The sequence below is a fragment of the Pelophylax lessonae genome, assembly GCF_965119305.1.
Source record: "Pelophylax lessonae genome assembly, chromosome: 5".
Classification (NCBI taxonomy): Eukaryota; Metazoa; Chordata; class Amphibia; order Anura; family Ranidae; genus Pelophylax; species Pelophylax lessonae.
Window position 1 is genome coordinate 526,401,787 of NC_138772.1, and position 72,089 is coordinate 526,473,875.

A 72,089-nucleotide genomic window follows, 5' to 3' on the forward strand; every position below is an offset into this window, starting at 1 on the left:
ACTTGTAAAGGTCATCTGCCCTGTCCCATCCCTTGTTTCTTGATGCCATGGCTGGGATACAGAGCTGAACTGGAGCTAAGCACAGTATAGAGGACAGGCAGCATACACAGGAGGAGTGCACATGCAGCAAGTGACCAGAGGTGGCAATAGTGAGTATCACATGAGCTCAATGACAGAAACAAGTGGCAGCAGACATGAAAACACTGTACCTGGGGGCAGCTGCCCCTTGCACCCCCCCCCTTTCTCAGTCCTGGCCCTGGTTATTATTGCAAATATGAAGTTGAGCTAGAGGTAATGCAGTCTATAGCCTGGACCCCTTAGACACCTGGTAATAGCTGTATCACATTTTGGGTCACATCACAAACACACGAAACGTGCAAAAGAAAACCAAGAGAACATCAATGACAAGAAGAAGAATTATTTTTTCTGTGTAATCTTATAGTAAGAATATATAATTAATATATCTATACCAATTGCTCTGTATGTTTTATATTGAAAGATAGAGAGGCTTGCAGTGTGACAAAGGTAATTATTTACCGAGACACTTAAGTGTGAATAAATGGTGTTAATTCATCCCCAGCAAATAATGCCCTCATTTACATGATTTTTTTTATTTTTTTTTTTTCAAAGCTTTCTCAGTGCTTATAAATAGCAGCTAAACTCTCGCATGTTATCTCCGAGGCTTTGTTAGATTTTTTTCTTCTTCACATCTCCATATTGGTAAATTGTGTGAACTGCTTTTGCCAGTTTCCAGTCCAGTGATCATACAGTTCAGTAATTATATTTTAATGCTGTATAAAGTGGCGCACCGTTCCAGCTTCATTTGTGACGTCGTTAGACAGAATGCAAAAACAATAAAATATTGAAATAGAACAATCAGGCAAGAATAGTGAAGTAGCAGACTTAAGAACTGCAAGCCCCCTCTATGAAGAAAACATACTGTATGGTGCCGCTAACAGTTATAGAACTTGACAAAAAAAGATTTTAGATACATGACCATCACACCTACAATAAATGGTCATAAACTTGCAGACACATAACCATCACACTTTTGCTGTACGTCCAAAAGCTTGTAGACACGTGACCATCAAACCTACACTATATGGCCAAAAGTTTGTAGACATATGACCACCACACCTACACTATATGGCCAAAAGCTTGTAGACACATGACCTTCACATCTACATTACATGGTCAAAAGCTTGTAGGCACATGGCCATCACACCTACATTATATGGTCAAAAGCTTGAAGACACGTGACCATCACACATATTTTATAGCCAAAAGCTTGTAGATATATGACCATCACACCTTCATTATATGGTCAAAAGCTTGTAGACACATGACCATAACACCTACACTATATGGCCAAAAGCTTGCAGACACTTGACCCTCACACCTTCACTATATGAAACAAAAACTTATAGACACATAACCATCCCCCACTAATTAGCTGCCTCACCAGAATACCCCCATAAATTTGATGCCCCATTCACATTGCCCCCATAATTAGTTGCCCCATCAGAGTGCTCCCATAGATCAGTTGCCCAAATCACAGAGCCCCTATAGAGTAGTTGCCCCTATCACAGTGCCCCCATAGATTAGTTGCATCCCTCACAGTGCCCCCACATATCAGTTACACCATCAGAGCACCATACATCAGTTGCCCCATCACAGTGCCCTCATAGGTTAGTTACCCCACCACAGTGCCCTCATAGATCAGTTGCCTCACTATAGATTTTTTTCCCCTATCCGAGTGCACCAATAGATTAGTTGCCCTCATCATAGTACCCCCACATATCAGTCACCCCATCACACTGCCCTCATAGATTAGTTGCCCTATCAGAGTTCATCCATAGATCAATAGCCCCCATCACAGTAACCCCATAGATTTGTTTCCTCAATGACAATACCCGCCATAGATTAGTTGCCTCCATCACAGTATCCCCATAGATCAGTTGCCCCACCAGAGTGCCCCATAGATCAGCTGCCCAGTCACAGTGCCCTGAAAGATTAGTTGCCTCATCTTACTGCTTACTGTTGCTGTAGGAGAGGTCCCTGTAGCCTGCAGAGAGAAGGGAGAGGTGGGAGGAGAAACAGGCTGCAGGGCATGCAGCATGCATGCGACATTATTGGTTCTTGGGAACGCTGGCATCCCTAGCAACCATTGTCTGCTGCTCAGTGGAACAGGACACGTGGGCGGTCTGCCATTTTTGAGAAGGCTTTATGAACCCATGAGCCTGTGCGGTAGGTGGAGCCAGGGACAGTATGTGGGAGGAGACTCATCTAGTCTAGAAAGATGAGAAGATTCTCATTCCCAGACTGAGGAGTGGGTGGAACAGAATAGTTTGGGGAGGGACAAAGGAGTATGATGTAATCCCTCTACTGTAGTGTTGTGGGGGAGGTGCTAGGAGAGGGAGACTGCAGCTGTCACCAGTGTTCCCCTAAACATATTGACTCTCCCCCCCCCCCCTCAGACACAAGTAAGACTGCATTCATATCTGAGTGACACAGGTGCCCCCATAAATCAGTTACCGCCATCACAGTGCCCCAAAGATTCGTTTTCCCCATCACAGTGCCACCATAGAATAGTTTCCCCATCACAGTGCCCCCATAAATTAGCTGCCCCAACACAGTGCCCCCATAGATTAGTTGCCCCATAACAGCGCCCACATAGATTAGTTGTCCCCATCACAGCGCCCCCATGGATTAGTTGTCCCCATCACAGCGCCCCCATGGATTAGTACCCGGAAAATACACTGCTCTTTTTATTTGTCTTGTGTGTGAGTACCTTTTTGCATTACTAAAAAATTATTGATTTTAACGGTACTACAATATACGAGTTTTCTTCCTCCATATACACATTTACCAGGATACCCCTGGACTAAGAGTGGCCACGCTCCATATAGGAACCCAGACACCAGAGTTAGAGGGTCCGCGAACACCAGGGGCGTAACTACAGGGGTTGCAAACCAGTGGGTGAACTTCTAGGATCTCAAAGGTCACACTTGCGACCGAGCCCTGGCATTTCACCACTGTGGGGAGGCCCCAAGATTGCAGGAAGGGGGCCCACTGCAGAACTTGTGAAAGGATCCTGATGCGGGACCATAATAAAAGGCCATGCAATGAGATTAAAGAGCCCCAGGATTAGTGGGAAGAGCCCCGGGCTTGAAGGGAAGGGCCCCGGCCAGGGGTCTGGGGGGCCCTTCATGGTTTCTTGCATCGGGGCCCTGAAGGTTCTAGTTACGCCTCTGGCGAACACCATGTCCAGCTAAGATTCCAGGCCTGTTACCCCTGTAGGGGTGATTATTTCCGGTAAGTGCGGTCCTGGGAATGAGGGTAACACCCTGTCCTGTCGCGCCAACCACACCTGGAGTCCCTTGAAGCAGTCCACAGCACTTGTAGTCACTTGATGTACACTTTTTTGGACTGATTGATGCTTCAATATTTGGAACCACCGTTTCATGCGATTTTTGGATAATTGGACTGTTCCTTCTGTGCGACTATATTTTGCAGTCGCAATTTTTCTAACGCTAAACACTTTATATATCAATTAATATTTGGAACCCCTTTTTCATGTGATTTGGATATTTGGACTGTTCCTTCTGTGCGATTAAATACTGCAGTCGCAATTTTTTTTAGCACCAGTCACCTTATATACCTTTTAATGCACATCACTATTTATTTCTTTTCCACCTAGTGCTTAAAATATGGCTGTGTAAGCCACTCACACCACAAACTTTTGGTAATGTGATTTATATCATTTATCTACTGTTTATAGGAGAATATACACACCACTTGGTCCGACAGCACCTCAGCACTTTAGTTTGTTTTGGTTACACTTCTCGGATCCATACAGAATCACATTCTGGTCACCTCAATATTTTTTTGGGGATATTACTTGAGTTTATACCAGGGGCGTAACTAGATTTCTCAGGGCCCCGGTGCAAGAAATCATGAAGGCCCCCCCCCCGAAAAAGCATATTTTTGACACTTTTTTTTTTCCAACGTATAACAAAGTAAAACATTTCTGTTTCTGGGTTCAACGGCGGCAATGGTGGGGAGGGGGGTGTGATCAGTGGCGGCGGTGGTGAGGAGGGGGGTGTGATCAGTGGCGGCGGTGGTGGGGAGGGGGGGTGATCAGTGGTGGCGGTGGTGGGGAGGGGGGTGTGATCAGAGGTGGTGATGGTGGTGAAGGGGGGTGAGATTAGTGGCGGTAATGGTGAAGGGGGTGGGATCAATGGTGGTGGTGAGGGGGGTGATGGTTGTGAGGGGGGGTGATGGTTGGGAGGGGGGTGGGATCAATGGCGGTGGTGAAGAGGTGATGGTGGAGAGGGATCAGTGGGGGTGATGGTGGGGGGGGGGGTGATCAGTTGCGCCGTGGTGGGGAGGGGGGTTTGATCAGTGGTGGCGGTGGTGGGGAGGGGGGTGTGATCAGTGGCGGCGGTGGTGGGGAGGGGGTTTGATCAGTGGTGGCGGTGGTGGGGAGGGGGGTGTGATCAGTGGCGGCGGTGGTGGGGAGGGGGGTGTGATCAGAGGTGGTGATGGTGGTGAAGGGGGGTGAGATTAGTGGCGGTAATGGTGAAGGGGGTGGGATCAATGGCGGTGGTGAGGGGGGGTGATGGTTGTGAGGGGGGGTGATGGTTGGGAGGGGGTTGAGATCAATGGCGGTGGTGAAGAGGTGATGGTGGAGAGGGATCAGTGGGGGTGATGGTGGGGGGGGGGGTGGAGGAGGGGTGGGATGTGGTGTCATCCTCCCCCACCACCACCACCCCTGTCTTACTGATCCCATCCCCCCACCACCACAGATCTCATCCCTACACCCCCCAACACCTCTGTTGTAGATAGGGATGAGATCTGTTCTGTGCCAGACATGGGTCTGGGATCATTAAGAGGCAGCATTCCAGCAAGGGTGGAGTTTGGGATCAAAAAGGCAAGTTAGTTCACTTACAATTAGCACTTAGTCAGTCAGCTTCCCCCTCAGTCACTCAGCAACTCCAGCCAGGCAGGCACACTTCTAGCAGGCACAGCATGTAGTCTCTTCGCACTCGCAGAGGGGAGAACTCCTCCTCCCCCTGCACACTATTGGTGTCACTGCCTCACTGCATCAGCTCTGATTGGAGGATCGGCAGGGCTGGGGGCGGTGCAGGCAGCACAGCAGCAGATTGCAGCTTTACACAGAAAACTGGCTGCTTTAGACACCTCTCTCCCCCCCCCTCGCCCGCCCGCACAACGATCGTCTCTCAGTCTCAGCCAGACAGCCACTAGCGGACACGGAACAGTCAGGCGGACGGACGGGCACCCTCACGCCGCGGCCGCGGTAAGAGAACGGGGGCTGGCGGGCCCCCCCTCAGGTAGCGGAACTCCAGGGCCCGGTCGCAAGCGCGACCGCTGCGACCCTGATAGTTCCGCTACTGGTTTATACACTATTTGCACTATTTGTCACCTTTTGCACTGTATATTTAATTAAGGTTTATGAAATTGTGCAATTTTAGTATATTACATATGCATTATCGGTTCCGCTTCTTTTCATTGCAGTATTATATATGTAACACCTATTATATACCATTCTTTTGATACCTTTGATTTGAAGTATTTTTATATTAGATTTTACCCACTATGATTTATTATTGCTAAAAATTACCAGATCGGATTCACTGTACCACTATTCCACTATAAGTTTCCAATTTATCTATTTATTTATTTATATTTCACAACTTATAATTATTGGACATTCCATTTGAGCACTAGACACTTTCATTTGAATGTATTCCAATTTCATCAGGTAATTTACATGTTTGCAATTTTTTGTCTCTTTTGACACAATTGATTTAATAGACACTTCCAGGCAGCACTGCCTCCCCCTTTTCTTTCTAGTTGCCCCCATCACAGTGTCCGCCCCCATCACAGTGTCCCCATACATTAGTTGCCCATTACAGTGTCTCCCGTGATTAGGTTGTGAATGGAGCCTTAATAATTGCAGAAACTATGTAATGCTTTGAGGGCAGAAATGAGACATTTAACCCATGTGCAAAAAGTAAAAAAATAATCCTGCAGTGAAAGGGTTAAAATTACCCTAAAAATGAATATCTGAGCGCTCGCCCCTCCACCTCTTTTTGCAGTAGCAGTTGCTCCTGTCTGCAGACACCACACCCCCGCTGAGCCTTATGTATAATATGCTGCATCCTCTTTTAGGCTAAAGCTGTTGTAAACCATTGCACTTTTTTTTCATTTACCTGCAAAGCAAAGGCATAATGTGCTAGCATGCACCGCATACTAGCACATTATGTTAAACTTACCTGAAAATGAAGCGTTCCAGCGATGCTATCACTTGAGGCTGCATCCATCTATACCTGGTCTTCCTTCCGTGTGTGCGGGAGCTACCAGTCATGGCACACTGCTCTGAAGAAATGGCACGGGCAGCCGTTCCTTCAGAGAGCATGTGCCAGTGATGTAACTGGCTGCTAGGACAGTAAATATCTCCTAAACGGTACATGTTTAGGAGATATTTACACTACCTATAGGTAAGCCTTAATATAGGCTTACTTATAGGTAAAACCTAAAGATGGAAATTTACTTGTCCCCGCATACCAGCTGAAAGTTCAAACAGAACTATAGGCAAAGATTTTCTTTTTCATTTTTGATCGAGTAAAGGAGGGTTATAACCCCTGACAGGTGTTTTTGTTTTGTCATCCTCACTGGGGAGACTTCCCTTCACTTCCTGTCCCATACTCAAAATAGAAAGTGTGAGAAATCCCCTAAAGTGACATTGATGACGGGTCACATCCCCATATGTAAAAATGTATTGGGATAGCCATGGCCATTTATGATGGGTCACATCCTGATACGTACACATGTATTAGGATGGCTATGGACATTGATGATGGTTCACATCCCCATATGTACACATGCATTAGGATGGCTATGGACATTGATGGGGGGGGGTCACATCCCCATATGTACAAAAGTATTGGGATGGCCATGGACATTGATGACAGGTCACATTCCCATACATACACATGTATTAGGATGGCTATGAACATAGATGATGGTTCACATCCCCATAAGTACACATGTATTAGGATGGCTATGGACATTGATGGGGGGTCACATCCCCATATGTACAAATGTATTGGGATGGCCATGGACATTGATGACAGGTCACATTCCCATACATACACATGTATTAGGATGGCTATGAACATTGATGACGGGTCACATCCCCATAAGTACACATGTATTAGTATGGCTATGGAAAGTGATGATGGGTTACACCCCCCATTGGTACATATGTTGTTAGGAGAATACCTGTAATGAGTGGAGACCAATGGTCGGCAACGTCAGGCAAGATCAGTTCTCAGGTCTGCAAGAGATAGGAAAGTCTGAATTACTATACCGATAATCCGTGTTGAGGTCTCAAGCCAAGTTCAGTACAGGAGAGAATTTCGTGGTCGGGGTCACAAGCCGAGGTCAATGCAGGAGGAGAGTTTCGTAGTCAGAGTCACAAGCCAAGGTCGATGCAGGGGGAAGGTTTCGTAGTTCGGGTCACAAGCCAAAGTCGTTTTCCAAATAGCAATAGAAGTAGTTAAAGTAGTATGCCAGATCAGACCACAATAATCTGATGACCGAAGGCAAGGCTTATGTAGGAAGTTCATGGGAGGAGCAAGGAGTTCAAGGTTCAATAGCATTCAAGACACAAGGCAGGGGTGCCCAATAGATCAGGCAGGATCAGGAAGGGAGCTGTCCAGCATCCCAGATAGCTCAGCGAGAAGAATCAATGCCAGACACAGAAGAGCAAGCCATTGTAGGCGGAGAATGTATTTTAATTAGGGGCGGGGCATTCATTTAAAACGGGAGTCGTTCTACAATAAATATATAATTAAACCAATGCCATACATTAATTGAACCGATATAGGAGTGCTGTATATATCATGGCTAAAGAAAAACAAAAACATCTAGGTAGGAATCATGGACACTGATACGAAAGTTCTGCAAAGTGCAGACATGAACAATATAAACAAGAGGTCCTCAAACTTCAGAAACAGAGTCCCATTTGCTGCTGTTTCCCCCGGCCCTGATCCCGGGACACAGGCCGGGACTGAGCCATGTTGGGACAGCATACAAATAAGCGTGACTATTCTGGCAAATCCAGGACAGTGGACAAGTATGCATATGTGCAGCACAAGGAGGGCAGGCTTGAACACCCACATACCACACCGTATGCATCCATGGGTGGCAGAGCTTTATGTCCAGATATCACTCTCCCAGCATAGTGACCATCTCTCAGATTCTACCAATGATTGGGAATCAGTCCTGTGATTGGCAAGACTGTCCTGTGCCCCCCCGGGTTAAAGACCCTGTTAAAAGGAAATGGTTAAGCATAGCTAATATGTAGCAATTTAAGAAACAATATGAATATCTAAAAAAAAAATGATAACAACAGAGGGAAACCATACATAAATATTACTACTACATTAGTCACTTGTTTTCTCTCCCTGCCAATGTAAACATATCAGCTGGTGTCAGGCTGGTGTATGACCCCCATAGCTGGGGACCTGTCTCCTGTCTGATCTCAGGGCTGATACATGACACCATTTCTGGGCAAAACTGCCAGTCTCTGCTAAGTCTCTGCTTAGCTGGTCCGATAAATCAGAAACCCCTGCTACAATACACAGCCAGGCAGGTGACTACACTACTTCCTGTCGCAACTTTCTTTGTGACCCACCCACTCATTTAACTATGAAATTGCATCACACCACTAAAAATACTGGATTTTAGTGGGTGCGCATAACTGCCAGGCAACCAGAATTTTTATACAGAGGCAAACGATAGCCATCCCTGTGCCCTTGTCATGTCAGGTTTATTTATCATTTCTGACAAAAGAGTTTTCAACTTTTCTCTCTATAATTTGATGTTGTATAAAGAAAAATAAATGATATGTAGGTGAAATTTGCTGCAGACACAGCTCCCCCTGTAGGCCTGCCACAGTGAGCAGAACTGAATGTGTTATCCACCTTGAGAGTCAACCACAATGCAAGTTAACATTGAGACACCTCCAGCATATGACATTCACATTGAAACTCCACCAGAATGTGACGTTCACATTGAGAATACACCAGAATGTGAAGTTCACAATGAGAATATACCAAAATATGATGTTCACATTGAGAATACACAAAAATGTGACATTCACATTGAGAATCAACAATAATGTGATGTTCATATTGAAACTTCACCAGCATGTGACATTCTTATTAAAACGCCACCAGAATTTGACTTTCACATTGAGACTCTAACAGCATGTGACGTTCACATTGAAACTCCACCATAATGTGACGTTCATGTTGAGACACACAAACATGTGAGGTTCACATTGAGACATCACCATGTGATGTTCACCTTGAGACCACACCAGCATGTGACCTTCACATTGAAATTCCACCAGAATGTGAAATCCACAGTGAGACTTCACCAAAAGTGATGGTCACATTAAGACTCCATCAGAATGTGACATTCATATTGAGCCTTCACTGGAATGTGACATTCACATTGAGACTCTATCAGAATGTGACGTTCACATTAAGACCTCACCAAACAAAAGACGTTTACATTGAGACACACCAGAATGTGATGTTCACATTGAGACCTTAGCAGAATGTGATGTTCACATTGGGAACCACCATGTGTGATGTTCACATTGAGACTTCACCCGAATGTGACATTTACAACGAGTCTCCACCGAAAAGTGATATTCACATTGAGACTCTATCAGAATGTGATGTTCACATTGAGACATCACCATGTGATGTTCACCTTGAGGCCACACCAGCATGTGACCTTCACATTGAAATTCCACCAGAATGTGAAATCCACAGTGAGACTTCACCAAAAGTGATGGTCACATTAAGACTCCATCAGAATGTGACATTCATATTGAGCCTTCACTGGAATGTGACATTCACATTGAGACTCTATCAGAATGTGACGTTCACATTAAGACCTCACCAAACAAAAGACGTTTACATTGAGACACACCAGAATGTGATGTTCACATTGAGACCTTAGCAGAATGTGATGTTCACATTGGGAACCACCATGTGTGATATTCACATTGAGACTTCACCCGAATGTGACATTTACAACGAGTCTCCACCGAAAAGTGATATTCACATTGAGACTCTATCAGAATGTGATGTTCACATTGAGACATCACCAGAATGTGATGTTCACATTGAGACATCACTAGAATGTGATTTTCACATTGAGACTACACCAGAATGCAGGGATTTTTTTTCTGGCAGAACATACTGGAATGCCGCACCTCTGCTAGAGCACTCCCTGTGTCCTAATATGTAGAGTGAAGGGGTAAAACACAGGGGCACCTCTGCCAAAGCACTCCCCCAGTATGCTGTACTCCTCCTATGTAGCCTGCTGGGTGCTGACTTTATTGAAAACAAAAACCACTGGCACCGCTAAGGGATCAAATTGCAGACTAATCAGAAGCTAGATTTGGCGCCAGTCAACTCAGTGTGTCACTGTGAGACCGAGGTGTGGCAGGCCGTGGAGATGATCATGGATGGTGTGGGTAGGTAGCTAGGATGTCCTCCTCCTTACTAGCCTCCTGTTAACTGTTGGACTGGGCTGGGCTGTCTCTTTGCTGCACTGGGCTGGGCTGTCTCTATACTGGACTTGGCTGGGCTGTCTCTTTCCAGGACAGGGCTGGACTGTTTCTTTACTGGACTGAACTGGGCTGTCTCTTTACTGGACTGTGCATGGCTGTCTCTTTATTGGACTGGACTGTCTCTTTACTGGACTGGGCTGGGCTGTCTCTCTACTGGACTGAACTGGGCTGTCTCTCTACTGGACTGAACTGGGCTGTCTCTTTACTGGACTGGGCTAGGCTGTCTCTTTCATGTACTGGGCTGTGGCTGTCTCTTTGCTGGACTTGGCTGCAGCTGTCTCTTTGATGGACTGAGGTGGGATGTCTTTTTACTGGACTAGGTTGAGCGGCCTCTTTGATGTACTGGGCTGCGGCTGTCTCTTTTCTGGACTGGGCTGTGGCTGTTTCTTTGCTGGACTGGGCTGTCTTTTTACTTGACTGTGCCGGGCAATCTTTTTGAAGTACTGGGCTGTGGCTGTCTCTTTGATGGACTGGGCTGTCTCTTTCCTGGACTGGGCTGGGCTGTCTCTTTCATGTACCGGGCTGTGGTTGTGTCTTTGCTGGACTTGGCTGCAGCTGTCTCTTTGATGGACTGAGCTGGGATGTCTCTTTACTGGACTAGGCTGAGCGGTCTCTTTGATGTACTGGGCTGCAGGTGTCTCTTTGATGGACTAGGCTGTCTCTTTCCTGGACTGGGTTGTCTCTTTGCTGGACTGGGCTGCAGCTGTCTGTTTGCTGGACTGGGCTGAGGCTGTCTCTTTTCTGGGCTGGGCTGCGGCTGTCCCTTTGATGGACTAGGCTGTGGATGTCTCTTTGCTGGACTGGGCTGCAGGTGTCTCTTTGATGGACTGGGCTGCGGCTGTCTCTTTTATGGACTAGACTGTGACTGTCTCTTTGATAGACTAGATTGTGGCTGTCTCTGATGCACTGGTAATGTCTCTTTGCTGCACATTTGGGAATGTCTCTTTGCTGCACATTTGGGAATGTCTCTTTGCTCAACATATGGGGGAAACTGGGCATTTTTTTGGTCCCTGTGAGTTACAGGCCTTGTACATCTAGCTGTGAGTGGCTGTATACATATATTGACACACATATATTTTAGCCTTACATTTATTTCTACAGGGTGTTTGCAGCTAGCTGTACCTGTTACTTGTGGGCATCCAAGTACGCCCTTTTTTTTGTATGGTTCAGAATGCTGTTGTGCATGAGCCCTCAACTCCCTTTTCAGCATGGTTCAGCAGTGCACAACACAATAAAAGTCTAGAATGCAATGGGGCTGGTCTGAGGTCTGAAGGTGCATACATTGGAGCTAATCTGAGGTCAAAATGTGAAATTTTTGTAATTTGTTTGCTCTCTCAATTAGGATCTCAGAGGCCTACAGTCTGCATGCCTGACTCCTACATACCTGCAGCCCTCCCATGTACAACGCTTCTACTGTTCAACAGGTATGTAAAAAACCTCTGAGTTTCACAAGGTGCAGTGTTGGGACTCATCTGAGGTCTAAATGTGAAGGGTTTGAGGGTGATCTGATATTTTCTTGAAATGCAATAGGACTGTGTGAGAAAGCCCAGCAATCAACAATCAATACCTATTTATAATCTGTTCCAGGATCTCTATAATCAGAGGCCTTCAGCAGCCTACAGTCTGCACACCTGCAGCCGTCGCGTGTGTTCTGCTCATCATGTGAACCCTGCAGCAACAGGTATGTAAAACTTTTTTTTTAAAGGTGCATAGTTTGGGCCTGGTCTGAATTCGGAAGGTGAAGGGTTTAGGGGTTGATCAGAAGTTATGTCATGCTGTAGGGTTGTGTGGGAATGTCAGCTCTGCAATTTATTATTTATTTGCTGTCTCTTTCAGGTTCTCTATAATTGGAGGCCCACCTACAGTCTGTCCGCCTGCAGCCCTCACGCCACCTGTATAACATTTTTCGTGTGAACCCAGCAACAGGTATGTAAAACCTTTATTTTTTTATTAATTTTTTGAAGGTGCAGTGTTTGGGCCTGGTCTGAGTTCTGAAAATGAAGAGTTATTAATATTTTTTTGCTGTCTCTTTCAGGATCTCTATAATTGAAGGCCCCCCTACAGTCTGGCCGCCTGCAACCGTTGCGTGTGCTCTGCTCATCGTGTGAACCCTGCAACAACAAGAATGTAAAACTTTTTTTTTTAAGGTGCAATGTTTGACCCTGGCCTGAATTCTGGAGGTGAAGGGTTTGGGGGCTGGTCAGAAGTTACTGCATGTCATTTTGTAGGGCTGTGTGGAAATGTCAGCTCTGAAATTAAAGCGATTTAAAAAAAATAACATGCCAGTGGTTTTGCACAGAGCAGACCAGATTCCCCTCTTCTCAGGTCCCACGGCGGCACTCCTGGCCCCTCCCTCCTGCTGAGTACCCGAGGCACTGCTTTGTGTGTCCATTCAGACACAGAGCTGTGGCTCGGCTCCACCCCTCATCTCCTAATTGGCTCACTGGCTGTGATTGACAGAAGCAGGAGCCAATGGCTCCCACTGCTGCCAAAAGTCAATCAGAAGAGCCCAAGAGAAGCAAGACTCTACTGGACATCACTGAATCGAGTGGGTGCTCAGGTAAGTATTGGGGGGGGGGGTGGTTCAGAAGAAGCTGCTACATTCAAGTTTTTTACCCTCAAGATTAGAATGCATGAAGGTAAAAAAAACCCTGTGCCTTTACAACCACTTTAATGAATATTTTCTGTCTCTTCCAGCATTTCTATAATTGGAGGCCCACCTACAGTCTTTCTGCCTGCAGCCCTCACGCCACCTGTATACCATTCTTCATGAGAACCCAGCAACAGGTATGTAAAACCTCTCGTTGTGTTTTTTTTTTTTTAAGGTGCAGTGTGTGAGCCTGGTCTGAGTTATGAAAGTGAAGGGTTTTTATTATATATTTTCTGTCTATATCAGAATCTCTATAATTGGAGGCCCACATACAGTCTGTCCACCTGCAGCCGTGTGTTCTGCTCGTCATGTGAACCCTGCAACAGGTATGTAAAGCTTTTTTTTTTTTTTTAAAGGTGCAGTGTTTGGGCCTGGCCTGAGTTATGAAGGTGAAGGGTTTGGGGGCTGATCAGAAGTTTTATTGTCATTTTGTAGGGCTGTGTCAGTCATGCAATTAATATTTATTTGCGGTCTCTTCCAGGATCTCTATAACTGAAGGCCCACCAACAGTCTGTCCGCCTGCAGCCCTCACTTGTACATCATATATCTTGCAAACCCTGCATCAGGTATGTAAAATCTGGTTTAATGACGGTGCAGTGTTTGGGCTTGATATGAGGTGTAAAGGTGAAGGGTTTGTGGCTAATCTGTGTTCTGAAGGAACAGAAATTGGGGCTGATATGAGATCTGTACACATGGTTTGTACATGCACCAGTTAATTAGGTTTTGCACGTATAGTTGTGCTACTAATAGAAAGTAAAATGCATTAAAATAATTGAGTATAACCTGCGATTACAAGTACATTTAAAGTCTTGTGCACACCACTATTTTTTTTTTTTTTGTTCAGAAAAAACTGACAGCTCCAGTTGGAGCCGCTGTACTAACAGTTCGATGTTAGTACAACAATCTCCCCTGCTATTCTATTTTGTTCTGATAGGGCGATGCCCCCCCCCCCTGCCAGAACACTCAGGTCAGCGCTCTCTTGGTTGATCGGGAGTCCATCAGCTGCTGGTTTTTGAACATGCTTAACCGATGGAAGCTGGTCGAATGTTGGACAGTTTTGATTGAACCGGCCGATGTCGCCTGACATTTGGCTCGTGTGTACTAGGCTTAAAAGTGGAAAGATAGAAAACTAAGACTATGGCGCTCTATTGTTTACTGCCACTTCAGTTGCCTTATGCTTGTGGAAATGGGCATTTGTGTTGAAAAGACCCAGGTAGGCTTAGAGAGAGTGATAAAGTTTAAAGTTTTTTTTTTGTTTTGTTTTTTTGTATAAAGCATATGCGATGGAAGAGCAATTTATTTTTTAAAAATAGTCAGTTTAGGTGTGTATGTCACTTGTGGTACAGTAATTAGGCTCATTTTGTTGGTACAAGAACTATGGCATATGTGTAAAGTAAATAGGAAAAAGTTCTGTTTAATCAGATTCATACCCCTTTAAGCCACTCCCATTGTTAGGCAAATTTTGAGGGTATACTTATTTATCAGGATTTCTTACTACATTTACTAAAGTAAAGTAACTGATTATCAGGGAGATTGTCATGAGGGGTATGTCAATAATACAGAGACTTACTTTGTCCTGTTGTTGCCATGCCGCTTCTGGTACAAAAGCGTTTTAATTCATGTAGATGTATTACCAGCTCCTCAATAACCTTTGGGGTGGAGCATGTTGGGGTGCTTTGTGTGCGCAGGTGCCCATGTGCGTGTGTGTATGCTTACATGTGATGGAGCATGTGTAGATGCAGGGGGGTTGTGAAAATGTAGATACAGGCTCTAAAAGCTAAGTTTGACATTGTTTGAATATTGCAATCGTTTTAGTTTAAAGTGTATGTGATTTATACAGGTTAAGCGATCAAGTTATTTTATAAATATTTGAAAACCTTATTTAAAAAAACTTTTTACATGCTTTTTTTCTTCTTATTGCTAAAACATAACCTTTTTTAGTTTTTTTGTATGACCTGACAACTTAGACCGTGCTTTACAATATATGGAGCCATTATATAGAAAAATATACGGAGTATATTCCCCGCACCAAGGATTAAAAAATATATTTAGATTAATATGTGTATAAAGCTAATTCCATCCATACAAAGCCATTACCTAAATAGTTAGTTTGTTTTCATCTATATTTTCAGATCATCTTTATCCATCATCCATCCATCCATCTACACGACTCCTTTAGAAAGAAGTCAAATCCTTTATCATTTTTACCATGAAAAAGATAACTAGCTTTTTTGCCAATAGCAAAAAGAAAATTACAAATAAGTGAATTGGGACTGGGACAGGGATTGCAGAACATTCAAACTGTTTTACAGTCTGCATCTTATTCTTGTGTTTCTTCACCAATCGTATTGAACTCTGTGTCTCCTGATGAAGTTCTGCCTTCTACTTCAGATACACTGGATGGTCCTTCTTGCACTGATCCAGATTGTCTTGAAAGTCCTGAAAACTGTCTGGCCAATTTGCTAGACTTTGGAACAAAAAACTCTTTTTGCGAGAAGTAAGATTGGCTTGACTTCCAGGATCAGAAACTTGGGTGCAAGGTGTGCAGAAAAGATGGTATTCTCGGCATAGGAAAAAAAATGCTATGAAGATGTCTAAGCAATGGGCAAATAATGAGGTAACCAGATATGGCACCAAACAAACACAGCAGCTCACGAAAGTTCTGCACACAAGGCCGCCTTAACATCTTGAAATGATTTGTTTAAAAAACTTGGCCCAAGTGAAATAACTAGGAAGATCTTTTGCATTGCATACAAAAGAAAACCAGTTGTTTAACAGTTTTTGCTCTGAAACAGATCTGCAGGAGTTAAATGGCCTTTATGGATAAGTTGTATGTGCTATATCATGCATCTCCCAAAAACTGCAGAGAACTGCAAGCCTGTGCTAGCTCCCTAGAGGCGCAGCTTTTGAAAATACAATAGTACAAGATGAGTGGCATGTACATTTAGATCTGTGTCAGCAGTGTGGGAAAGTTTTAGAGATTTGGTTCATCATTTTGAAGAACTAAAGCAAGATACTGCCCGGGATAAGACTGAAAGGTGTATGTTTGAAGGCCTATTGAAAAAAATTACCAGCACAAACTTCTGGATTTGAGACTCCTGTGTGATGCTCTTCAAGAGTTGTCTGAATTAAGCTTGGTGTTGCAAGAGCGAAGAATACATACAAACTGTTGTATAACTCTTTCAAAGCAGAAGAACAGAGCCAGGTTCCTATTATAAAGAAAAAGATGAAAAGCTCTGTTTCCAGGAAATCTCCCTTTACAGAAAAGAAGCTAAGAACGACCCTCCTATAGATCTTGATGCTTTTTATGAAAAATGAAAATCTTCAATAGAGAGTAGACTGCTCACTGAACATGATTCTACTTTTGCTGAAGGGCACGCGCGTGGGAGCCGACGGTCACGGCACGGAGCTCTGAAGGAACGGCACGAGCGGCCGTTCCTTCAGAGCGCATGTGCCAGTGACGTCACTGGCTGCATGTAAGGTAAATATCTCCTAAACAGTACATGTTTAGGAGATATTTACAGTACCTATAGGTAAGCCGTATCCTAGGCTTACCTATAGGTACAAGTTACAGAGGAGGGTTTACTTCCTCTTTAAATGGGAGGGGTGCAGCTCTGCTGGGGGAGAAGATGACCAAAAAGTTGGAAGAAAATTTTAAATTAGGTGGTGGGGGGAAGGATCAGATGAAGATGAGGAACAGGAGGGAGAGGATCCCCATGAAAAGCTATCATCACAGGAGTGTCCTGTACATCTTCACTTTATTGAAGGATTCTCATCAGCACCTGTCTCCAAGAGAGAAATACCACCAGCTTTCTTCACATAGCATGCCACAGTGCCTTTTTTGCAGGTGTGCTTTGGACCAGCTATGAAAGGAAGTTGAAGGCCAGTAGTCTTTTCTGCAAGCGTGTGTTGGACCGGCTTTTAGGGGAGGTTGGAGGCCAGTAGTCTTTTCTGCAGGTGTGTGTTGGACCGGCTATTAGGGTAGGTTTTAGGTCAGTAGTCTTTTCTGAAGGTATGCGTTGCACTGGCTATGAGGGGAAGCCTTAGGCTGCTAGACATGCGTTGGACCAGCTATGAGGAGGTTGAAGCCCTGTAGTCATTTCTGTAGTTGTGTGTTGAACCGGCTATGAGGGGATTTTGGAGGCCGGGAGTGTTTTTTGCAGGTATGTGTTGGACCAGCTATGAGAGGAGGTTGTAGGCTGGTAGTCTTTTCTGCAGGCGTGCGTTGGACCAGCTATGAGGGGAGGATGGAGGCCAATAGTCTTTTCTGCAGGTGTGTTTTGGACCGGCTATGAGGGGAGGTAGGGGGCCAGTAGCCTTTTCTGCAGTTGTGCATTGGACTGGCTATGAGAGGAGGTTGGAGTCCAGTAGTCTTTTCTGCACGTGTGTGTTAGACCGGCTATGATAGTAGGTTGGAGGTCAGTATTCGTTTCTGCAGGGGTGTGTTGGACCAGCTTTTAAGAGAGGTTGGAGGTCGGTTGTCTTTTTTGCAGGTGTGTGCTGGACCGGCAATGAGGGGAGGATGGAGGCTGGTAGTCTTTTGTAGAGGCGTGAGTTGGACCGGCTATGAGGGAGGATTGGAGGTCAGTAATCTTTTGTTCAGGCATGCATTGGACTGCATATATAATAAACCCAACCCTTAGGCTTCCTCTGAAGTTCTCATTGTAAAGTCAGCTGGATCAAGGACATCACATAGACTGGAAGGGCTGGAAGTGATGTGAGTCTTTTCTATGGATATGAAAAAGTTCAATTGTTTTGTGTGATTTCAGGTAAAAGTGTTTTGAATGAAAAATATTGAATACTAGAAGAGTGATTTGTTTTAGGTTTGTTTGTAGTCTGACTTGTGTGAGCAGTTGTAAGAGCTGAAGGCAATTGAGTTCCATTTAGTTTAGGAACGAATAGAGTTGTGTATTGCGTGGATAGTATATTTGTGAAATTGAACTTGTGTATACATATGCTAAATAAAATGCCTCTATCAGTTATCATTCATGTGCAGGTGAACCTCATCAAAGCCAGTGCAATGTACTATTGTCTCAGCAGATTATTTGGTGAGCAGCTAACAAATAAAGCATATGATGCAAGATTCATATATTCAATGGCCAATAAATGTTGTGTAAACTATCCTACTAAGATTGCTATTAGGAATGCCAGAGTTTTACCAATATTCCTCGGGATTATTGTCAAGGGTCCAAGAATAGGTGATACAGGTCAAAGGCAGATGTATCAGTAGTAACTTAAGCAGAGATACAGGAAGACAGAAAAAATTCAGATGTTATAAATGCAATGGACTCAGACACATACAGAGAATAGAGATTTTGTAGAACTCATAACATTGCTAGCCTTTTGGAGAATGATATAGAAACATCCCCAACCAGGACAAGAATAGCATGGGGCAAGTGCTTGATGTGAAATATAACAGCCAGGAGAAATCACACAATTCTGAAGCAGAGATAAAAGTAACATGTAGCCCACGCCCTCAAAACAGCCATCAGCAAGGATGAATGAGTATCACAATGTTTGCCCCCTGGGCTGATCTGTCGTTCTGGCTTTTATGTAGTTGAGCACAAAAGTGCGTTACCATTTTTCCTAAGTAATATGGCAAAATTTACAAATACTGCCTGCCTAGTGTAGGAAAATATGGCATTTCTTCCCTAGTAATGCTAGTAAATGCTTGGGGAATTTAAAAAGGTAAATTGTTGTGATAATTGTGTGTACTAACTGTCTTTGTGGGTTTTTTTTTTTAAGGGACCACGGAAGAGGGCCATAAGAAATTATACTAGTTGAATACTAATGTTTGTGTTTTGTTTGCAGGTTTTTGAAGTTGGAACAATACAAACTAAATCTAAATTGATTAGGGCAGGGCTCGACAAAGCCCAGGTGCAAGGTCGCTGTGGCGACCAGAAATCAGGTCTTGGCGCCCGGGCTCCTGCCAGCCCATTCACTGCTGCCAGTGGAACCAGACACAAGCAACTCCTCAGGCAGCCATCCACTCAGCTCATCACCTGCTTTCTTCCCTTGCACGGGTAAGCAATGATTGGGCAGCCAGTCAGCCTCTCCCCTCTCCATCAGCCGCTTTTGGCCCTCCCCTAATCAGGAGGGGAGCTGGGGACAGCGGCTTCTGCGATTGGCTGGCCAGGAAGATGATGAAAACGGCACGCGGAGGAGCCGACAGTGAGCCCTGGCTCTGCCAGATGGCTGAGAGTGACCTGGCCAAGCCCTGCACGGAGGGCAGCCCAAGATGGGGCCCAGGAGCTGGCAGAACTCAACTCTCTGGGTGAGAGGAGACACCCCAGGGGCCCCACCCACAGTTTAAAAGGAGGGGGGACACTGTGTGAGAGGAATGTATTGGGGAGGGGGGACACTGTGTGAGAGGAGTGTCCGACTCTTACCATATTGTCCCAGCAATAGGTGTTCTCTGCCTGATGTGTCCTGCAATTGTAGGACAGGCAGCTTAGAGACCCCCCAATTAGATCAGAGTCTCTTTATGTTAGCACCCCCCTTAGAGATCCCCCCATTAGATCAGAGTCCCTTTATACTAGCACCCTCCTTAGAGATGCCCCCATTAGATCAGCACCCCCTTAGAGACCTCCCATTGAATTAGTCCCTTCATATTAGCACCCCCCCTTAGAGACTCCTCATTATATCAGAGTCCCCTTTTATCAGTGACTCCCTTTAGAGATTAACGGTTGGCCATCTCTGTCACCGAAAACAAAGCCCTGCCAGTCAAAAAAAACTTTTTGACTGGCAGGGCTTTTTTAGCTGGCTCTTAGATTCAAAGCAAATTTGTCAAGCCCTGGATTAGGGGTTAGTTCAGTATAGCGATCTAATTCATCACCATGGGGAATCTTGAGCTCATTGATTAATAATTATTTGCAAACAATTAAACAATAGTCAGGGTTAGTGATGGGTTAAAAGTTACAAATAACATCTTGTTGTGATGATGTGCAGATGTTTTTTTCCCGTTAACTAATTGTTTTTCCAGTTTTGAATTAGCACTTACTCTTCTCATGAGAAATACTATCCATGAATATCTTTAATTGCCATTCAGAACAAAATGAAAGTGTCCCTTGTCATTGTCTTGTGATGCTTGTCTTATGTTATTTATTTGTGTTAATGGCCAGATTTTTAATTTGTTTTATCCTTTTGATGAATTTAGGTTTTTGTATTTATTTATTATTATTATTATCATTTTTAGGGTTGAGCGGACACCTAGATGTCCGTGTTCGACGGGTTCGGCCGAACTTTAAAAAAAAGTCCGGGTCCGTGTCCCGAACTTTTACCGAACTTTTCCCGGACACCGAACCCCATTGAAGTCAATGGGGACCCGAACTTTAAGGCACTAAAATGGCTCTAAAACACCAATGGAAAGGGCTAGAGTGCTGCAAATGGCAGCAAAACGTAGTTAAGAGCATGGCAAGTGCTCTGCAAACAAATGTGGATAGGGAAGTAACTTAAAACAACAAAAAAAAACAGAAAAATAAAACAATGTTCTTCATCTCTGAAGGACGAGGCCCATATGGAGTAGGAGGGAGGTTGAGGTGGTGGTGGATGTGGCGGTGTCATAGGCGTGCGCACAGGGTGTGCCGGGTGTACCTGGGCACACCCTAATCACCTAGGGCACATAGCATTATCGCTCTGTTTGCCAGTGAGGAGATGGGAAAGATCTCCCTCGGACCTGCTCTGCTCTATTTCTCTTTGCCAGCAGGGAGAGTAATGTATCGGGGCCATGTACATGTAGGCAAACACATGCATGTGTATTTCAACTTTGGGGTGCACACCCTAATGCAATAGGCTGCGCACACCTATGGGCGGTGTAGGTGGAAGCGGCGGTGGAGGAGGACCAGGGCCGGATTAAGAGCATCATGGTCTTGGGGCTGAGGATTTTGAAGGGCCTTAAGGGCCGTGCCTTGGCATGCACCCAGAGGAGGAAGGGTGCAGCCATGCATGCCTAATTCAACATGGGATGCTGTCTCTGAAGCCCATAAACACATCCATGCATCGGCAACTGTCCCTCCTTGTCAGGCCTTCGCGCTGTGTGGGGAGGTTCTGAGGGTGCTGCCTGGGGAAGCGAGCATAGAAGCCAGACTTCTGTGTTTACAAGTGACAGAAGAGCGGTCACAGTGAATATGGCCAACCCGGGGCCTATATAAAAGGTAGGGGCCTGGAGCTGCAGCTCCAATAGCCCCTACGTTAATCTGGCCCTGAGGAGGAGGACGAGGTAGCCAACACTGCTTCTTTTCACAAATTTTAAATGAGGGTACACCCCAAAAGAGTGAGAAAGAGCAAAAATGGAACAATGGGTGGGTAAGGTCGGTATCCATTGCTATTCTGCACAAGGTACGGAAAAGTCCCGTGGGATCCATGCCTGGTTCATTTTAATGAACGTGAGCTTGTCCACATTGTCTCTGGACAGGCGGCTGCGCTTGTCTGTTATAACGCCCCCAGCCGTGCTAAATACCCGTTCAGATAATACACTGGCTGCAGGGCACGCCAGCACCTCCAAGGCGTAAAGGGCAAGCTCAGGCCATGTGCCCAATTTGGAGACCCAGAAGTTGAAGGGGGCAGACCCCTCATTCACTACATGTAGGCGTGTGCACACATACTGCTCCACCATGTTGGTAAAATGCTGCCTCCTGCTAAGACGTTCCATCTGAGCTGCTGGTGCTGCTGTTTGTTGTGGCGTGCTGACAAAGCTTTTCCACATTTCGGCCATGCTAACCCTGCCTTCTGAGGTGCTGGCGGTGCCCTGGTTGCGTTGGCGACCTCCTCCTCCTCCTCCTCCTCCTCCTCCTCCTCCTCCTCCTCTGCCTTGTGCTTCCACTGTGGCCCCGCTGTCAGATGGGAATGCCAGCAGCATCGCATCTACCAGCGTGCGCTTGTACTCGCGCATCTTGCGATCGCGCTCCAGTGAGTGAATTAAGGACGGTACGTTGTCCTTGTAACGGGGATCCAGCAGCGTGGCCACCCAGTAATCAGCACAAGTTAGAATGTGGGCAACTCGGCGGTCGTTGTGGAGACACTGCAGCATGTAATCGCTCATGTGTGCCAGGCTGCCCAGAGGCGACGAAAGGCTGTCCTCTGTGGGAGGTGTATCGTCCGTGTCCTCTGTATCCCCCCAGCCACGCACCAGTGATGGCCATGAGCTGGCCTGGGTGCCACCCTGCTGTGAACATGGTTCCATCTCCTCCTCCAGCTCCTCCTCCTCCTCATCCTCCAGAACTGTGCCCCTGCTGGACAATTGTGTCCCTGGCATTTGTGTGTGCAGGAACCCACCCTCGGAGCCCCTTGCGAATGACTGCCCTGAAAGCCTTTGAAATGTTACCTCTTCATCCTCCTCCTCCTCCTCCTCCTCCTCATCCTGTGCAACATCATCTTCCATCATCGCCCGAATTGTTTTTTCAAGGAGGCATAGAAGTGGGATAGTTAAGCTGAGAACGGCGTCATTGCCACTGGCCATGTTGGTGGAGTACTCAAAACAGCGCAACAAGGCACACAGGTCTCGCATGGAGGCCCAGTTATTGGTGGTGAAGTGGTGCTGTTCCACAAAACGACTCACGCGTGCGTGCTGCAGCTGAAACTCCACTATGGCCTGCTGCTGCTCGCACAGTCTTTGCAGCATGTGCAAGGTGGAGTTCCACCTTGTGGGCACGTCACATATGAGGCGGTGAGCGGGAAGGCCGAAGTTACGCTGCAGAGCTGCCAGGCGAGCAGCAGCAGGGTGAGAACGACGAAAGTGCGCACAGACGGCCCGCACTTTCTGCAGCAGCTCTGACATATCGGGGTAGTTTTTAAGGAACCTCTGCACCACCAAATTCAGCACATGCGCCAGGCAAGGGATGTGCGTCAAACCGGCTAGGCCCAGAGCTGCTATGAGATTTCGCCCGTTATCGCACACCACCAGGCCGGGCTTGAGGCTCGCTGGCAGCAACCACTCATTTGTCTGCTGTTCCATGCTCCTCCACAACTCCTGCGCGGTGTGTGGTTTGTCCCCCAAACAGGCAAGTTGTAAAACTGCCTGCTGTCGTTTAGCCCTGGCCGTGCTGAAGTTGGTGGTGAAGGTATTACACTGTCCGGATGAGGAGGCGGTAGAGGATGAGGTAGCAGAGTAGGATGAGTTAGGAACAGGAGGCAAACTGAAGCGCCCTGCAATCCTCGGTGGTGGAAGGACATGCGCCAAATTGCTATCCGCCTCAGGCCCATCCGCCACTGCATTTACCCAGTGTGCCGTTAGGGAGATATAACGCCCCTGACCGTGCTTACTGGTCCACGTATCGGTAGTTAGGTGGACCTTGGCACAGATGGCGTTGCGCAGTGCACACCTGATTTTTTCCCCCACTTGGTTGTGCAGGGAAGGGATGGCTTGCCTGGAAAAGTAGTGGGGGCTGGGCACGACGTACTGTGGGACAGCCACCGACATAAGCTTTTTAAAACTGGGCGTCTCCACCACACGGAATGACAGCATTTCAAAGGCCAATAATTGTGAAATGCTGGCATTCAGGGCCAGGGATCGCGGGTGGGTAGGGGGGTACTTCCTCTTCCTCTCAAGTGTTTGGGAGATGGAAAGCTGAACACTTCCACGGGACATTGTGGAGATGGTTGTTGGTGACCCAGGTGGTGGTGTTGCTGACAGATCGTCTGTTTGCGGGGTGGCAGGTGCCGGTATGACTACAGAGGTGGCTGGAGCGGCCGAGACTGCAGCAGAAGAGGAAGCAGAATGAGCCAGAGACGTTTCTTGGTTTTGAAGGTGTGTACTCCACTGCAGCTCGTGCTTTGCACTTAGATGCCTGATCATGCAGGTTGTGCTCAGGTTGAGAAGGTTTATGCCTCGCTTCAGGCTCTGATTGCACAGGGTGCAAACCACTAGTGTCCTGTCATCAGCACATTTTCTAAAGAACTTCCACGCTAGAGAACTCGTTTGAGCTGACTTTGGTGCGCTCGTTCCCTTGCTGCGTTGGGCAGTAGCAGGCGTAGTGTCTAGGGCACGGCCGCTCCGCTTCTGCACCCTGCTCCCTCTTCTGCTGTGCTGGTGGCTCTGTGCGACCACCGCCTCTTCCTCCAAACTACTCAGGTCACCTGCATGACCTTCATTCCATGTGGGGTCGAGGACCTCATCGTCCTCCACATCATCTTCAACCCAGTCTTCACCCCTGCCCTCCCTGTCGGTCTCCACAATGCTGAACGCCACAGCAGTTGGCACCTGCGTTTCGTCATCATCGGAGACGTGCTGTGATGGTCCTTCCATGTACTCATCTTGAGAAATAAGTGGTTGGGCATCGCTGCACTCAATCTCTTCCACTTCTGGGGCAGGGCTAGGTGGATGGCCCTGGGAAACCCTGCTGACAGAGTCCTCAAAAAGAATAAGAGACTGCTGTATGGCTTGGGGCTCAGACTGCTTGCCTGATTTGCAAGGGGGTGAGGTGAAAGACGGTTGGACATTGGCTGCAGGTGCCAACTCTGACCTTTCTGCAGTAGACTGGGTGGGAGACAATGTGAAGGAACTGGAGGCACTGTCAGCAGCAAACCAATCTACTATCGCCTCTACGTGTTCTGGCCTCATCACTTCTAGAGGCGTATGATGCCCTACCAAATACTGATGCAGGTTCTGTCGCCTACTCACACTTGAGGAAGGTGTTTCACTTGTGCGTGTAGCTGGCACAGATCGACCACGTCCTCTCCTTGCAACAGGAGCTCTAGCAGCAGCACCACGACCCAGGCCACGGCCCCTATTTGACGCTCTCCTCATATTTCTGAAATTTAAGATCTTGCCCTAGAAAGGTCTTTATTGAATAGCAGAACAAAAGAACAACAGTATCGCACGGGTGTATCTCACAGTCAAATATGCAAACTATGCCGCAATTTAATGTTTTTTACACCAAAAGGGTGTGTATTGAATAGCGGAATAGGATAAAAAACTGTGTATCTCACACGTACAAACACAGACTAGGCCCGATTAAATTTTTTCCTACCCTAAAGGGAGGATGAGGAAGAGGAGTATGGAACAGGCAGCACCCTCAAATCTTCAGAAGTATGAGATGAACCTCAAAAACTTGGAAAGGTGGATCTCACACGTACCGACACAGACTATTCCGCAATTTAATTGATCCCCAAAGGTTTTTATTGAATAGCGGAATAGGAAATATGATCAAAAAAAGTGTATGTATCTCACACGTACAGAAGCACACTAGGCCCCAATTACTATTGTTTGTACACATAAAAGGATGGATGAGGAGGAGGAGGAGTATGGAACAGGCAGCACCTCAAAGCTTCAGAAGTATGAGATGAACCCCAAAAACTTGGAAAGGTGGATCTCACACGTACCGACACAGACTATTCCGCAATTTAATTGATCCCCAAAGGTTTTTATTGAATAGCGGAGTAGGAAATATGATCAAAAAAAGTGTATGTATCTCACACGTACAGAAGCACACTAGGCCCCAATTACTATTGTTTGTACACCTAAAAGGATGGATGAGGAGGAGGAGGAGTATGGAACAGGCAGCACCCTCAAAGCTTCAGAAGTATGAGATGAACCCCAAAAACTTGGAAAGGTGGATCTCACACGTACCGACACAGACTATCCCGCAATTTAATTGATCCCCAAAGGTTTTTATTGAATAGCGGAATAGGAAATATGATCAAAAAAAGTGTATGTATCTCACACGTACAGAAGCACACTAGGCCCCAATTACTATTGTTTGTAACACCTAAAAGGATGGATGAGGAGGAGGAGGAGTATGGAAGAGGCAGCACCCTCAAAGCTTCAGAAGTATGAGATGAACCCCAAAAACTTGGAAAGGTGGATCTCACACGTACCGACACAGACTATCCCGCAATTTAATTGATCCCCAAAGGTTTTTATTGAATAGCGGAATAGGAAATATGATCAAAAAAAGTGTATGTATCTCACACGTACAGAAGCACACTAGGCCCCAATTACTATTGTTTGTACACCTAAAAGGATGGATGAGGAGGAGGAGGAGTATGGAACAGGCAGCACCCTCAAAGCTTCAGAAGTATGAGATGAACCCCAAAAACTTGGAAAGGTGGATCTCACACGTACCGACACAGACTATCCCGCAATTTAATTGATCCCCAAAGGTTTTTATTGAATAGCGGAATAGGAAATATGATCAAAAAAAGTGTATGTATCTCACACGTACAGAAGCACACTAGGCCCCAATTACTATTGTTTGTACACCTAAAAGGATGGATGAGGAGGAGGAGGAGTATGGAACAGGCAGCACCCTCAAAGCTTCAGAAGTATGAGATGAACCCCAAAAACTTGGAAAGGTGGATCTCACACGTACCGACACAGACTATTCCGCAATTTAATTGATCCCCAAAGGTTTTTATTGAATAGCGGAATAGGAAATATGATCAAAAAAAGTGTATGTATCTCACACGTACAGAAGCACACTAGGCCCCAATTACTATTGTTTGTACACATAAAAGGATGGATGAGGAGGAGGAGGAGTATGGAACAGGCAGCACCCTCAAAGCTTCAGAAGTATGAGATGAACCCCAAAAACTTGGAAAGGTGGATCTCACACGTACCGACACAGACTATTCCGCAATTTAATTGATCCCCAAAGGTTTTTATTGAATAGCGGAATAGGAAATATGATCAAAAAAACTGTATGTATCTCACACGTACAGAAGCACACTAGGCCCCAATTACTATTGTTTGTACACCTAAAAGGATGGATGAGGAGGAGGAGGAGTATGGATCAGGCAGCACCCTCAAAGCTTCAGAAGTATGAGATGAACCCCAAAAACTTGGAAAGGTGGATCTCACACGTACCGACACAGACTATCCCGCAATTTAATTGATCCCCAAAGGTTTTTATTGAATAGCGGAATAGGAAATATGATCAAAAAAAGTGTATGTATCTCACACGTACAGAAGCACACTAGGCCCCAATTACTATTGTTTGTACACCTAAAAGGATGGATGAGGAGGAGGAGGAGTATGGAACAGGCAGCACCCTCAAAGCTTCAGAAGTATGAGATGAACCCCAAAAACTTGGAAAGGTGGATCTCACACGTACCGACACAGACTATCCCGCAATTTAATTGATCCCCAAAGGTTTTTATTGAATGGCGGAATAGGAAATATGATCAAAAAAAGTGTATGTATCTCACACGTACAGAAGCACACTAGGCCCCAATTACTATTGTTTGTACATCTAAAAGGATGGATGAGGAGGAGGAGGAGTATGGAACAGGCAGCACCCTCAAAGCTTCAGAAGTATGAGATGAACCCCAAAAACTTGGAAAGGTGGATCTCACACGTACCGACACAGACTATTCCGCAATTTAATTGATCCCCAAAGGTTTTTATTGAATAGCGGAATAGGAAATATGATCAAAAAAAGTGTATGTATCTCACACGTACAGAAGCACACTAGGCCCCAATTACTATTGTTTGTACACCTAAAAGGATGGATGAGGAGGAGGAGGAGTATGGAACAGGCAGCACCCTCAAAGCTTCAGAAGTATGAGATGAACCCCAAAAACTTGGAAAGGTGGATCTCACACGTACCGACACAGACTATCCCGCAATTTAATTGATCCCCAAAGGTTTTTATTGAATAGCGAAATAGGAAATATGATCAAAAAAAGTGTATGTATCTCACACGTACAGAAGCACACTAGGCCCCAATTACTATTGTTTGTACACATAAAAGGATGGATGAGGAGGAGGAGGAGTATGGAACAGGCAGCACCTCAAAGCTTCAGAAGTATGAGATGAACCCCAAAAACTTGGAAAGGTGGATCTCACACGTACCGACACAGACTATTCCGCAATTTAATTGATCCCCAAAGGTTTTTATTGAATAGCGGAGTAGGAAATATGATCAAAAAAAGTGTATGTATCTCACACGTACAGAAGCACACTAGGCCCCAATTACTATTGTTTGTACACCTAAAAGGATGGATGAGGAGGAGGAGGAGTATGGAACAGGCAGCACCCTCAAAGCTTCAGAAGTATGAGATGAACCCCAAAAACTTGGAAAGGTGGATCTCACACGTACCGACACAGACTATCCCGCAATTTAATTGATCCCCAAAGGTTTTTATTGAATAGCGGAATAGGAAATATGATCAAAAAAAGTGTATGTATCTCACACGTACAGAAGCACACTAGGCCCCAATTACTATTGTTTGTAACACCTAAAAGGATGGATGAGGAGGAGGAGGAGTATGGAAGAGGCAGCACCCTCAAAGCTTCAGAAGTATGAGATGAACCCCAAAAACTTGGAAAGGTGGATCTCACACGTACCGACACAGACTATCCCGCAATTTAATTGATCCCCAAAGGTTTTTATTGAATAGCGGAATAGGAAATATGATCAAAAAAAGTGTATGTATCTCACACGTACAGAAGCACACTAGGCCCCAATTACTATTGTTTGTACACCTAAAAGGATGGATGAGGAGGAGGAGGAGTATGGAACAGGCAGCACCCTCAAAGCTTCAGAAGTATGAGATGAACCCCAAAAACTTGGAAAGGTGGATCTCACACGTACCGACACAGACTATCCCGCAATTTAATTGATCCCCAAAGGTTTTTATTGAATAGCGGAATAGGAAATATGATCAAAAAAAGTGTATGTATCTCACACGTACAGAAGCACACTAGGCCCCAATTACTATTGTTTGTACACCTAAAAGGATGGATGAGGAGGAGGAGGAGTATGGAACAGGCAGCACCCTCAAAGCTTCAGAAGTATGAGATGAACCCCAAAAACTTGGAAAGGTGGATCTCACACGTACCGACACAGACTATCCCGCAATTTAATTGATCCCCAAAGGTTTTTATTGAATAGCGGAATAGGAAATATGATCAAAAAAAGTGTATGTATCTCACACGTACAGAAGCACACTAGGCCCCAATTACTATTGTTTGTACACCTAAAAGGATGGATGAGGAGGAGGAGGAGTATGGAACAGGCAGCACCCTCAAAGCTTCAGAAGTATGAGATGAACCCCAAAAACTTGGAAAGGTGGATCTCACACGTACCGACACAGACTATTCCGCAATTTAATTGATCCCCAAAGGTTTTTATTGAATAGCGGAATAGGAAATATGATCAAAAAAACTGTATGTATCTCACACGTACAGAAGCACACTAGGCCCCAATTACTATTGTTTGTACACCTAAAAGGATGGATGAGGAGGAGGAGGAGTATGGATCAGGCAGCACCCTCAAAGCTTCAGAAGTATGAGATGAACCCCAAAAACTTGGAAAGGTGGATCTCACACGTACCGACACAGACTATCCCGCAATTTAATTGATCCCCAAAGGTTTTTATTGAATGGCGGAATAGGAAATATGATCAAAAAAAGTGTATGTATCTCACACGTACAGAAGCACACTAGGCCCCAATTACTATTGTTTGTACACCTAAAAGGATGGATGAGGAGGAGGAGGAGTATGGAACAGGCAGCACCCTCAAAGCTTCAGAAGTATGAGATGAACCCCAAAAACTTGGAAAGGTGGATCTCACACGTACTGACACAGACTATCCCGCAATTTAATTGATCCCCAAAGGTTTTTATTGAATAGCGGAATAGGAAATATGATCAAAAAAAGGGTATGTATCTCACACGTACAGAAGCACACTAGGCCCCAATTACTATTGTTTGTACACCTAAAAGGATGGATGAGGAGGAGGAGGAGTATGGAACAGGCAGCACCCTCAAAGCTTCAGAAGTATGAGATGAACCCCAAAAACTTGGAAAGGTGGATCTCACACGTACCGACACAGACTATCCCGCAATTTAATTGATCCCCAAAGGTTTTTATTGAATAGCGGAATAGGAAATATGATCAAAAAAACTGTATGTATCTCACACGTACAGAAGCACACTAGGCCCCAATTACTATTGTTTGTACACCTAAAAGGATGGATGAGGAGGAGAAGGAGTATGGAACAGGCAGCACCCTCAAAGCTTCAGAAGTATGAGATGAACCCCAAAAACTTGGAAAGGTGGATCTCACACGTACCGACACAGACTATCCCGCAATTTAATTGATTCCCCAAAGGTTTTTATTGAATAGCGGAATAGGAAATATGATCAAAAAAAGTTTATTTATCTCACACGTACAGAAGCACACTAGGCCCCAATTACTATTGTTTGTACACCTAAAAGGATGGATGAGGAGGAGGAGGAGTATGGAACAGGCAGCACCCTCAAAGCTTCAGAAGTATGAGATGAACCCCAAAAACTTGGAAAGGTGGATCTCACACGTACCGACACAGACTATTCCGCAATTTAATTGATCCCCAAAGGTTTTTATTGAATAGCGGAATAGGAAATATGATCAAAAAAAGTGTATGTATCTCACACGTACAGAAGCACACTAGGCCCCAATTACTATTGTTTGTACACCTAAAAGGATGGATGAGGAGGAGGAGTATGGAACAGGCAGCACCCTCAAAGCTTCAGAAGTATGAGATGAACCCCAAAAACTTGGAAAGGTGGATCTCACACGTACCGACACAGACTATTCCGCAATTTAATTGATCCCCAAAGGTTTTTATTGAATAGCGGAATAGGAAATATGATAAAAGAAAAGTGTATGTTTTTCACACGTACAGAAGCACACTAGGCCCCAATTACTATTGTTTGTACCCCTAAAAGGATGGATGAAGAGGAGGAGGATGAAACAGGCAGCACCCTCAAATCTTCAGAAGTATGAGATTGTGTTCACTGTACCCCACAAAGATTGTGTTCACTGCACCCCAAAAGGATTGTCTTCACTGCACCCCACAAAGATTGTGTTCACTGTACCCCACAAAGATTGTGTTCACTGCACCCCAAAAGGATTGTCTTCACTGAACCCCACAAAGATTGTGTTCACTGTACCCCACAAAGATTGTGTTCACTGTACCCCCCAAAGATTTTGTTCACTGCACCCCACAAGGATTGTCTTCACTGCACCCCAAAAGGATTGTCTTCACTGCACCCCACAAAGATTGTGTTCACTGTACCCCACAAAGATTGTGTTCGCTGTACCCCCCAAAGATTTTGTTCACTGCACCCCACAAAGATTGTGTTCACTGTACCCCACAAAGATTGTGTTCACTGCACCCCAAAAGGATTGTCTTCACTGCACCCCACAAAGATTGTGTTCACTGTAATCCACAAAGATTGTGTTCACTGTACCCCCCAAAGATTTTGTTCACTGCACCCCACAAAGATTGTGTTCACTGTACCCCACAAGGATTGTCTTCACTGCACCCCACAAGGATTGTCTTCACTGCACCCCACAAAGATTGTGTTCACTGTACCCCACAAAGATTTTGTTCACTGTACCCCACAAAGATTGTGTTCACTGTACCCCACAAAGATTTTGTTCACTGCACCCCACAAAGATTGTGTTCACTGCACCCCATAAGGATTGTCTTCACTGCACCCCACAAAGATTGTGTTCACTGTACCCCACAAAGATTGTGTTCACTGCACCCCAAAAGGATTGTCTTCACTGCACCCCACAAAGATTGTGTTCACTGTACCCCACAAAGATTGTGTTCACTGTACCCCCCAAAGATTTTGTTCACTGCACCCCACAAGGATTGTCTTCACTGCACCCCACAAAGATTGTGTTCACTGTACCCCACAAAGATTGTGTTCACTGTACCCCCCCAAAGATTTTGTTCACTGCACCCCACAAGGATTGTCTTCACTGCACCCCACAAATATTGTGTTCACTGTACCCCACAAAGATTGTGTTCACTGCACCCCAAAAGGATTGTCTTCACTGCACCCCACAAAGATTGTGTTCACTGTACCCCACAAAGATTGTGTTCACTGTACCCCCCAAAGATTTTGTTCACTGCACCCCACAAGGATTGTCTTCACTGCACCCCACAAGGATTGTCTTCACTGCACCCCACAAAGATTGTGTTCACTGTACCCCACAAAGATTGTGTTCACTGCACCCCAAAAGGATTGTCTTCACTGCACCCCACAAAGATTGTGTTCACTGTACCCCACAAAGATTGTGTTCACTGTACCCCAAAAGGATTGTCTTCACTGCACCCCACAAAGATTGTGTTCACTGTACCCCACAAAGATTTTGTTCACTGCACCCCACAAAGATTGTGTTCACTGTACCCCACAAAGATTGTGTTCACTGCACCCCAAAAGGATTGTCTTCACTGCACCCCACAAAGATTGTGTTCACTGTACCCCACAAAGATTGTGTTCACTGTACCCCCCAAAGATTTTGTTCACTGCAACCCACAAAGATTGTGTTCACTGTACCCCACAAAGATTGTGTTCACTGTACCCCACAAAGATTTTGTTCACTGCACCCCACAAAGATTGTGTTCACTGCACCCCAAAAGGATTGTCTTCACTGCACCCCACAAAGATTGTGTTCACTGTACCCCACAAAGATTGTGTTCACTGTACCCCCCAAAGATTTTGTTCACTGCACCCCACAAAGATTGTGTTCACTGTACCCCACAAAGATTGTGTTCACTGTACCCCACAAATATTTTGTTCACTGTACCCCACAAAGATTGTGTTCACTGCACCCCAAAAGGATTGTCTTCACTGCACCCCACAAGGATTGTCTTCACTGCACCCCACAAAGATTGTGTTCACTGTACCCCACAAAGATTGTGTTCACTGCACCCCAAAAGGATTGTCTTCACTGTACCCCACAAAGATTGTGTTCACTGTACCCCCCCAAAGATTTTGTTGACTGCAACCCACAAAGATTGTGTTCACTGTACCCCACAAAGATTGTGTTCACTGTACCCCACAAAGATTTTGTTCACTGCACCCCACAAAGATTGTGTTCACTGCACCCCAAAAGGATTGTCTTCACTGCACCTCACAAAGATTGTGTTCACTGTACCCCACAAAGATTGTGTTCACTGTACCCCCCAAAGATTTTGTTCACTGCACCCCACAAAGATTTTGTTCACTGTACCCCACAAAGATTGTGTTCACTGTACCCCACAAATATTTTGTTCACTTTACCCCACAAAGATTGTGTTCACTGCACCCCAAAAGGATTGTCTTCACTGCACCCCACAAAGATTGTGTTCACTGTACCCCACAAAGATTGTGTTCACTGTACCCCCCAAAGATTTTGTTCACTGCACCCCACAAAGATTGTGTTCACTGTACCCCACAAAGATTTTGTTCACTGCACCCCAAAAGGATTGTGTTCACTGCACCCCAAAAAGATTGTGTTCACTGCAGCCCACACACAGAAAAATGGATGTGGATCACTGACACCTGCCTATCTCCTATCCCACACCACACAGCAATATCGATTGTAGTTTGTAGAACACACTTTCTCTAAAATTCAGCAGCAGCCTCTCCCTAACAGGATTGAGAAGAAATCGTAGATCGGGACTAAGTGCAGACCCCACCCCACACAGCAATATCGATTGCAGTTTGTAGAACACACTGACCCTATAATTCAGCAGCAGCCTCTCCCTAACAGGATTGAGAAGAGATAGTAGATCAGGATTAAGTGCAGACCCCACCCCACACAGCAATATCGATTGTAGTTTGTAGAACACACTGACCCTATAATTCAGCAGACTCTATCCCTAAAATGCCTACAACTCGCCCTGCCTAAACACTCCGACCTGACCCTAAATTCTATCCGGACACCAATTTGTTTTCCCTGCCTGTCTTTCCCTAATCAGCAGCCAGCACGTATGTGTGCTCTGTCCCTGAGCTAAGCAGCAGAATGACGCTGCTGCGGCTGCCTCGAACTTATAAAGACTTGGTCACATGCTTCAGACGGCCAATCCCAGCTACTCATACATTTGCAGGCATGGCTGGGATAGCTTAAGGCACACCAGTTAAACGATTGTTGATTGGCTGTTGAAAGCCCGCCATGAAAAGAGCGCCAAAACATGCAAAACCCGGAAATAAAACGACCAAACACGGATTTTTTACCCGAACATACAGTAAAGTGTCCGTGTTCGGGTAACAAAAATCCAATTATTCGGTACGAACACGAATAATACAGTCCGTGTTCGCTCAACACTAATCATTTTGTTTTTGTGGTTTTTTTTTGTTATTTTTCTTAGTGTGCATTTTTGGTCTCCTTTAAGACCCACTGTCTGTATGAGCAAATATTTTTATTAGTCATTTGTCGAGTATTTAATATTTATGTTTTATTGCATGGTACCAAATACCATTGGGGGAGGATGGAGGAATTATAATTGTAATTTTTTTGTGTGACAAGAGAGGAGTTAAGCCCAAGCAAGGGTAAGTTGAGACGATAGCTTAGTCTGGGCTTTGAAATAAAAGGGAGTTATTCCATGAGGGGAGGTTGGAGGCCGGCTAGGAGGGGGGTTTGGAGGCTGGTAGTCTTTTCTGCATGTGTGCGTTGGAGGGGATATAAGGGGAGGTTGGAGACTGAGAGTCTTTTCTGCAGACGTGCTTTGAACCAGCTATGAGGGAAGTTTGGAGGCCGGTAGTCTTTTCTCTGGGAATTATTGGACTGACTATGAAGGGAGGTTGAAGGCTGGTAGTCTCTTTTGCAGGCATTTGTTGAACTAGCTATGAGGAGGTTTGGGGCCAGTAGTCCTTTGTGCAGGTGTGCATTGGGTCAGCTATAAGGGGAGGCTGGGGACTTGTAGTCTTTTTTGCAGGCATGCATTGGATCGGCTTTGAGGGAAAGTTGGAGGCCGGTAGTCTTTTCTTTCAGGCGTGCATTAGGCGGGCTGTGAGGGGAGGCTGGAAGCTCATAGTCTCTTTTGCAGGCTTGCATTGGACCAGGTGTGAGGGGAGGTTGGAGGTCGGTACTTTTTTTTCTAGGCGTGCGATTCACCAGCTTTGAGAGGGGGTTGGAGGCTGGAACGTATTTTGCAGACTTGCTTTAACCACTTAAGCCCCGAAGGATTTGGCTGCTAAAAGACCAGGGGTTTTTTTGCGATTTTTTACTGCGTGACTTTGACAGACAATTGCGCGGTCGTGCGACGCTGTACCTAAACGAATTTCACGTCCTTTTTTTCCCACAAACAGAGCTTTCTTTTGGTGGTATTTGATCACCTGTGCGATTTTTTGATCATGCGCTATAAACAAAAAAAGAGCGTAATTTTTGCAAAAATAACAATATTTTTCACATTTTTTTATATGAAATTCCCCCCCAAAAAAATGTAAAAATCAAAATTTTTTAACATTTTCGGCCAAATTGTTTTACGCTACATATGTTTGGTAAAAAAAATTGCAAAAACCGTACTTTGATTGGTTTGCGCAAAAGTTATCGCGTTTACTAACAAAGGGAAAGATTTTTGTCATTTTTGGTGTTTTTTTTTAACGAGTAATGGCGGCGATCTGCGATTTTTTTTGCGGTACTGCGACATTGCGGCGGACAGATCGGACCCTTGACTGACATTTTTGACACTTTTGGGGGTACCAGTGACATTACTGCAGTAATCAGTGCTATACATATGCACTGTTACTGCAAAAATGACACTGGCAGGGAAGGGGTTAACTTTATTGGACAGGGAGGGGTTAAGTGTGTCCTAGGGGCGTGTTTCTAACTGTGCAGGGACATTGCTATTGGTGTAAAAACAAAGATCAACAGTTCTACATAGTAGAACTGTCTGATCTTCATTTTTACACCAGGGAGAATGACGGGCGGCTTGTTTACATAAGCCGCTCCGCCTTTCTCCCTTCACAGGAGCGATCGCAGTGTGACTGGCGGACATCGAGTCCGCCGGACACACGCACTGACTTGTCTGTGAGCGAGCCGCGGCGGGCGCGTGCCTCGGCGGGCGCGCGCCCGCCCGCAATAGGCTCGCAAGTCAGTGACAGGCGAGTGACGTATCCATACGTCACTCTGCCTGGCCGGGGCTGACCGCCGCAGTACATAGTCGTGCGGCGGTCGGCAACCGGTTAAACTGGCTAGGAGGGAAGGCGATTTTACATATGACTGCAAATATATGTAACCAAAACCTGTTTTTTAATGATTTTTATAAGCTAGTTTAGACTCTCCATGTATTTCTTAATTTGGAAAGGACATTAGAGTAGAGTTAGAAACTGCACTCTACAGAGGGGCCTTGACATGGCAGTGCGACTTCACATGTATTTGCAATTGTTTTCAACATAAACTGAACACAAACTGTTTAAAAAATTTAGACTTTTTGATTTTGCTGGCTAGCTGGTAAGTGTGCTGGAGGACTCTGTGTATTGTATTATTCTGTGAACTGCCATGCTTAAGCACCAAATCCCATTTTTGTGCATTATATCAATGTATTTTAACACATGTTACATGCGTTAGTGTGTTGCAGTGCCATCCATTGACAATGGTACAAAAGCACATTGACCCAAAGCACTTCTAACACACATGTGTTGCAGAGCACTAAAATGCACATCAACGCACTACGATGCAATTAGAAGAATTGGTTTGTGTCTGATTTTTTCTCTGTTCTAAACGCAACACAATGAAATGGACATCTAAAGCATTATATTTATTTCTTGTGTGGCTTCCGATTAGCAATTAATATCTACTGCAAAAAAATAAATAAAAATTACAACCTAGAAGAAAATGCAGCCATTCATAACCAAGAAGTAAATATCATAGGCATTATAATAATAATGTATACAAAAATGTACAGTACATTGTGTGCACAATTATTAGGCAAGTGAGTATTTTGACCAAATTATCATTTTTATGCATATTGTCCAACTCCAAGCTGTATAAACTTGAATGCTTATTGGATTTAAGCATATACGGTGATATGTATTTGTGTATTGAGGGAGGGTGTGGCCCAAGGAGATCAACACCCTATATCAAGGTGTGCATAATTAGTAGGCAGCTTCTTTTCATCAAGCATAATGGGCCAAAATAGAGCCTGACTGATTGACTCTGAAAAGTCAAAAATGGTAAAAAGTCTTTCAAAGGGATGCAGCGCTCTTGAAATTGCTAAGATTCTGGGGCGTGATCACAAAACCACAAAATGTTTTGTTGCAAATAGTCAACAGGGTCGCAAATTAAAAACGCAAACGCAAATTAACTGCCAAAGATTTGAGAAGAATCAAAGGAGGAGCTACCAGGAACCTATTATCCTCCAGTGCTGTCATATTCCAGAACTGCAACCTACTCGTGTAGTGCCCAGAAGTACAAGGTGTTCAGTGCTCAGAGACATGGCCAAGGCAAGGAAGGCTGAAACCCGACCACCACTGAACAAGACACATAAGTTGAAATGTCAAAACTGGGCCAAGAAATATCTGAAGATATTGAGTGGGTCTGTGGCTGGATTAGTAACGGCACAGAGCTCCACTTCCACTCAGATGCCAGCAAGGTGGAGGTGAGGTACTGGTATAGGCTGGTATTTATAAAGATGAGCTAGTTGGGCCTTTTTAGGTTGAAGATGGACTCAAAATGAACTCCCAATCCTACTGTCAGTTTTTAGAACACTTCAATCTAGCGATGTTGCATGAGGGTTTCCTCTGTCCAGGGACTCTCCCTCATTAGCTGAGACAGCAGCGGTTGCCATTGGCTCCCGCTACTGTCAATCAAAGTCAGTGAGCCAATAAGGAGATAGAGGGGGTGGGGCGGAGCTGCGGCTCTGTGTTTAAATGGACATACAGGGCAGCGGCTCGGCTCGGGTGCCCCCATAGCAAGCTGCTTGCTGTGGGGGCACTCAGCAAGAGGGAGGGGCCAGGAGCGCTGGCAGGCGACCCATGAAGAGGAGGATCCGAGAAGAGGAGGATTGGGGTTGCTCTGTGCAAAACCAACTGCACAGAGCAGGTAAGTAGAACATATTTGTGATCTTTAACCACTTGCCAAACAGCCGCTGTAGTTTTACTTCAGCAGGTCGGCTCTATTAGGCGAAACGACGTGGGGGATAGTGGGGGTGCGCACATGCGCTGATTAGCCCAAGGGGAAGCCAATCAGCGGGTCCGCCAGCCACCCGCGATCGCTACACAGACAGAATGGAGGTCTGCTTATGTAAACAAGGCAGACCGCTCTTCTGTCGGAGATGAACACAGGGATCCTGTGATCCTCCTATTTAGGAACACAGATCTCTGTGCTCATTCAGTGAGTCCATCACCCACACAGTTAGAAAGCATCCCCTAGGGACACATTTAACCCTTTGATCCTCCCATGGCGTTAACCCCTTCCCCGCCAGTGTCATTAGTACAGTAACAGTGAATATTTTTATAAATAAATATAAATAAATAAAAATGAAGTAAATCTTTCCCCTAGTTTGTAGATGCAATAACTTTTGTGCAAACCAATCAATATACACTTATTGTGATTTTTTTTTTACCAAAAATATATGGCAGAATACATATTGACCTAAATTGATGAAAAAAAATAGATTTTTTAATTTTTTTTATTAGGAATGTTTTATAGCAGAAAGTAAAAAAATATTGTTTTTTTTTCAGAATTGTTGCTCTTTTTTTGTTTATAGTGCAAAGAATAAAAACCGCAGAGGTGATGAAATACCACCAAAGAAATCTCTATTTGTGGGAAAAAAGGACATCAATTTATTTGTGTACAGTGTCGCACGACCGCGCAATTGTCAGGAGAAGTAATGCAGTGCTGAATCACAAAAAAATGGCCTGGTTATTAAGGGTGTAAAACCTTCTGGTCCTTAAGTGGTTAAACAAAAAAACAATACTTTAATATCACTTTAACCCTTGCCTATATTTCAGTTTAAATTGGTTGTAAAGCCTCAAGGCTTTTCACCTCTATGCATAGGGTGAAAAACCATCTGGGCTGCAGCTCCCCTCAGACCCCCCCTTTCTCTTACCAGAGTCCGATCTGATCCAGCGAAGTGCACCAGTGCAGCGGCCCCAGTCGCTATCTCTCTCCTCATTAGACAGATTGATAACAGCAGGATCCATTGGCTCCCACTGCTATCAATCAAATCCAGTGACATGGAAGTGGGGGGGCGGGATCCCACTGTCTGTGTCAATGGACGCAATGGGACTCGGGAGCATGCCCACACAGGTGCCCCCAGGGAAAGCGGCTTTCTGTCGGGGCAGCCAATGGAGAGGATGAGCCTGGAGTGCTGGTAGGGCACCCCAGAAGAAGAGGATCTGGGCTGCTCTGTGCAAAACGACTGCACAGAGCAGGTAAGTATAACATGTTTATTATTTTTATTAAAAAAAAAAAATGAGAGTTTAGAACCCCTTTAAGCTGGTGACATGACTGCTTCCCCAGGTTTCAGAGTTTCTTTTGCAGCATCCTATGGAGCCACCCTTGCGTGCAGGGACTAGAGTTGTGTTTCCCTACACTGTGTGAATCAATAGAAACACACAGCCCCATAGCGTAGGATAGCAAGACACTCCTCTGCTCCTCCTCTCCCCTCCCTTTCCAAGCTCCAGACTGCACTGTCCACTGAACACCTTTTCTTGTAAAGACAGGAAGTTCCGGGTGGCAGCACTGAGAGATCAGGAGCCAGCAGCAGTGAAAGTCTTGTATTATGTATTATATATTATGTATTCTTGTATTATGTTGTGTCTGTACTGTCTCTTTGCTGCGCAAACTGTTGGCGCTATATAAATCCTGTATAATAATAATAAGTTGCTGGGGTAAGAATTTTAACAAATAGTTTGGTGAAGAATGTTTATTTTATTGTGCTTAACCCCTTCTGGACCGGAAAGGATTTGCCCCCTTAAAGACCAGGCCATTTTTTGCGATCCGGCACTGCGTTACTTTAACGGACAATTGCGCTGTCATACGATGCTGTACTGAAATAAAATTGATGTCCTTTTTTTCCCACAGATAGAGCTTTCTTTTGGTGGTATTTGATCACCTCTGCGATTTTAATTGTTTGCGCTATAAACAAAAAATAGCGACAATTATGGACAAAAGCTATATTTTTTTTTACTTTTCGCTATATACCATTAAAAAAAAAAAATTAAAAAATCTATTTTTTCATCCTTTTTGGCCAATATGTATTCTGCTACATATTTTTGGTAAAAAAAATCCCAATAAGCGTATTTTGATTGATTTGCACAAAAGTTTTTGCGTCTACAAACTAAGGGAAATATTTATGTCATTTTTTTTACTAGTATTGGCGGGGATCAGCGATTTTTAGCGGGACTGCGACATTGCAGCGGACAGATCGGACCCCTAACTGACATTTTTGACACTTTTGGGGGGACCAGTGACATTACTACAGTAATTAGTGCTATAAATTGCACTGTTACTGTGATAATGACACTGGCAGGTTAGGAGTTATCCTAGGGGTGATCAAAGGGTTAAGTGTGAACCACCTAGGTTGTGTTTTCTACTTGTATGGGGGCGGGGCTTGTGAAATGATCATAGAGACCTGTGATCCTATATAGTAGGATCGCAGGCGCTCTGTGATCTTTTCACAGAACAATGGTCAGCTGTGTTTACTACAGTAGACCGTCCTTCTCTTTCAGTGGGAAGCGATCACGGGTGGCCGGCGGCAATCCCGAGGATTGGCATCCCTGATGTCTAGTGGGGGTGTGCGCCGGGGGCGGGCGCGCACTCGCCCCCAGGAGCGTTCCCGAGCCAGCCTGCCAAAGTATATATGCGGTGGGCGGTCGGCAAGTGGTTATTGAGTTAAGTTGAAAAAATACTGTGGGTTTAATAAGACTCTGTGGGTTTAATAAGGCTTGAAGCTCTGACTTAGAAAAATCAGACTGGAAAGGGACGAAGATGAATGGAATACGGGTAATATTTGCACACACCTTCAGCAGCTGTTTCCTATTTCGATCTTCTTAGTAAAATAGCCGCAGCCCGTATGGGACAAGCCGCGTAATGACAGCGAGCGATGAAAATGATTGCAGCCGAGGTACAATGGAACATCATCCCCTTCTCCTCCTGCCCTGTTTACTTAAATGACATCTGCCAGAAGAAGCTATTCATTAGGTTGGAAAAGTGGTGGTTTCTCGTCAACCAACTCTCATCACGTCTGATGGGCTCGGTATTTCCACTTGTAATATCACATTCATGTACAATTTCTCATAAGAGCAGCCAAATGAGCGTTAAAAAGGAGACAAATTACCGCCTAGCAATTTGAGGTCCTTTTTTCTTCTGCAAACGGCAAGGCTGAAAAGCGTATGTTTACTAAAACCTGGGTGAAAAGTGCCTCCGGAAATACTTCTTGGCGTATAAATAATGCATACATGTGCAGCTGTAAATATTGTTACTTTAAATAATATCGGTATGAAGGTTTTCACTTATTTATTTTATTTTGTGCTAAAAAAATGAAGTTCTTTCCATGATAAAGAGCAACGCAAGAAAAATACTTATAGCTGTATTTAGTATGAAACTGTCCAACTCCAGGCTCCAGGTGTTTGCATTAGCTGTTTCTTTTTTATCTGTTTTTTGTAATTATTATTTATTATTTTTTTAAAAATCTGGATCAATCTTTTTTTTTTTTTACATACACGTGCAGCTGTAAATATTGTTACTTTAAATATCATTAGTATGAAGGTTTTCACTTATTTATTTTATTTTGTGCTAAAAAATGACGTTCTTTCCATGATAAAGAGCAAGGCAAGAAAAATACTTTTATCTGTATTTAGTATTAAACTGTCAAACTCCAGGCTCTAGGTATTTGCAGTAGCTGTATTTTAATCATTATTATGTATTAATCTATTGGAAATCTGGATCAACCTTTTTTTTTTTTATTTATTTTTTTTTTTTTTACCACCTCAATACTGAGCACTTTCACCCCCCTTCCTACATAGACCGATTTTCAGCTTTCTGGGCTTTTACACTTTGAATGAGAATTACTCAGTCAGGCAACACTGTACCCAAATTACATTTTTATCATTTTTTTTCACACAAATAGAGCTTTCTTTTGGTGGTATTTAATCACCACTGGGTTTTTATTTTTTGTGATACAAATGAAAAAAGCCCGAAAATTTGTTTTTTTTTTAAAAAAAAGGCGTTTTTCTTAGTTTCTAGTTTCTGTTATAAAATTTTGCAAATAAGTAATTTTTCTTCATAAAATTTGACCAAAATTTATACTGCTATGTTTCTTTGGTAACTGTGACGGTATTTACCATCACTGGAGGTGAGGAGAAGATACTTAATGGTTTGAATTGCTTTTGATAGGACAGCAATAATAAGTAATTTTTTTTCAGAAATTTTTACCAAAATTTATACTGCTACGTTTCTTTGGTAACAATAACCCAAACCAGTGTATATTATTTGGTCTGTGTTAAAGTTATAGAGACTACAAGCTATGATACCAATCATTGAAAATTGATCCCACCTGATGTACTGATCTATTTTCTTAAGGCCCTAACATGTCAAGACAGTACAAATACCCCCCAAATGACCCATTTTTGGAAAGTAGACAGTTTGAGGTATTTAGTAAGAGGCATGACAAGTTTTTTTAAGTTGTAGTTTTTTCTCACAATTCTTTGGAAAATGAAGAAATTAAATATATATATTGTTTTTCACAAAAATGTCATATTTAGGGTTGAGCGGACACCTAGATGTCCGTGTTCGACGGGTTCGGCCGAACTTTAAAAAAAAGTCCGGGTCCGTGTCCCGGACTTTTACCGAACTTTTCCCGAACTTTTCCCGGACACCGAACCCCATTGAAGTCAATGGGGACCCGAACTTTAAGGCACTAAAATGGCTCTAAAACACCAAAGGAAAGGGCTAGAGTGCTGCAAATGGCAGCAAAACGTAATTAAGAGCATGGCAAGTGCTCTGCAAACAAATGTGGATAGGGAAATAACTTAAAACAACAAAAAAAAACAGAAAAATAAAACAATGTTCTTCTTCATCTCTGAAGGACGAGGCCCATATGGAGTAGGAGGGAGGTTGAGGTGGTGGTGGATGTGGCGGTGACATAGGCGTGCGCACAGGGTGTGCCGGGTGTGCCTGGGCACACCCTAATCACCTAGGGCACATAGCATTGCCAGTGAGGAGATGGGAAAGATCTCCCTCGGACCTGCTCTGCTCTATTTCTCTTTGCCTACAGGTACATGGCCCGATACATTACTCTCCCTGCTGGCAAACACATGCATGTGTATTTCAACTTTGGGGTGCACACCTTAATGCAATAGGCTGCGCACACCTATGGGCGGTGTAGGTGGAAGCGGCGGTGGAGGAGGACCAGGGCCGGATTAAGAGCATCATGGGCTTGGTGCTGAGGATTTTGAAGGGCCTTAAGGGCCGTGCCTTGGCATGCACCCAGAGGAGGAAGGGTGCAGCCATGCATGCCTAATTCAACATGGGATGCTGTCTCTGAAGCCCATAAACACATCCATGCATCTGCAACTGTCCCTCCTTGTCCGGCCTTGGCGCTGTGTGGGGAGGTTCTGAGGGTGCTGCCTGGGGAAGCGAGCATAGAAGCCAGACTTCTGTGTTTACAAGTGACAGAAGAGCGGTCACAGTGAATATGGCCAACCCGGGGCCTATATAAAAGGTAGGGGCCTGGAGCTGCAGCTCCAATAGCCCCTACGTTAATCTGGCCCTGAGGAGGAGGACGAGGTAGCCAACACTGCTTCTTTTCACAAATTTTAAATGAGGGTACACCCCAAAAGAGTGAGAAAGAGCAAAAATGGAACAATGGGTGGGTAAGGTCGGTATCCATTGCTATTCTGCATAAGGTACGGAAAAGTCCAGTGGGATCCATGCCTGGTTCATTTTAATGAACGTGAGCTTGTCCACATTGTCTCTGGACAGGCGGCTGCGCTTGTCTGTTATAACGCCCCCAGCCGTGCTAAATACCCGTTCAGATAATACACTGGCTGCAGGGCACGCCAGCACCTCCAAGGCGTAAAGGGCAAGCTCAGGCCATGTGCCCAATTTGGAGACCCAGAAGTTGAAGGGGGCAGACCCCTCATTCACTACATGTAGGCGTGTGCACACATACTGCTCCACCATGTTGGTAAAATGCTGCCTCCTGCTAAGACGTTCCATCTGAGCTGCTGGTGCTGCTGTTTGTTGTGGCGTGCTGACAAAGCTTTTCCACATTTCGGCCATGCTAACCCTGCCTTCTGAGGTGCTGGCGGTGCCCTGGTTGCGTTGACGACCTCCTCCTCCTCCTCCTCCTCCTCTGCCTTGTGCTTCCACTGCGGCCCCGCTGTCAGATGGGAATGCCAGCAGCATGGCGTCTACCAGCGTGCGCTTGTACTCGCGCATCTTGTGATCGCGCTCCAGTGAGTGAATTAAGGACGGTACGTTGTCCTTGTAACGGGGATCCAGCAGCGTGGCCACCCAGTAATCAGCACAAGTTACAATGTGGGCAACTCGGCGGTCGTTGTGGAGACACTGCAGCATGTAATCGCTCATGTGTGCCAGGCTGCCCAGAGGCAACGAAAGGCTGTCCTCTGTGGGAGGTGTATCGTCCGTGTCCTCTGTATCCCCCCAGCCACGCACCAGTGATGGCCATGAGCTGGCCTGGGTGCCACCCTGCTGTGAACATGGTTCCATCTCCTCCTCCAGCTCCTCCTCATCCTCCTCATCCTCCAGAACTGTGCCCCTGCTGGACAATTGTGTCCCTGGCGTTTGTGTGTGCAGGAACCCACCCTCGGAGCCCCTTGCGAATGACTGCCCTGAAAGCCTTGGAAATGTTACCTCTTCATCCTCCTCCTCCTCCTCATCCTGTGCCACATCCTCTTCCATCATCGCCCGAATTGTTTTTTCAAGGAGGCATAGAAGTGGGATAGTTAAGCTGAGAACGGCGTCATTGCCACTGGCCATGTTGGTGGAGTACTCAAAAGTAGTCAAACCGGCTAGGCCCAGAGCTGCTATGAGATTTCGCCCGTTATCGCACACCACCAGGCCGGGCTTGAGGCTCGCTGGCAGCAACCACTCATTTGTCTGCTGTTCCATGCTCCTCCACAACTCCTGCGCGGTGTGTGGTTTGTCCACCAAACAGGCAAGTTGTAAAACTGCCTGCTGTCGTTTACCCCTGGCCGTGCTGAAGTTGGTGGTGAAGGTGTTACGCTGTCCGGATGAGGAGGCGGTAGAGGATGAGGAAGCGGAGTAGGAGGAGTTAGGAACAGGAGGCAAACTGAAGCGCCCTGCAATCCTCGGTGGTGGAAGGACACGCGCCAAATTGCTATCCGCCTCAGGCCCATCCGCCACTGCATTTACCCAGTGTGCCGTTAGGGAGATATAACGCCCCTGACCGTGCTTACTGGTCCACGTATCGGTAGTTAGGTGGACCTTGGCACAGATGGCGTTGCCCAGTGCACACCTGATTTTTTCCCCCACTTGGTTGTGCAGGGAAGGGATGGCTTGCCTGGAAAAGTAGTGGCGGCTGGGCACGACGTACTGTGGGACAGCCACCGACATAAGGTTTTTAAAACTGTGCGTCTCCACCAGACGGAATGACAGCATTTCAAAGGCCAATAATTTTGAAATGCTGGCATTCAGGGCCAGGGATCGCGGGTGGGTAGGGGGGTACTTCCTCTTCCTCTCAAGTGTTTGGGAGATGGAAAGCTGAACACTTCCACGGGACATTGTGGAGATGGTTGTTGGTGACCCAGGTGGTGGTGTTGCTGACAGATCGTCTGTTTGCGGGGTGGCAGGTGCCGGTATCACTACAGATGTGGCTGGAGCGGCCGAGACTGCAGCAGAAGAGGAAGCAGGATGAGCCAGAGACGTTTCTTGGTTTTGAAGGTGTGTACTCCACTGCAGCTCGTGCTTTGCACTTAGATGCCTGATCATGCAGGTTGTGCTCAGGTTGAGAAGGTTTATGCCTCGCTTCAAGCTCTGATTGCACAGGGTGCAAACCACTCGTGTCCTGTCATCAGCACATTTTCTAAAGAACTTCCACGCTAGAGAACTCGTTTGAGCTGATGTCATGGTCTTACCTTCTTGCTGTTCTCCTTCGTTTGACATGTGCTGGCGGCCATCTTGGTTTCTGGGTTTCTTGTAGCCTCCCACCCTGCGGCTCCTCCTTCCCACTGGGAGGAGCTGGATGCCTAGCTCATATATATAGGAGGTCTGTGGCTTCAGTTCCTTGCTTGGTCCTCCTGTGTTCACATGCTTCTAAGACTGCTGCTGCTTCTGGTTCCTGATCCTGGCTTCGTCTGACTACCCTGCTGGTTCCTGATCCTGGCTTCGTCTGACTACCCTGCTGGTTCCTGATCCTGGCTTCGTCTGACTACCCTGCTGGTTCCTGATCCCGGCTTCGTCTGACTACCCTCCTGGTTCCTGTCCTCTGGCTTCGCAAGGACTCTGCCTCGGTTTCGCCATCCGTTTGGACTTTTGCTTTACAGCTTGATTTTCAATAAAGCCTTCTTTTTCACTTATCTGTTGTTGTACGTCTGGTTCATGGTTCCGTGACAGCTGACTTTGGTGCGCTCGTTCCCTTGCTGCGTTGGGCAGTAGCGGGCGTAGTGTCTAGGGCACGGCCGCTCCGCTTCTGCACCCTGCTCCCTCTTCTGCTGTGCTGGTGGCTCTGTGCGACCACCGCCTCTTCCTCCAAACTACTCAGGTCACCTGCATGACCTTCATTCCATGTGGGGTCGAGGACCTCATCGTCCTCCACATCATCTTCCACCCAGTCTTCACCCCTGCCCTCCTTGTCGGTCTCCACAATGCTGAACGCCGCAGCAGTTGGCACCTGCGTTTCGTCATCATCGGAGACGTGCTGCGATGATCCTTGCATGTACTCATCTTGAGAAATAAGTGGTTGGGCATCGCTCCACTCAATCTCTTCCACTTCTGGGGCAGGGCTAGGTGGATGGCCCTGGGAAACCCTGCTAACAGAGTCATCAAAAAGAAGAAGAGACTGCTGTATGGCTTGGGGCTCAGACTGCTTGCCTGATTTGCAAGGGGGTGAGGTGAAAGATGGTTGGACATCGGCTGCAGGTGCCAACTGTGACCTTTCTGCAGTAGACTGGGTGGGAGACAATGTGAAGGAACTGGAGGCACTGTCAGCAGCAAACCAATCTACTATCGCCTCCACTTGTTCTGGCCTCATCACTTCTAGGGGAGTATGATGCCCTACCAAATACTGATGCAGGTTCTGTCGCCTACTCACACTTGAGGAAGGTGTTTCACTTGTGCGTGTAGCTGGCACAGATCGACCACGTCCTCTCCTTGCAACAGGAGCTCTACCAGCAGCACCACGACCCAGGCCACGGCCCTTATTTGACGGTCTCCTCATATTTCTGTAATTTAAGATCTTGCCCTAGAAAGGTTTTTATTGAATAGCGGAATAGGAAATATGATCCAAAAAAGTGTATGTATCTCGCACGTACAAAACCACACTAGGCCCCAATTACTATTGTTTCTACCCCTAAAAGGATGGATGAGGAGTAGGAGGAGTATGGAACAGACAGCACCCTCAAATCTTCAGAAGTATGAGATGAACCTCAAAAACTTGGAAAGGTGGATCTCACACGTACCGACACAGACTATCCCGCAATTCAATTGATCCTCAAAGGTTTTTATTGAATAGCGGAATAGAAAATATGATCAAAAAGAAAGTGTATGTATCTCACACGTACACCACCACACTAGGCCCCAATTACTATTGTTTGTACCCCTAAAAGGATGGTTGAGCAGTAGGAGGAGGAGTATGGAACAGGCAGCACCCTCAAATCTTCAGAAGTATGAGATGAACCCCAAAAACTTGGAAAGGTGGATCTCACACGTACCGACACAGACTATCACACAATTTAATTGATCCCCAAAGGTTTTAATTGAATAGCGGAATAGAAAATATGACCAAAAGAAAGTGTATGTATCTCACACGTACACCACCACACTAGGCCCCAATTACTATTGTTTGTACCCCTAAAAGGATGGTTGAGCAGTAGGAGGAGGAGTATGGAACAGGCAGCACCCTCAAATCTTCAGAAGTATGAGATGAACCCCAAAAACTTGGAAAGGTGGATCTCACACGTACCGACACAGACTATCACGCAATTTAATTGATCCCCAAAGGTTTTAATTGAATAGCGGAATAGAAAATATGATCAAAAAGAAAGTGTATGTATCTCACACGTACACCACCACACTAGGCCCCAATTACTATTGTTTGTACCCCTAAAAGGATGGTTGAGCAGTAGGAGGAGGAGTATGGAACAGGCAGCACCCTCAAATCTTCAGAAGTATGAGATGAACCCCAAAAACTTGGAAAGGTGGATCTCACACGTACCGACACAGACTATCACGCAATTTAATTGATCCCCAAAGGTTTTAATTGAATAGCGGAATAGAAAATATGATCAAAAAGAAAGTGTATGTATCTCACACGTACACCACCACACTAGGCCCCAATTACTATTGTTTGTACCCCTAAAAGGATGGTTGAGCAGTAAGAGGAGGAGTATGGAACAGGCAGCACCCTCAAATCTTCAGAAGTATGAGATGAACCCCAAAAACTTGGAAAGGTGGATCTCACACGTACCGACACAGACTATCACGCAATTTAATTGATCCCCAAAGGTTTTAATTGAATAGCGGAATAGAAAATATGATCAAAAAGAAAGTGTATGTATCTCACACGTACACCACCACACTAGGCCCCAATTACTATTGTTTGTACCCCTAAAAGGATGGTTGAGCAGTAGGAGGAGGAGTATGGAACAGGCAGCACCCTCAAATCTTCAGAAGTATGAGATGAACCCCAAAAACTTGGAAAGGTGGATCTCACACGTACCGACACAGACTATCACGCAATTTAATTGATCCCCAAAGGATTTAATTGAATAGCGGAATAGAAAATATGATCAAAAAGAAAGTGTATGTATCTCACACGTACACCACCACACTAGGCCCCAATTACTATTGTTTGTACCCCTAAAAGGATGGTTGAGCAGTAGGAGCAGGAGTATGGAACAGGCAGCACCCTCAAATCTTCAGAAGTATGAGATGAACCCCAAAAACTCGGAAAGGTGGATCTCACACGTACCGACACAGACTATCACGCAATTTAATTGATCCCCAAAGGATTTAATTGAATAGCGGAATAGAAAATATGATCAAAAAGAAAGTGTATGTATCTCACACGTACACCACCACACTAGGCCCCAATTACTATTGTTTGTACCCCTAAAAGGATGGTTGAGCAGTAGGAGGAGGAGTATGGAACAGGCAGCACCCTCAAATCTTCAGAAGTATGAGATTGTGTTCACTGTACCCCACAAAGATTGTGTTCACTGCACCCCACAAAGATTGTGTTCACTGCACCTCAAAAAGGATTTTGTTCACTGCACCCCACAAAGATTGTGTTCACTGCACCCTAAAAGGATTTTGTTCACTGCACCCCAAAAAGATTGTGTTCACTGTACCCCCCAAAGTTTGTTTTCACTGCACCCCACAAAGATTCTGTTCCCTGTACCCCACAAAGATTGTGTTCACTGCACCCCACAAAGGATTTTGTTCACTGCACCCCAAAAAGATTGTGTTCACTGCACCCCAAAAAGGATGTTGTTCACTGCACCCCAAAAAGGATTTTGTTCACTGCACCCCAAAAAGATTGTGTTCACTGCACCCCACAAAGATTGTGTTCACTGCACCCCACAAAGGATTTTGTTCACTGCACCCCAAAAAGATTGTGTTCACTGTACCCCCCAAAGATTGTGTTCACTGCACCCCACAAAGGATTTTGTTCACTGCACCCCAAAAAGGATTTTGTTCACTGCACCCCAAAAAGGATGTTGTTCACTGCACCCCACAAAGATTCTGTTCACTGTACCCCACAAAGATTGTGTTCACTGCACCCCACAAAGGATTTTGTTCACTGCACCCCAAAAAGGATGTTGTTCACTGCACCCCAAAAAGGATTTTGTTCACTCCACCCCAAAAAGATTGTGTTCACTGCACCCCACAAAGATTGTGTTCACTGCACCCCACAAAGGATTTTGTTCACTGCACCCCAAAAAGATTGTGTTCACTGTACCCCCCAAAGATTGTGTTCACTGCACCCCACAAAGATTCTGTTCCCTGTACCCCACAAAGATTGTGTTCACTGCACCCCACAAAGGATTTTGTTCACTGCACCCCAAAAAGATTGTGTTCACTGCACCCCAAAAAGGATGTTGTTCACTGCACCCCAAAAAGGATTTTGTTCACTGCACCCCAAAAAGATTGTGTTCACTGCACCCCACAAAGATTGTGTTCACTGCACCCCACAAAGGATTTTGTTCACTGCACCCCAAAAAGATTGTGTTCACTGTACCCCCCAAAGATTGTGTTCACTGCACCCCACAAAGGATTTTGTTCACTGCACCCCAAAAAGATTGTGTTCACTGTACCCCCCAAAGATTGTGTTCACTGCACCCCACAAAGATTATGTTCACTGTACCCCACAAAGATTGTGTTCACTGCACCCCACAAAGGATTTTGTTCACTGCACCACAAAAAGGATTTTGTTCACTGCACCCCAAAAAGATTGTATTCACTGCACCCCACAAAGATTGTGTTCACTGCACCCCACAAAGGATTTTGTTCACTGCACCCCAAAAAGATTGTGTTCACTGCACCCCAAAAAGGATTTTGTTCACTGCACCCCAAAAAGGATGTTGTTCACTGCACCCCAAAAAGGATTTTGTTCACTCCACCCCAAAAAGATTGTGTTCACTGCACCCCACAAAGATTGTGTTCACTGCACCCCACAAAGGATTTTGTTCACTGCACCCCAAAAAGATTGTGTTCACTGTACCCCCCAAAGATTGTGTTCACTGCACCCCACAAAGATTGTGTTCACTGCACCCTAAAAGGATTTTGTTCACTGCACCCCAAAAAGGATGTTGTTCACTGCACCCCAAAAAGGATTTTGTTCACTGCACCCCAAAAAGGATGTTGTTCACTGCACCCCAAAAAGGATTTTGTTCACTGCACCCCAAAAAGATTGTGTTCACTGCACCCCACAAAGATTGTGTTCACTGTACCCCACAAAGGATTTTGTTCACTGCACCCCAAAAAGATTGTGTTCACTGCACCCCAAAAAGGATTTTGTTCACTGCACCCCAAAAAGGATGTTGTTCACTGCACCCCAAAAAGATTGTGTTCACTGCACCCCACAAAGATTGTGTTCACTGCACCCCACAAAGGATTTTGTTCACTGCACCCCAAAAAGATTTTGTTCACTGCACCCCAAAAAGGATGTTGTTCACTGCACCCCAAAAAGGATGTTGTTAACTGCACCCCAAAAAGATTGTGTTCACTGCACCCCACAAAGATTGTGTTCACTGCACCCCACAAAGGATTTTGTTCACTGCACCCCAAAAAGATTGTGTTCACTGCACCCCAAAAAGGATGTTGTTCACTGCACCCCAAAAAGGATTTTGTTCACTGCACCCCAAAAAGATTTTGTTCACTGCACCCCAAAAAGGACGTTGTTCACTGCACCCCAAAAAGATTGTGTTCACTGCAGCCCAAAAAGATTGTGTTCACTGCAGCCCAAAAAGATTGTGTTCACTGCAGCTCACACACAGAAAAATGGATGTGGATCACTGACACCTGCCTATCTCCTATCCCACACCACACAGCAATATCGATTGTAGTTTGTAGAACACAGTTTCCCTAAAATTCAGCAGCAGCAGCCTCTCCCTAACAGGATTGAGAAGAGATCGTAGATCAGGATTGAGTGCAGAGTCACCCCACCCCCCACACAGCAATATCGATTGTACTTTGTAGAAGACACTGACCCTATAATTCAGCAGACTCTATCCCTAAAATGCCTACAACTCGCCCTGCCTAAACACTCCGACCTGTCCCTCAATTCTATCCGGACACAAATGGTTTTTTCCTGCCTGTCTTTCCCTAATCAGCAGCCAGCACATTGATGTGTGCTCTGTCCCTGATCTAAGCAGCATAATGACGCCGCTGCGGCTGCCTCGAACTTATAAAGACTTGGTCACATGCTTCAGACGGCCAATCACAGCTACTGAGACATTTGCAGGCATGGCTGGGATGGCTTAAGGCACACCAGTTAAACGATTGTTGATTGGCTGTTGAAAGCCCGCCATGAAAAGAGCGCCAAAGCATGCAAAACCCGGAAATAAAACGACCGAACACGGATTTTTACCCGAACATACAGTAAAGTGTCCGTGTCCGTGTTCGGGTACAAAAAATCCAATTGTTCGGTACGAACACGAATAATACAGTCCGTGTTCGCTCAACACTAGTCATATTAACAAATTATTTCTTACACAAGGTATAGGCATACTTGCAACTACACCCCATTGCGCATTCTGCTACTTATCCTGAGTATGGCGATACTACATATGTGGGACTTTTTCACAGCCTGGCCACATAGAGAAGCACAACCTCCAAGGAGCACCTTCAGGCTTTATCCTCTTTAAGAACAGACCTAAAACCTGGGTGAAAGTGCCTCCGGAAATACTTCTTGGCGTATAAATAATGCATACATGTGCAACTGTAAATATTGTTACTTTAAATATCATCAGTATGAAGGTTTTCACTTATTTATTTTATTTTGTGCTAAGAAATGAAGTTCTTTCCATGCTAAAGAGCAACGCAGGAAAAATACTTATAGCTGTATTTAGTATTAAACTATCCAAATCCAGGCTGCAGGTATTTGCATTAGCTGTTTTTTTTTTTTTTTGTAGTTGTTTTTTTTTAATTATTATTATTTATTATTCTTTTGAAAATCTGGATCAATGTTTTTTTTTTTTTTTTTTTTTTTTTTTTTACTACCTCAATACTGGGCACTTTCACCCCCCTTCCTACCCAGACCAATTTTCAGCTTTTAGTGCTTTGACACTTTGAATGAGAATTACTCAGCGATGCATCACTGTACCCAAAATACATTTTTATAATTTTTTTTAACACAAATAGAGCCTTCTTTTGGAGGTAGTTAATCACCACTGGGTTTTTATTTTTCGCTAACAAATGAAAAAAGCCTGAAAATTTGTTAAAAAAAATGCATTTTTATTAGTTTCTGTTATAAAAGTTTGCAAATGAGTAATTTATCTTCATAAATTTTGACCAACATTTATACTGCTACATTTCTTTGGTAAAAATAACCAAAATCAGTGTATATTATTTGGTCTGTGTTAAAGTTATAAAGTCTACAAGCTATGGTACCAATCATTGAAAGTTGATCACACCTAATGTACTGATATCATTTCTTGAGGCCCTAACATGTCAAGACAGTACAAATACCCCCCAAATGACTCAAAATATCCAAGGTATTTAGTAAGAGGCATGACAAGTTTTTTTTAAGTTGTAGTTTTTTCCCACAATTCTTTGGAAAATGAAGAAATTAATTTTTTTTCCCCCACAAAAATGTCATATTAACAAGTTATTTCTTACACACAGCATAAGCATACTTGCAACTACACCCCATTGCACATTCTGCTACACGTCCTGAGTATGGCGATACTACATATGTGAGACTTTTTCCCAGCCTGGCCACATAGAGAAGCACAACATCCAAGGAGCACCTTCAGGCATTATCCTCTTTAAGACCTTATTCCAACACTTTTTGTTTACAAGCAAACATCTGTATTTTTGCTAGAAAATTTCTTAGAACCCCCAAACATTACATATTTTTGTAGCTAGAGAATAAAATGGTGGGTTAGCATACTTTTTATGTCGAACGGTATTTGAACAGCAGTTTTTCCTAACGCACGTTTACACACTAACGCATAAATACATTTTAATTAATTTCAATGCACACAGAGACAATATAATACCCACATTTTTGGTAAAATATAAAATATGGTGTTGTGCCCGGTAAATGGACAGAAAACTATCACACTTTAAAATTGCGCACGCATGTGAAAAGGTGCCAAACTTCAGCATTTAAAAATCTTCATAGGTGACGTTTACAAGCCTTTATTTGTTACCCGTTTAGAGTTACACAGGAGGTCTGGTGCTAGAATTATTGCTCTTACTCTAATGTTCACGGTGATACCTCACATGTGTGGTATGCGTATGGGACCAACGTTTGCGTTCACCTTTGCATACAAGCACAGGGGTATGGGGGTGCTCTAAACGTTTTATTTATTTATTGGTGGGACACTAGTACACTGACAGACATTTTTGTGCACTTGTACACTGACAGATGTTGATCGTCCACTGGCAGACTCCGACAGATATTGATGTCACAATGGAACACTATTGCACTATTGCAGATGATTTTTGCACTGGTAAAAATGTTCATGTGACAGATGTTTTGTGCACAGGTACAGATGTGATGGGGACACTGACAGATGTTTTGTGCACAGGTACATATGTGATGGGACACTGACAGATGTTTTGTGGACTGTGACAGATGTGATGGGACACTGACAGATGTTTTGTGCATTGTGACAGATGTGATGGGACACTTGTGCACTGGTACAGATATGATGGGACACTGACAGATGTTTTTTGCACTGGTACAGATGTGAGGGGACACTGACAGATGTTTTTTGCACTGGTACAGATGTGATGGGACACTGACAGATGTTTTTTGCACTGGTACAGATGTGATGGGACACTGACAGATGTTTTTGCACTGGTAAATATGTGATGGGACACTGACAGATGTTTTTTGCAGTGATACACTGGGACAGATGTGTATGGGGACAGAGGTGCTTGGTGTACTGTGTGTGTGGGGGGATCTGTGAGAGCTCTGTGAGTAAAATCATCCTTACACACAGAGCTGTCGCAGACGTTGCAGATTCCCTTGCCCCCCCCCCCCCCCTGCACTGAGCTCTCACAGAGCTCGGTGGGGAGAACTGTCACAGAAACACGTGTCTCTGTATACACTGTAAAGGCTGTGATTGGACACAGCCGGCATGTGATCGAGAGGGCCAATCACAGCCCCCATATCCCGTCTTGGCTGTGTCCTATGATCACAGCCATCACAGGATCACGCCGCAGCGTGGCCTCGCTGCCGCAAGCAGGCACCTGTTCTGAGGGATATTCCTGTACAAGCTCACCCAGCCATTTATATATAGTGGCTGGGTGGGAGGAAGTTAAATTGTTTTTTATTAGTTTTATAAAAGTACGTTACAAAACAGATCCTTTGGGCATTCCCCGGCTTAAAAGAAAACATAATATATGACATAATAAAACAGAACAATCCCAACTTAGTCACAAGTCCATTACCCCTTGATCATCGACGGTAGTAGCATCATATGACCAAGGTAGGCAATCAGGAGGTAGAGGATAAACACTATCATAGTGAGTAGGCACATACCAGATTTCAGAAAAACAAGCTAGAAAATGAAGAATATAACACAAAAAAAACATTAAATGCAGTTTGAGCAACATATAGCCCCAGGGAAGATGAGAAAAGGTAAAGAGGGGAGACCCAGGGGGGCCACACCAGATCAACCCCTGCAAAGCCTCGCCTCCTCAAGGAACATAGAGTTTACACACCATCCACTTTAGTCAAGCACAGTATCATCTCTAGTATTAGCAGTAGAGGGAGATTCAATCCAAATGTCCTAGAAATTATTTGGGGCAACCTCGAGAGAAATATGTAATTTTATACAATGGGACCAATAAATTAACCGATTTCTTCCAGCTCTCCAAAGTAAGGGGGCATTTCGATTTCCATGCCAAAACAATATTCTGGAGACCTTAGAAAAGGTTAGATAGTTGACCAAGCCCAGGAGACAAAGAAAATCTGCATCAACCGTAACCACTTCCAAAGACTTTCACCCCCCCTTCCTGCCCAGGCCAGTTTTCAACTTTTAGCGCTGTTACAGTTTGAATGCCAATTACTCAGTCATGTAACACTGTACCTGAGTAAAATTTGTATCATTTTTTTGAGACAGATAGAACTTGCTTTTGGTGGTATTTAACCTCCCTGGCGGTACGATTATTTCAGATTCTAGGTGCTGAAAGCGGTACCATTACTTTGCATGTAATTCTTAAGGACGAGCAGCCCAAACCAACTATTTATATATGATTTTTTTTTTACTGTGCGTTCTTCTTTATAACATCTCTGGTATGATAAAGTTTGAATCTTAAATTATAATATAATAAATAATTATAAATAAGTTAAAATATCTATCTATCTATCTATCTATCTATCTATCTATCTATCTATCTATCTATCTATCTATCTATCTATCTATCTATCTATCTATCTATCTATCTATCTATCTATCTATCTATCTATCTATCTATCTATCTATCTATCTATCTATCTATCTATCTATCTATCTATCTATCTATCTATCTACCTACCTATCTATCTATCTATCTATCTATCTATCTATCTATCTATCTATCTATCTATCTATCTATCTATCTATCTATCTATCTATCTATCTATCTATCTATCTATCTATCTATCTATCTATCTACGTATACATATATATATATACAGTATATATATATATACAGTGGGTACGGAAAGTATTCAGACCCCCTTCAATTTTTCACTCTTTGTTATATTGCAGCCATTTGCTAAAATCATTTAAGTTTATTCTTCTTCCTCATGAATGTACACATAGCACCCCATACTGACAGAAAAACACAGAATTGTTGACATTGTTGCAGATTTATTAAAAAAGAAAAACTGAAATATCACATGGTCCTAAGTATTCAGACCCTTTGCTCAGTATTTAGTAGAAGCCCCCTTTTGATCTGATACAGCCAGGAGTCTTTTTGGGAAAGATGCAACAAGTCTTTCACACCTGGATTTGGGGATCCTCTGCCATTCCTCCTTGCAGATCCACTCCAGTTCTGTCAGGTTGGATGGTAAACGTTGGTGGACAGCCATTTTTAGGTCTCTCCAGAGATGCTCAATTGGGATTAAGTCAGGGCTCTGGCTGGGCCATTCAAGAACAGTCACGGAGTTGTTGTGAAGCCACTCCTTCGTTATTTTAGCTGTGTGCTTAGGGTCATTGTCTTGTTGGAAGGTAAACCTTCGGCCCAGTCTGAGGTCCAGAGCACTCTGGAGAAGGTTTTTGTCCAGGATATCCCTGTACTTGGCCTCATTCATCTTTCCCTCGATTGCAACCAGTCGTCCTGTCCCTGCAGCTGAAAAACACCCCCACAGCATGATGCTGCCACCACCATGCTTCACTGTTGGGACTGTATTGGACAGGTGATGAGCAGTTAAGGCCAAAAAGTTCTATTTTGGTCTCATCAGACCAAAGAATCTTATTTCTCACCATCTTGAAGTCCTTCAGGTGTTTTTTAGCAAACTCCATGCGGGCTTTCATGTGTCTTACACTGAGGAGAGGCTTCCGTCGGGCCACTCTGCCATAAAGCCCCGACTGGTGGAGGACTGCAGTGATGGTTGACTTTCTACAACTTTCTCCCATCTCCTGACTGCATCTCTGGAGCTCAGCCACAGTGATCTTTGGGTTCTTCTTTACCTCTCTCACCAAGGCTCTTCTCCCCCGATAGCTCAGTTTGGCCAGACGGCCAGCTCTAGGAAGGGTTCTGGTCGTCCCAAACGTCTTCCATTTGAGGATTATGGAGGCCACTGTGCTCTTAGGAACCTTAAGTGCAGCAGAAATCTTTTTGTAACCTTGGCCAGATCTGTGCCTTGCCACAATTCTGTCTCTGAGCTCTTCAGGCAGTTCCTTTGACCTCATGATTCTCATTTGCTCTGACATGCATTGTGATCTGGAAGGTCTTATATAGACAGGTGTGTGGCTTTCCTAATCAAGTCCAATCAGTATAATCAAACACAGCTGGACTCAAATGAAGGTGTAGAACCATCTCAAGGATGATCAGAAGAAATGGAAAGCACCTGAGTTAAATATATGAGTGTCACAGCAAAGGGTCTGAATACTTAGGACCATGTGATATTTCAGTTTTTCTTTTTTAATAAATCTGCAACAATGTCAACAATTCTGTGTTTTTCTGTCAGTATGGGGTGCTATGTGTACATTCATGAGGAAGAAGAATGAACTTAAATGATTTTAGCAAATGGCTGCAATATAACAAAGAGTGAAAAATTTAAGGGGGTCTGAATACTTTCCGTACCCACTGTATATGTGTGTATACACACACACATATATATATATATATATATATATATATATATATATATATATATATAATATACAGGTATATATATATATATATATATATATAAAGTACAGTAAAACTGCAGGCAAGGGCACTGGGGGGCAAACTAATGTCAATTTATTTTATTTAGTAATGTGATCCAATAGGATTACAATATATCAGTGTGTTTGTGTGTTTTACTTTTTGAATTTGCCGCCGGTTCCACCCCCCTGCTACGCGACGCTCGCAGGCAACGGAAGCCGGGGCACACAGCATCAGGCGGAAGATCCGGCCGCCGTACACTGCCGGAATACATTGCGGGATCCCGGGGGACAAGGTAAGTAGCCTCTTCCAGGATCCAGCGACTTCTCCCTGGTGGTACCCCGAGTGTGGCACTGAAATTCCACCCCAAGCCACACTGGGGAATACCGCCAGGGAGGTCAATCACCACTGCTTTTTTTTTCCTATATAAAGAAAATGCAAATTAAAATATAATAATTTTCTTTGCTTCTGTTATTCAAATTATTCAAATAAATAATAATTTATGAAGTAAGATTCGAATAAACAATTGTTTTTCATAAATTGAGGCCAAAATGTATTTTGCCACATTTATTTGGTAAAAAAAATAACCCAAATCAGTGTATGTTATTTAGTCTGTGTAAAAAAATGTAGAGTCTACAAACTATGGTATACTGTATATATTTGAAATTCAATCAATCCTGAGTCCTCATTTCTTGAGGCCCTAAATAGCCAGGGCAGTACAAATACCAGCACCCCCCCCCCCCCACTCCCCACTCCTCCCAAGACCTCTTTTTGGAAAGTAGACAGTCCAGAGTATTTACAGTAGTAAGAGGCATGCCAAGTTTTTTAAGTTGTAAATTTTTTGTCACAATTTTTTGGAAGATGAAGGAATTAAACAAATGTTTTTATTTCTACAAACCAGACTAGAGCAGTACAGCATCATCATATGACTGGTCTGGTGGTGATCATGGGCACTCATTGGTTACAGTATGTAAAAAATGAAAATAAATAATAACTTTTTTAACATTTTATTTTCCTTTTTCTACATTTTTTTTTTTGTTTTTAACAATTGTTTTTAACAATTCGTTTTTTTACATACTGTGACCAGAGCAGTACAGTGTCACCAAAGAGACACTCTACTGCTCTGGGGAGGTGATCAGGATTTTTTTCTTCACTATGTTGATGATCTAATTACTGTTATAAGCAATCATTTTTATGAATGGCATCCATTCATGTGCCATTGTTTACTATTGTGATAGCTGTGATTGCCCACAGCTATCACATGGAACAGGTTCACTGCGATTGGCCTTGTAGCATGTGACCACCGTGACCAGTCACAGAGATCACAACAGTACCCGATAAATTGGCTATGAATGAAAGCCATTGTGTTCTATTGATCACAGCGATCACATGGTACCAGGGCTGGCCTGGTATAATCATTGGTCTTCATATGACGTCTATCCACGTGCTCCTGCTCCACCCTCATTTTACAATAGGCCAGGCAGGAATTGGTTAACCACTTGCATACTTGAATAATTAAAAAAAAAATTTTGCAATTCTGCATTTTTTTTGCTAGAAATGACAGCTAAGCCCCCAAAAGGTATATATTTTCTGAAAGCAGAGACCTTGGAGAATAAAATGGTGATATATTACAATATTTGCACAGCTATTTATCCAAAGAAAAGTTTTAGGAAAAAATTAATTAAAAAAAAAAAACAATGTTATACCCCCATTTTTAGTAAAATTTAAAAGAATGGGTTTGCATTGAGTAAATTGATACCAATCATGTCAAGCCTTAAAATTGCCTGTGAAATCCCCAAAAACCCAAACTTCACCACAGGAAACACTTCAAAAGCCTTTACAGGTTATCATTTTCGAGTTAATCGTGAATTGTGGGCCTAAAATGATTGTTCTCACTCCAACGTTTGTGATGATACCTTACATGTGTTACATATGCTTGCTCTATGGGGTATGCACAGGGGTGAAGGGGAGCTTTACCATTTGTAAAAATTATTTTTATTTATTTTATACTGTATAATTTTATTTATACACTTTTTTTTTTTTTTTTACTTTATTGCTAGCAAGCCCCCTATGTGATAGCACAGTGAGGTGAGAGGCCCTGTTTATGGAGACAATGGGGGTCTATCAGGCTCCCAATGTCTCCCTGTCCTTCACTGTAGATAATCAAGTACAGATCTTGCTTGAATAGCTGCATCCTCAGCTACACCAGCCGTGATCCCATTGGTGACATAATACACTTTGCTTCCAAGGTCATTAGTCACAGGTGGGATCAAGGAATGGTAGAGCCCAGAAACCACTGCAGGTGGTGCGATTGGGGGGGCAAACTTTGAGAGCCCCATAAAAGTAATCTTTAGAGCTACCCAGATCACCTTTATCGGAAAGCCGGTATCAATCTCACAGCTGCAGTGTAAACATACCTTGGCAGACAAGTGGTTACCACTTCAGCTCTGGAAGATTTTACCCCCTTCATCACCAGGCCATTTTTTTTTTGGTATTCGGAACTGTGCTACTTTAACCACTTCTGAACCGGAAGGATTAGCCCCCTTAATGACCAGGCCATTTTTTGCGATTCGGCACTGCGTTACTGTAACGGACAATTGCGCGGTCGTACGATGCTGTACCCAAATAAAATTGACGTCCTTTTTTCCCCACAAATAGAGCTTTGGTAGTATTTGATTACCTCTGTGATTTTTATTTTTTGCGCTATAAACAAAAAAAGAGCGACAATTCTGAAAAAAAAAAATAATAATAATAATTTTCACTTTTTGCTATATGACATTCCCAAAAAAAAAAACGTAAAAATGAAAATTTTTTTTCATTTTAGGCCAATTTGTTTTCTGCTACATAATTTTGGTAAAAAATAAGCGTATTTTGATTGGTTTTCGCAAAAGTTATTGCGTCTACTAACTACGGGAAAGATTTATGTCATTTTTATTGTTTTTTTTAATTTTTTTTACTAGTAATGGCGGCAATCTGCGATTTTTATTTGCAGGACTGCGACATTGTGGCTGAGATTGGACCCCTAACTGACATTTTTTACATTTTTGGGAGGACCAGTGACATTACTACAGTAATCAGTGCTAAAAATATGCACTGTTACTGTAATAATGACACTGCCAGGGATGGGGTTAAACCAGGGGAGATCAAGGGAGCAAATGTGAGCCCTATGGGAGTGATTCTAACTGTATGGGGGCGGGGCTTTTGAAATGATCACAGAGACCTGTGATCCTACATAGAAGGATCACAGGCACTCTGTGATCATTCCAGAGAGAAGAACGGTCAGCTATGTTTATCATTGTGAGAGACGGATCGGTATCGGGTGGGTGGGGGATGGAGCGGGTGAGAGACAGAGCAGTGTTGAGTGGATGCCGAATGGAGCGGTATCACCCGGGTATCACTTACGGCAAGAAGGTGAGAGATACCGATCTGCCAGCAGAAATGCTAATGTGGAATTGCTTATATCTTTTGTACATATGTGAGTGGCATATTCAATAACATTTGTAAATGGAATTATGCTATGTGACATCATTTTACCTTTACATGAGCATCACCACCTGATGATTGGAGGAGGAGAAGACTAGTCTCGGACCCTGACATAGGATGTACAAAATATCGGCCCTTATCGGCCATTACCAATATGCGATGGCCAAAATATCGGTATCGGCAACGAAAAACCGATATCGGTCGATCCCTAATTTGCACCAATGATGGGGCACTAATCTATTGACATCACTGATGGGGCACTATTCCTCCCATTGACACCAATGATGGGACACTAATCCATTGACACCAATTGAGGGGCAATAATCCTCACATTGACACCAGTGATGGGGCACTATTACTCCCATTGGCACCAATGATGGGGCACAAATCTATTGACACCAATTATGGGGCACTATAACTCCCGTTGGCACCAATGATGGGGCACAAATCTATTGACATCAGTGATGGGGCACTATAACTCCCATTGATACTAACGGTGGGGCACTATTACTCCCCCTAACACCAATCACGAAGCATTGTTTACTCCCACTGACGCCAGGGAATTTTCTTCTCCCTCTGGCCATAGTCCAGCCCCCCTTAAGTTTGAAGGTCAGTAAACTGGCCCTTTGCTTAGAAGGTTTGGAGACCCCTGGTTTAGCCAATCATTATCTGAATATTCAATTTTTGTGGTCCTTGCAACCCACATTCTGTGTGCTAAAAGGCGTCCCTCTTTATCATTTAAGGAAGTTGGGAGGTATGTCCACCACACTGAAACTCAACTCCTGCGTCTAATGGAATATCCCTAGACAACGATCAAAGGATTAGAGAATGCAAACACTTAAAAATGGATTCTAGTAAGTGATTTTCAAAGAACACAAAATTACCAAAAAGCTTTCACTTAGGCAGCTGATGATTCATTTTTTTTTTTTTGTTTGTTCAACCAGCCGGTTGAACAAGAAATGACCCAATTTCCCAATCCACACATTTACAATGGATGGGGGAATCCCCCCACTGAGCCTTTGTATTCTGACAGCAAGGAGACTTTCCCGGCATCAGAATACACCGATCAGCGCTGCCAACTTTAGGGTAGTTTAATTTATTAAATCCAGTGTTCTTTGCATTATGTTTGTTACCCCTTTTTGTGTATTTGATTGTTGTTTTCACACTGTTGCCTTCATTTTTTTTCTTTCTTGTCTGTTTTTTCATCTTTTGAAAAATCTAAAAATAATTTTAAAAAAATGGATCACAGTGTTTTGACCCAAGAATAGGTCCAGGATCGTTCAGATGAGCTTCTGTAACCATCAGGAGCCATTTAAATCCTACTAGACCCTTAGCCTCCCCCCCCCCTTCACACAGGTGTGACTTGTCAGCTGATTTGACAGTTCTAAATCGCATGACAGGTCGCACCCTACTGTCGGCAATGGACCTGTTCAAATCGGTGCAACTCTGACTTTGAGGTGCTGCACCAATTTAAAAAAAAAGGTCACTGCACTATTTTTTTGCAATTTCAGGTGCGATTTGCATAGACATCTGCGCATGAAGTCTCACAGATGTCAGCCAAGTCGCACCTGAAGACGCACTGATCTGCAGCTTTCAAGTCAGAAGTGAAGTCGCACGATTTCACAGTCGGGTGTAACATGTAACATGTTTCCGCTCCGGCAGCAGCTAAGCGATCCACCGGCCCATCGCTTAAAAAAAACACAACCCAATACACACAGTAAACATTGTAAGGCACACAATTAACCCTTTGATTGCCCCCTAAATGTTAATTCCTTCCCATCCAGGGTCATTAGCACAGTGACAGGTTATGTTTTTATCACTGTATTAGTGTCACTGGTGATGTCAGTGGCAGTTAGTTAGTTCCCCACAGTGGCAGTTAGTGTCAGATTCCCCACCGCACTATCCCAGTGCCATTATAAGTCACCGATTACTGCCATTATTAGTATAAAAAAAGTTCCCCACAGGGTCAGTTAGTGTCAGATTGCCCACCGCATCCTAGTCCCATTATAACTCACTGATTACTGCCATTATTAGTATATAAAAAAAATTCCCCACAGGGTCAGTTAGTGTTAGATTGCCCACTGCATCCTAGTCCCATTATATGTCACTGATTACTGCCTTTATTAGTATATAAAAAAAGTTCCCCACAGTGTCAGTTAGTGTTAGATTGCCCACCGCATCCTAGTCCCATTATAAGTCACTGATTACTGCCATTATTAGTATATAAAAAAAGTTCCCCACAGTGTCAGTTAGTGTCAGATTGCCCACCGCATCCTAGTCCCATTATAACTCACTGATTACTGCCATTATTAGTATATAAAAAAAGTTCCCCACAGTGTCAGTTAGTGTCAGATTGCCCACCGCATCCTAATCCCATTATAACTCACTGATTACTGCCATTATTAGTATAAAAAAAAGTTCCCCACAGGGTCAGTTAGTGTCAGATTGCCCACCACATCCTAGTCCCATTATAAGTCACTGATTACTGCCACTATTAGTATATAAAAAAAGTTCCCCACAGTGTCAGTTAGTGTCAGATTGCCCACCGCTTCCTAGTCCCATTATAAGTCACTGATTACTGCCATTATTAGTATTTAAAAAAGTTCCCCACAGTGTCAGTTAGTGTCAGATTGCCTACTGCCCTATCCTAGTCCCATTATAAGTCACTGATTACTGCCATTATTAGTATATAAAAAAAAAAATTCCAGTGTATATCCCATAGTTTGTAGACGCTATAACTTTAACCACTTTGGATCCGGAAGGTTTTACCCCATTCCTGACCAGCATATTTTTTGCAATTTGGCACTGCGTTGCTTTAACTGACAATTACGCAGTTGTGCGACACTGCACCCGATTAAAACGTATGTCCTTTTTTTCCCACAAATAGAGCTTTCTTTTGTTGTTATTTGATCACCTCTGTGGTTTTTATTTTTTGCACTATAAAAAACAAAGTGACAATTTTAAAAGAAAAAAAAATATATATATATTTTTTACTTTCTGCTATAAAACATATTCAATAAAAAATGTAAAAAAAAATCTAATTTCTTCATCAATTTAGGCCAATGTGAATTCCGCTTCACGTTTATCATAAAAAAGTAATCCCAATAAGCGTATATTGATTGGTTTGCGCAAAAGTTATAGCGTCTACAAACTATGGGTTAGATTTATGGACTTTTTATTTTTTTTTAATTGTTTTTACTAGTAATGGTGGCGATCAACGATTTTTAGTAGGACTGCGACATTGCGGCGGACAAATCTGACACGGTAAGTGGCACTTTTTGGGGACCGATGACACCAATACAGTGATCAGTGCTAAAAAATAAATATGCACTGTCACTGTATAAATGACACTGGCAGGGAAGGGGATAACATCAGGGGCGATCAAAGGATTAGGTGTGCTTCTAGGAAGTGCTTTCTAACTGTGTGGGGGGGATGCTGTGACTGGAGGAAAGCAGCTTAGCAGAAACAACAGATCTCCATTTTCCTCCCTATCAGAACGGGGTTACTCCTTCTGGTGAGTGTATATTATAACAACAAGGAACACGGGCTCCTTTATACCTCACCACTCCACCCAATGTTGCTTGGGACCAATACCTAGAAGGATTCTCCACTTGATTGCACGGCCATATTTAAGCACGGACTTTTGTATTGGAATTTTTTACCTGATCATCTTATTTATTGCCACTTATTTCAACACTTTTATATAATCTAGCACTGCCAATTTAAATTCTTTTTTGTTGATCTGACCATCACAGTGCACAGTATCACTTTAGCATTGTTCCCTTATCAGTGATTTTCATGCATATATTTATTAAGTTGTGATATATATTGTTTACATTACTACCATTTATTTAATGTTTTATCTTCTTGGCACATCACTTTGCACAGAGTCACTTTAGCAGTGTTTTTTTGTGCATTTCATTTCATATATTTTTATTTATTTATGGTGCGATTTATTCATTTTTCATTCATTCATTATTCATTTTTTATTATTTGTATAGTCACAGTCACCTTTACACTGGTATTTTACATATTCATGGTATAGATATTGATTTTATCACTAGTCCCTTTGTGTGATTCCATACACCAATATTGATTTCAGCATCTCTTGAATCGGTTATACACCCGACTAGTCACCCCCTTTTTCTTAGGCAGCGTTATATTTGAGGGAGGCTGCAGCCATTGTTTATCCTCAGCGCGGAACCTTTCTTTTCCTTATAACCTATCAGAACGGCTGTCTGCCTTTATGAATTATGAATTACTTACCTTAGAACGAAGCCCCGACACGGACCCCCGGACACCGCTGCGGGCGCTGACATGATCCCACGGCGTCTCTTCCGGGTTCTGCGGCTCCGGCGCTGTGATTGGCCGGAGCCGCTATGACGTCACTCCTGCGCATGCGTGCGGGAGTCATTTTCCGTCAAGCTCCCGGCAAGGGAAGCTGAAGGTCCGCCGGACCTTGAGAGCGCATGTGCCGCTTGCGTGAGCGGCTGCATGCACTGCAAATATCTCCTAAACCGTGCCAGTTTAGGAGATATTAATTGTACCTACAGGTAAGCCTTATTATAGGCTTACCTGTAGTTAAAAGTGAAAAGATATGTATATTTATATAACCGCTTTAAGGGCTGCCCTGCCGCAGTATATGTTTGTGGAGCGGTCCTTAAGTGGTTAATTAAAACCAATCAATATACACTTACTGTACATAGTTACATAGTTAGTGAGGTTGAAAAAAGACATCAGTCCATCCAGTTCAACCTATGATGTGTGTGTGTGTTTGCTGTTAATAGTACATTGTATACCCCTGTATATTGTGGTCGTTAAGGTGCCCATCTAATAGTTTTTTGAAACTATCAATGCTCCCTGCTGGAAACACTGCTTGTGGAAGAGAATTCCACATCCTTACCACTCTGAGAGTAAATAACCCTTTTTGCAGTTTAAGGTTAAACTGCTTCTCTTCTAATTTTAGTGATTGGCCACGTGACCAGAGTCTTGTAGAGTGGGAGATTTATTGTTTTATCTCTGGAGTGAATCCCCTTTTTAATACATGCCAGTATTCTGTTGGCTTTGCTTGCAGCAGCTTGGCATTGCATGCCACTGCTGAGCTTGTCATCTACTAGAACCCCCAGGTCCTTTTCCATGTTAGATTCCCACAGAGGTTCTTCCCCTAGTGAGTAACTTGCGTTCCTATGTCTGGCACCCAAATGCATTACTTTACATTTTTCAACATTAAACCTCATTTGCCATATTATTGCCCACCCCATTATTTTTTTTAGGTCTTCTTGTAAGGTTTCCACGTCCTGTATAGAAGTGATTGCCCTGCTTAGCTTTGTATCGTCCGCAAATACTGAGATTGAGCTGGTTATCCCATCCTCTAGATCAGTGATGGCGTACCTTGGCACCCCAGATGTTTTGGAACTACATTTCCCATGATGCTCAACTACACTGCAGAGTGCATGAGCATCATGGGAAATGTAGTTCCAAAACATCTCTGGTGCCAAGGTTCGCTATCACTGATCTAGATTGTTTATGAATAAATTAAACAGGATTGGTCCTGGGACAGACCCCACTTTCCACACCAGAACATTCAAAGTACTCCCCATTTATCACCACCCTCTGAAGCCAGTTTTCAATCTAGGTACTCAATCACTTATTGGGATTTTTTTTTACCAAAGAAATGTTGCACAATACATTCTGGCCAAATTGATTTTTACATTTTTTTTTATTGGATATGTTTTATAGCAGAAAGTAAAAAAATATTGGGTTTTTTTTTCAAAATTTTTAGTCTTTTTCCGTTTATATATGATAAACAAAACCCAGTGGTCATCAAATATCACTAAAAGAAAGCTCTATTTGTGTGAAAAAAAAATGATATAAATTTTGTTGGGGTACAATGCTGCATGCCCGTGCAGTTACTAGTTAAAATACAAAAAGCTAAAGACACAAAGAGATTTGTGTCTGGTACCCCTTTAGGACTTAATGACCCTCATGAGACACAAGCAAAAATATATAAATGTTTTTTGGGACAAATACATAAGGAATATATAAAAAAAAAAATGAAATCCTAAAAGTATCCTACTTGGGAATCGCAGAGCAGCATAACCACATAGGTATACATAGGATAACAATGAAATGCAAATTACAGCATTTACAATAGGCTTAGTGGGGCCAATGTAAAAAAAAAGTCTCTTGGTATATGGGCGGCACCTGACATGTTTCGGACTATAGAAGTATTTTATATATTCCTTATGTATTTGTCCCAATAAACATTTATATATTTTCACTTGTGTCTCATGAGGGTCATTAAGTCCTAAAGGGGTACCAGTACAAATCTCTTTGTGTCTTTAGCTTTTTGTCTTCGATTTTATGGACATGACCTCATTGATATCTTATCCACATATATCATCTTTTGGTCTCCATTACTAGTTAAAATAGCACTGTTCCGAATAGCAAACAATGGCCTGGTCATGAAGAGAGTAAAATCTTCCAGAATGGAAGTGGTTAAGGGACAAGAAAATGCTCAATTACACTTAGCCCAATTGTCACAGACACTACAGGATAAAAAAATGTTATCTTATACATTTTAATTATAAGAGGTTTCACTCACTGGATGGGATAATCATGACCTGGAAAAGTCCTTTAGTATGTAATGGAAGGATATCCTGGATATGGTGATATTCAGGAAGGTATGTGTGGTGGACACAGAGAAAGGAAAGGAGACAGAGAAGTCATGGTTGCTGGTTTCAGTTGTGCAGTTTCCCCGAGATTGACAATCTGTGAAACGCATACATAATGATAGGCGTGTAGCGCAGGCAAAAGTGTGATTGTGTTAGAATTGTTAATACTTGTTTAACTGTGACTCTCGCTGCATATTTCACACAAACTCTTACGTACATGCTGACATGCAAGTTGAGTAATTAAAGCCAAATCTGCATAGTGACAAGCAGTCCAAAACGTTCCCAACGTCTGGGCAGGAGTGGGACTCATTTCTATAAAGATATGAAGTTTGAATGTCCCATTCTAAGTCTTGCTTCACTATGTTCTCCAGCTGTTGCAGATCAGCAGTTGAAGCCCATGTCCATGCAAATCTGAATCGCTTTCTGGCACTCCTTCCTGCATCTTCGCTTCCACCATTTCCAAAAATTTTTTTGCAGTTTTTTACTAATCTGAGTCTGGCAACACGTGATCCACAGCTGCAGTCCAGTGGTCTTCTTATCATCCCTTCTTTCCTTCATTTCTGTGCTGCAGTCTTTCCCACACTCTGTCCTTCAACACTTCTGAAAATGTCAGGTGTCCATGTCCCCTGTTGCATGCTGTGGCTCCATCCTCAGACCCCCTACATCACTTAGTCCAGTGGTGCCATTAGGGGTTTGAGGATGGATCCAGAAAACAGGGTGGAGACAGGCATTTGACACATCTGTAGGTGTTGGATGGAAAAAGTCTGGTTGAGGCTGCAGCACTAGGTGAAGGTAAGGTAGGAGACATGGGCTGCTAAAGAGTTGAGCGCTAATATCTCTTCTATCGTAGGGAATCTCAGATAGAACTTATTTAAGGTCTGACAAGGTGTCTTTAAGATCTAAGATTGAGTAAGGCATTAGACATTGTACTTGGGGTACTCTGCTGTGGCAATTTGGGCTTAATTTCCTGAAATCAAGCTGGGGTCCATACTCTTTTCCACTCATGCCTTAATAGTGATTAGTGAGGCTGCTTGTTAATTAAAAGGGAAGTATGGGATTTTTTTAATTTTACAATCATACTTACCTAGGTGGATGCAGCATTGGTCCGATGCTGCATCTGTCCCCCGCCGACTCTAACACCTAGAACAGAGCGATCAAACACCGCCGATCACTCAGTTCTCAGTGAACCCCGAGCAAAGAGCTAGTGACTGTCTGCTCTGCCCTCCCCACGCTCACTATTGTGCTGGGCTGTGGAGAGGCCCAGAAACGGCTGGCTCAGGCTCTTAGTGGGTACCGGTCGAGGCATTTGTGCGGATCCTGACCATATGGTCACAATCTTTCCCAAGCCTAGACCGGTTCTGTGACGTCAGCTGACAGCGGGCTTCAGCAGAACTAACTGTACTCCTGTGATCCACGGGGGAAGTACAGCCAAACAAGCTTTGGCTGTACTTCTCCTTTAACCACTTGCCGACCGTGTTCTGTATATTAACGGCGGCAGAGTCGCAGCTACAGGCAAAGTGACGTTAATAGAAGGCGCTCGCTCTCGGGGGCTCTGGGGCGCGCTCCCGCGTGTCCCCGGTCCCGCCGATGGTTTGATTCGGTACAGAACTGATCAGTCATCAAAAATCATTGGCCTGGACCTGCTAATCAGTCCTGACCAATCCCAGACCTAGCTGTGCCTGTGTAATGTAAACACAGGCACAGAAATTACCCACTCTTCCCTCCCCAAATCCTTTTTGGATTCCAGCGTGAAAGAAGAGAGGATCAAACGTGAGTACTGCACAAAGCACACTTCCACACACCTAGATAGGCACATTTAACCCCTGATCATCCCCCCCCAGTTAACCCCTACACCCCCTGTCACATTGCACACTATATACAGTATCTAGGGGTTTTCTATATTTCTGTAATAGTGTGCCTTGTGACATCATTTAGCGCTAGCGACCGTTAGTTTTAGGCTTAAGGTACCTGCAACCCCCCAATATAGATTTAACTCCCTGATCCCCCCCTGATCACCCCCAGTTAATCCCTTCACCCCCTGTCACATTGCACACTATATACAGTATACAGCAGTTTTCTGTGTATCTGTAATAGTGTGCCTTTTGACTTCAGTTAGCACTAGCGAGTTAGTTTCTGTCCCAAATAGGTTTAGGGTACCCGCCACCCTCCCAATAAAGATTTAACCCCCTGATCACCCCCAGTTAACCCATTCACCCCCTGTCTGTAACGCTCCTGCGTTTCTTATATGGTGTGGATTTTCAGCTGCAGAAATAGTTCCACGTCAGTAGTCATGTAAGAGATATGCTGAGATACCATTCCCAACCTCAATGACTCATCATGTGTGGAAGGTCTTATTTCAGCCAGTAAATACACACAATTAGCAAACTGGTTCCTAGAGTGACTTTATATGTGGTAACACAATGATGAAGGTTGAGGGATAGGTTGAGTGGAGGTGGTAGGTGATAGACACTTGAAGGTGAGACAGTAGCAGATGGATGCAGGAAGGTTTAGCAATGTTGTATGATAGCAGATGATAGAATAGCAGGTGGACATACAAAAGAGATCAACCCAGTGCAGAAAAGTAGCAGTAGTCTCAAGAGCTAGCAATCTAGTTATGCAGATGTGATAAACAGTCTTTACTATGCAGAGCTAGATAGTGTAAGTTTAATATAAGTTTATAGAGAATTCCCCTGCGGGGTACTTAGCACTATTAGCGATACAGCCGAAGGTTGGTTCAGGAGAGGCGGATGATCCAGTAGCGGGATACAGGGATCAGCGCAGCGAGGTTCCGTCAGCGAAGTAAGCTTGCAAGCATGGAAGCTTCAAGCAAGGTTAGCATCCAGGTAAGGGTGTTTGAACGAACACATGTGAGTGAGAACCGGCGCTTTAAATAGCCATCTAGTCCGGCGCTGGGTGATGACAGCTCCAGTCTTAAAGGTGTATGCGCACCTTTTCCAAAAGTAAATGGTGGGGCGCATATACTTGTGGAAAGTGTAATTTAGGGTACCAAAGGTACCGGAACATTACAATACCCCCCCCTTAAGGCCTGCTCCTGAAGGCCTCTGGAGCTGGTTTGTCTGGGTATCTCGCATGAAAATTGCGGATTAATCTAGGGGCATGTATGTCAGAGGTGTTTAGCCAGGTGTCGTCTTGGGGCCCATAGTTCTTCCATCTAACCAAGTACTGAAGTCTTCTTCTGTAGATACGAGAATCCAGAATCTCTTTTATCTCGTATTCTTCTCCACCTTCAACTTGTACAGGAGGGGGAGGTGGAATATTAGGCCTTATTCCTTGGTCCGGAACATGGGGTTTTAGTAGCGACACATGGAAAATGGGATGGATTTTTAGGTCCATTGGCAATATAAGCTGCACTGCAGCTTTTCCAATAAGTTTCTTGATTGGGAAAGGTCCCAAGAACAGAGGTCCAAGCTTTTTGCTAGGGATCTTCAGTCTCAAGTTTTTTGTTGAGAGCCAAACGAGGTCCCCGATAGTATACTGTGGAGAAGGTCTTCTACGAAGATCATAGTACTTCTTTTGTTGACTGTGAGCGTGTGCAATGGTAGTATTTAGTAAACCCAGAGAATCCTTTATTTGGGTAAGATAGTCTGAGGCTACTGGGTTATTTGAAGGAAGGATGCGTGGAGGGAGAATAGAGGGATGGAACCCATAGTTCAAGTAGAACGGACTCTGCTTGGTTGTACTGTGAGTTGCGT